The sequence below is a fragment of the Salvia miltiorrhiza genome, chromosome 7, assembly GCF_028751815.1.
Source record: "Salvia miltiorrhiza cultivar Shanhuang (shh) chromosome 7, IMPLAD_Smil_shh, whole genome shotgun sequence".
In the NCBI taxonomy this organism is placed as follows: Eukaryota; Viridiplantae; Streptophyta; class Magnoliopsida; order Lamiales; family Lamiaceae; genus Salvia; species Salvia miltiorrhiza.
Window position 1 is genome coordinate 35,133,851 of NC_080393.1, and position 72,089 is coordinate 35,205,939.

Below are 72,089 nucleotides of genomic sequence, written 5' to 3' on the forward strand. Positions count from 1 at the left end.
TGATGAAAATAGCTAAAGCAGTAGAAAAGTATTGTATTGAATGTTTTAAAATAGCGTGTCTGTACAATAGCAGGCATATTTCATATTTATAGGCGTTTACAATAGGGGTAAATTGGTACTTACACGTTTGATAGCGACCCCGGCAGTTAGGAAGAATCTTCGAGGTTGTTATTGATCAGTTATGCCTTCAGTCATTTCTAGCGCTGCACGCGTCTGCCTTCCCTGGATACGTCAGCCCTGCCCGAGTCGCTAGTTACTTCTTTGCCGCTTTATTTCAGATCTGACTTATGATCCGCTTTCCTCTTCTCTGACCATGTCAGCCCTGACACACTTAGTGTTAGAACCCTCTCGAAATGGCCCAGAAGCTTCTACTCTTCATGCTTTCCCCTAAAAATATTATTCCATCCCTTTGCTTTCTTTCTGTTTTCAGCGCTGACTCCTCCGATGCTGCCAGGTTTACCTTACGCATATTTTACTCCTCATCACATTAAATGTCCCGAAAGCCAAATGAATTTTATTTTTGAAATTTTTATTTAAATAAAATGGTTGGATGAATATTATTTGAATATCATTCAAAAAAATATATTAAATTATATGTAAATAGATGATTTTGTACATCTTGAAAAATCTATATGATACATAACTGATACTTCTTACTATTTACACTTGCTTTTGATTTTCGATGAGTTTATATAATTATACTCATTATCAATTAATAAAATTTAATTGGTATTTCAACTATTGAAAACAAAAGGTTGAAAAATAATTTTAGATTTAGGTTTTAAATTGAATAATTAGTGTTGATTTTTTTCTAAATAATTCGCACTTATTTATATTTAAATTTTATTAAATATTTATATTTATTTATTTAAAATATCATTTAATTTCGATGTTCACCGTGCATCGCACGAGCGAACGTACTAATATACCAGAAAAGACGTGTGATCTGTGGAGACCAGCCATCAAATTGGAGCAGGATCGTTATAATAATATAAAAGTTAGATTTTAATTTGATCATAGCAGTTGTAATTAGAGAAAAAAATTAGGATCTCCTTGTTCAAAATTCAGACTCTTTCATCTAACATGCACATGACGTATGCTAATGCAACGACGCAACGAAACATGAGATACTAAATTACTAAATATAGCAAGAAAAATAATGAATAGGCAAAATATAGTCGATGAGTTGTTGACTATGAAAAATATAAAATGGGTGACAGCTGGGACAAATTTATAGATGACATGCATACACTATGGGCGGCAGAAAATAAGAGGCAGGACATATGCTTTTTATTTCATCTACATATGATGATACCATATCTTTTATTTAATTTCTGATATTTGCAATTTCTTTTCTTCTGTCAACAAATACATGTGTTACCCCATTTCCCTTTTGGGAGCAACAAACTTGGTACTACTAATGCATGGGAGAACCAGTCAAAGGTTGCTTTGGTATTATTCTATTAATTTATATTAAAAATGTTTTCTCGAATTGATAGCAAAACATTTAGTAATTAATTGTTTTAATAGTTTGTTTCTTCCTCTAAAAATAAAATAAAATAAATACTACTCCCTCCGTCCCACCATTTTAGTCCTTTATTCCATTTTGAGATGTCCCGAAAAGATAGTTCACTTTTCTAATTAATACTATATAAAAAAATATCGTTTTTACTAAATTAAATTTTATTTATTGCTTCACTTAAATGTGAAAATGATGTGTGAAAATAATAAATAAGGATATAAAAGATAAAAATATAAAAATTAAATACATTTTCTTAATATGTGTGAAAAGTGGGAGGGGACTAAAATAGTGGGACGGAGGGAGTAGTTTGTTTCTAATTAGAGAGTTTTTCTTTTCCCGAGATCCAAAGTTGGTTTCTCACAATAGAATGGCGATGTACTATCGAAAAGAGAGCATTAGATGAAAGTTTTGTAGTAAAATGAAAATGGAGACAATGCAGTAGAAAATCACAACATAAATTTGAGATATATCAAACAAAAATCTTAATTATCAAAAAAAAAAGTTCTTGGTATCACTGCTTGCATTGAAGGTGATGGAAATATATACAACCGGTGAGTGTCTTTGACTCTTTGATTTGACTCAAATTCAATTTCCAAATTAATCCATTATCCACTTATTGAGTGGGCATGACATTTTGAAATATCAATAACGTCATGAACAATAATTTTGTTGTGAAGAATTTTTATTGAGTTCTTGTATACTTTATAAAGCAATATAACTATCCAACAGACATTTCTTTTATCCAACAAACTTTATAAATTCTTAAAATAGTTAAACAAACATTAATTCAATTACCCATAAGTTCGCATTATATTTATCACTTCAAAGGAAGAAGGAAAACTTGACTCCACCACATTGATGACAATAGCATCCGACATCAGTCAATTATTGAAATTAATTTATTCAAATTCAAGACTTTCACTTTACAAGCAATTAATAGTTCTTGGTCGACCGTATTTCTTCATAAATATAAAATAAAATAAACAAATGATAAAATAAATAAAATAAACAAATGATATAATAAGAAACAGCATCTGTAAAATTGATTACTTAAATCAAATTCTTAAACTAACATTGATGGGCTCTTTTCAGCCCATTCAATGTATACCACTTTTTCACCTCTATCACCCCGTTTGCTGCTTCAGTTTCACTTTTGTTAAAAATGTGGTCGAAGTCAATTTTCAATTAAGGTGCCTGCTTTTTATTGAAAACTCCTTCAAAATAGAATTCTCCTTAAAGAAAACTTGATCAAATGAAACTTCTTATCCGACGTTGAACCCTCATCCTGCATCATATGCTCAGGAAGCTTTGAAACTGCCTAACACTTGATGCTTGACTGTCCCTTCATGTCTCAAATATGGTCTATGGTAAAGTTGTAGCGAAGTTGTACTCTAGCTACCTTTTTGGATTTGTGCCATCATTTCTGATATATACTTCATCATGAATGGCCAAAGAAAGGTAGAAAAAAGGTACTAAATTTAATTTTGGCAATGCACGATTTGGAGAATTCGAAAAGGGAGAAACGAGCTTATTTTTAAGGACACGTTAATCCAGATTTTGCTAAAATGTAGAAAGTGTGAAGGTTAATTATTGGAAATGGCTACGTGCAAACTATCATAATTCTTGTTCCTATTCATTAACATATTGATATTTTAGTCCGAGAGAGTGTATACCGTCTAATTTGTAATTTTATTCTACTTATACTTTTTATAAGGATTGAGTACTCATTGGACTCATCATTTATATATCTTTTTATCTCAACCTTAAAAAAAAACTAATTAATTTAGTGTATCAGTGGTTGGAGCTTTTAAAGATATATATGCGATTAATGTTAGTAGCTTTACTGAGTTATTGACTTTCAATAATTCACACTGTTACTTTACTACTTCAGAGTGATTTCGCGAGTTATTGGGGATTCTTGAATGAGACATTAATTCCAGCATTTTGTGGGGATAGGAAAATACATTGATTAAAGTTAGTCTGATATTTCCTCTAAAAAAAACAAAAAAAGTTAGTCTGATATTTTACTTTTTTTTTTTTTTTTGAACGAAAAAAGAAGAAGTTAGTTTGATATTTTGGTTAGTCTGACATTAATCTTGCTTTAATGAGTTGTTACTTTGTTCCTAACTATGCTAATAGAATAGCAAACTGTCTTATCTTATTTTGACAATCACATTGACTTTGAGATTGTTATTGGATTTGGGTCGACAATTAATTGCGGCCAACCAAAGCTGTTTCTTCATAACAATAATTAGTAATCTATATTATAGTGTTTGTTCATAACCAAAGCTGTTTCTTCATAACAATAATTAGTCTTGAGTTATGGTGTTCTTCGGATTTCTCTTTGGCCTCCTGCTTTTTCGTTTAGCTTTTCATTTTGTTGTGCTCGGTTCCGTACTGATCTGGCGTGGGTTGGTTTTAAGCCGGCTTGGTTTTCTCTTTTCTCTTTTGGTTTCCTTGTGCCCTGAGTCTCTCGGGTGCCTCGTCTCGTTTGGCCTTTTGGCTAGATGAAATTGTGCTGTAGTTTTGTTTTGGTACTTCTGGTACCTTGTTTTTGAGTAGTACTTTCTCTCTTTTCTTATATAAAAAAAAAAGTAATCTATATTATATAGTCTGCACTTTAAAACATTGCTTTAGTATTACATTATTACTTTATTTTTTGGAGATCTATTGATTTATTTGTAGAACAAATGTGTGCATATTAACTTATAAATCATACTCAGATATATAAATTGCAATAATATATAAGACCTGATGTGACAACTTCGATCTGTAAAAAATTAAAATGAAATTTGAGTGTGAAATTATTGATCGCAATAATATATATGAACACTATAGGTAGACCATCCTCGATCAAACCGTAGAAGTTTTCATTATTCTTGAAAGATAGATTAAAATGTGATGGTACGAGAGATAAGCATTAGGGTAAGAAATAATATATTCGTGTGGCCATTTTGAAGAAGTAAACATAATTATTTTTTATGTGTTAGAACTGTTTTACACTTAATTAGGGCGGATCGAATTCGAATTTACGTGCGGGTTAGGCACACATGACACTATTAGTGCCAATAGTGTCATGCACAAATGATACTAGTGACCACTTGACACTATTAGTGCAAATAGTGTCATGCACGAATGGTACTAGTGACCATATTAGTGCCAATAGGGCTATATATTTGTGCTGATAATTGTCTTGTATTATATAACCATTTTGAACACTTTCCCGTAGGGTTTATATTATCCATTTAGGATTTGGATTCCTCATTTAGAATTTAGATTATCCATTTAGAGTTTTGATACTCCATTTAGGGTGCTGCATGAATGGTACTTATGGCTATATTAGAGCATCTGCAACGAGCTACTCGATGCCTCTTACTCGAGTAGCCCAAGCATCCAGTAGCCCAATGCAGGGCTTGCCTACTCGAGGGCTACTCGTTTGTTCGAGTATACCCGAGAATCACCCATTTTCTCTTCTTTTTTCTTTTCTTTTTTCTTTTCTTTGAAATTAGATATTTTAATGTTAGTTTTAAATATGTTTTTAGAATTTAAGTAATTTTTAATTTATGTCTTTAGGTTTTTTTTAATGTAATTTTAATTATTAGTAAATTATTTTATTTAAATTTGAGCAATTAAAATTAAATAAAAAGCATAAAAATCAAAACAAAAAAAATCAAGTAGGCTATCAAGTAATCCCAATGCGGCCTCCTTACTCAATGTGGTCCCCTCCTATCAAGTAGGCACCAATGTGGATGCTCTTAGTGTCATATACTTTCTCTTATGATCACTAGTACCATTCGTGCATGACACTATTGGCACTAATAGTGCCAAAAGTACCAATTTATTTAGATTTTTTTTCTTTTTCGATTGGTACTTTTGACACTAATAGTGTCATATGTACCTAATCCGCGCAAACTGAATTCGGTCCTTCCTAATTAAACGCAAAACAATCTTAAAAAGTAAAAATAATTAGATTTTATGTTTTTTTAATTAATAGTTAAATATTATATATATATATATATATATATATATATTTAAAATGATTATTTCAATGGCGCTCTCTTAAGATAATGTAGATGACAATCGATATGTAATTCTTTTTTTCTTTAATTATTTATGAAAACAATCGTTTAGTAAGAGATCTTTATCCCTTTCTTCTACTTTTTGGTGAAAAAAACAAAAGTGGGAAATTCTTTATAGAAGTACTTTTCTGTTATTTTGTTAGGACTAAATGGATAACTCAAATTCCACATAAGACAATAATGTACATATATAAATATATATAGTAGCAAAACTATAAAATTTATTAGTTTCAGAGATATCTTTTATATATATATATATATATATACACACACTATAGAGGGTGTGGTTTCAATGAAATTTTTATTTTTGTATGAGAAATAAAAATAACAAATAAATTAATAAATATTTTGAATAGATCAATGTAGCTCACAAATAATAGTATTCAATTAATATGATGGTTCCTTCAAAGATTCAAATTCAAAAGAAAATACCTATTTATGCAATACATTAATTTATTCGTAGAAATTATTGACTTATTTGCACGTGTTCGCATGCTTTTTCATTTTTCAATACATGAAGTGGACGTTTACTATTGATGATTAGTTTAATTTGGTAGATAAAAATAATAAGATTAACTTATTAATTTATTTTGATAGTTTGAAAATATCTCAATAACCCTGACTATTTCAATAATCAAAGTTATTTTTATATCTCATTAAAAAAATAAAATTAAAGAAATTCTAATCTTAAAAAAAATATATTCAATTATGCCTCTTATCAAATATGCAAAACAATCCTCCTATTAATATTCTAAACAAAAACTGTCTAATAGTAGAAGCTAATAATGAGGCTCGGCCCTTAGTCTGCTCTTTCTGTGCTTTCAAGGGTTTTTTTAGGTTTTTTCTTTTCTTTTATTATATAAAATCGTCATTTAATATAAGTAGAAGCTAATAATATGCGTAATGGCATAAATGTTAAAAGTGGAATAAGATGAAAATATATCACGCAAAGCCATTATGGAAGTAGTATTAGAGAGAGAAAAAAAGTGGTAGAAGAGGAAGGGTATTTCAGTAAATATTGGGCATAAGATCTGCTACTTGTCGCCAAGTCATTATCCACAAGATATGTGAAAGTGACCTCAAATTATTTATTCAACAACAATTATTTTTACCTATCATAATTAAAAGTTACAATAAAAACCACTTGGGTTAATTGAAGTTTTGAAGAGAGAGAAGGGGAGTGTGGAAGATACGTGAAAGTGACAACAATTTTTTCATTCAACAGAACAATTATTTTTACCCATCATAATCATATAAAAAGGGCATACTTACTAGATTTAATAGTTTTTTTTGTTAAATTATTTTTTCATCTCTAAAAATAACTTATAGTAATTAAAAAAGTTTAATTGTTGAAGCTATAAGGTTAAATTGAGGCTTTTGTCATAAATAATAAATTTTCAAGGTATTCACATTTATATATAAATTTAAAAATTCATAAAATATAGTATTCCCTCCGTCCACAATAACATTGCCATTTTTTCCATTTTTATCTGTTACAATATTTTATCATTTTTATTTATAGCACTTGAATCTACAAACTCCAATCACAATAATAGTGAGACTCAAATTTTATTCACTACTAACAATTATTCCCTCCGTCCCCAAACATCTTCCTAAGGGAATATGACACAAATTTTAATAAATATTAGTTGTGTATTTGATGAGTGGAAAATGAATCCCACAAAAAATAAAGATTGTAAGAGTAATATTGAAAGCAATTTCAAGAGTAGATTATGAAGATGTTTTGTGGACGACCCAAAATAAAAAGAGAGGAAGATGTTTGAGGGACGGAGGGAATACTATTCATGTGTGCGTATATTGGTCTAGCAGTGAGTCGTTAATTCCCATGGTCTGAGGTCTTGAGTTTGAGTCCACCGTCATGTGATATTTAAATTTATTTATTTATTGTAGTATAATTTATCAAAAAAAAACTATAATTAACTATTTTTTTAAAAAATTGACAATGATATTGTGGACGAAGAATTTCTTTATTTACTTATACAATTTATCAAAAAAAATAAAATACTTTCTTCGTCCACAAAATAGAGTCATGTTTACCTCACTTTTGATTGATATTTGCGGGTGTTTGGTGGCACATTTGAGCATATTCTGCGCATATTTGTATTATTGTATACTTGCTCAACGAAGTTGTGCTCGTTCTTGTCATTTTTCAGGGTGTCGAGGTGTTTTTGGCGTTTCGTGAAGTTTTGACCGCATTTTGAAGAAAAATCGCGGCTGCCGCCCACCGTCGCCTCGCGCCGCTCGCCCGCTTGCAATTGGTGAAGAGTTACGAAGGGGGTAGGCGGCGGTGCCCACTCACGGCCACCGCCGCCTTCGTGATCTGGCAGTTACGTTTTTGAGGGTTTAAAACCCATTTTCTAAGGTTTCAACCCCCATATATTCTCGATTTTCCCAGCCCCCAGCTGCGAATTTACTATATTTTCTTAGAGTTTTGATAGGAAGAAACACACTAGGAACTCTCGAATTACGTTAGATCGTTGTTTTCTTAAATCAATTGTAAGTTCTATCTTTTGATTTATTGAATTCTACAAGTTTTCTTGGTTGTTCTTGTCGTAGATACTTGAGCACATTTAGATAATGATATTTAGTGTTGATTTATGCTTTGTTAATCTTATCGCCTAGTTAACATAGTAAATTGTTGTTTAACTTATTCGCGGAGTTTTCCGTTGATTGCATGTTGAGGAATTGTATTTATATGTTTTTGAGATTAATGGTGTGCAGTTGTTCTCTTGATTTAAATATTTGTTCTTGTCTTCCCTAGGTAATTATCAATTTATGCTTACGATTTATCGCTTTTTAGATAGTTGGATTAGAGCCCTAGTCTTTATGCTTGTCTTCACTGCGTTATTTTACCCACTTCCTATCTACTTCCTAGGTAACTTTATATGCTTTATCTTAATTACGTATTAGTTAATCGGAGAGAGAGTGTCAGACCCAACCTTTTGATTAGAGTGTTTAGGTTTATTTCCTGTTTTCTGTGCGTAGCATAATCAAAGCCCTGTTTAGCCTTCCTTGAGAGATGACTTGGGTTAGCTTACTACATTAGGACGACCTCGTACGATTGCGAGTCAATCCACAAGTGTCTTGGGTTGAGTCAAGTCCCGTCTGAAGATGGACATGAGTTTTAATAAAGTTGATAAAGTTATTGTAAGTAATAAAAATATAATTTGTAGGGATATTGTTAGTACAAAAAAATACTCCCTCCGTCCCACGAAGCATGACACAGTTTCCTTTTTAGTTTGTCTCACGAAGCATGACACGTTTCTAAAAATTGCAAAAAATTTACCTTTTATTCATATTTTCACTTTTTCACCTACCATACTTAACACACAAAATACCAATTTCTTAATTCCCGTGCCGAAAAGAAGTGTGTCATGCTTCATGGGACGGAGGGAGTAGAATAAAAGTAGTATTAGTTAAAAATGAGAATAAAAGTGAAATTTATAGTTAAATATAAGAGAAAATGTACGATGTGATGATTCAAAAAGTTAAATATAACTCTTTTTGGTGAAAAAAGGTAGGTAAGTCTCTTTTTTGTGGACGGATGGAGTAATTATTATTCACTATTTTATTAAAATTTGACAACAATATTATGAATGTTTAAATTATTTATTTATTTAGGGTTAATAGCTTGAAAATACACGAACTATCATGAAATTTGCATATTACACATCACCTTTTAATTTGATTGTAAATTGCACACGTATTGACCACCACCTTGATCGGTGTTGATGTGGCTCCCGGAATTTTCAGACGTGGACTCACCGGTATTAAAATGACGTCGTTTTGAGTGAGTATAAATTAAAAAAAAAACAAAAAAGGAAAAATCCCCAAATCTGCCGCTTGGAGGACGTCGCGCCATCACCGACTCATCGTCAACAATGAGTTCATCCAATGATTCCAGCTCATCGTCAACAATGAGTTCCCACCGCTGACAACTTCACCCGTTGTCACAAACCATCCACCGACAAAGATATACACCCCCACCGCCGACAACGACGCCACAAACCATCCATGGAGGACCTCTGGTACCCGCCGCCGACAAAGATATACACCCCCATTGTAACACCCCAATTTTCATAAACTTTACTATTTAAAAATTTAGAGAATAAAAGATAGTAAAATAATAATTTCTTAATTTATAAGGAAAAATTTAAACTAATTTAAAAATCCATTTGCCAAACTAAAGTAGTATCATAAAAGCAAAATAAAACTTAATGAGTTCAACTAAAATGTTCAAATGAAAAATCCTTATCCCTAGTCATTCTCCACTTCCATGGCCACCTCGACTCTGGAACTGCAAAACTGAAAAGATAAGGGGTGAGCATATTGAAAATATACTCAGTGAGGAACATAACAAATATCCATATACATCACATATATAATTAAATCACATTATCATACTTGCAAACATACGCCAAGAGACTAGAGCCCCTTGACAAACATAATCATAGTTTGAGTCGATGGCTTAAGTCCCATGACCAAACACATACATAAATCAATGGCTTAGGTCCCATGATCGATCAATGGCTTAGGTCCATGATCACACATAACATAGATCAATGGCTTAGGTCCTATGATCGCACATAACATAGATCAATGGCTTAGGTCCCATGATCGCACATAACATAGATCAATGGCTTAGGTCCCATGATCGCACATAACTTAGATCAATGGCTTAGGTCCCATGATCACACATAACATAGTCATAAGATGCACGTAAACAAGTAATCAAGCGCGAAAATAAAAAATATATATAACTATATGAATAAGCGTAAAATCCCTCACCTTAAGGTCGAAGCTTATAAATCAAATCTGAAAAGGGAATCTTAAATGCGCCGCACCTAATCACATAAATTTAATGCTTCAAAAACTTAAACTAAAATCCTACATAATCACTATAACAAATTAATCGTGTATATAAATTTATATAACAGTATAGACATCGAAAGACTAATGGGGTTTTTATCATTAACACAAACTGGAATTATGTATTTAAATTAGATTATGTTCTATACATATAATTAAATATTAAATAAGGCAATAAGTACATATAATCATATAATGAAACTGAATCAGTACCCATATACTTAATTAATTAATTAGCTCAAAAATCGAAACTTTAACTAATACCACAAGAAAAGAAAAAAAATAGTAATCATAGGCTAAATAGTTGGTCACGTCTGTACACTTCACTTATAATAGGACTTTGATCAATTTAAAAAAATTAGGCATAGATAACTCAGTAGCTTGAAGTCAAAATACAATAATAGACACACACTAGGATTGAAAGATATCAATTTATAATCATCAAAATTAAGAAAGGTTCGGTCCCTTAATTCAAAATTTGAAGTCTGCAACAATTAGAAAAAATTCGTATACACTGAAAGTTTTTATATCATTAAATCTCGAAGGGAATCAATTGCGGTGGTCTTACTCCAATTCAATCTTGAAAACGAATTTCGATTTGTATTTAAAAATAAAAAGATTTCGTGCATGCAGAAACTTATCAAATTCGGTGGAATAAAAATAAAACTAAGAAACCCATACTATCATGTAGATTTGTATATAATTGAAAACTTACCGATTTAGAGGCGATCAAAGAAAATTTGATGAAACTAAAACTTGAGAGACGAGAACTTGTAGGAAGTATTTTCTGCGTGTGATTTTTAGGGTAGATATTATGTCTCTATTTATACTAGTCTTTAAAGAGTTCTAGTTTTATTAGGAAATCATTAATAATAATAATAATAATAATAATAACAATAATAATAATAATAATAATAATAATAATCTAGATAAAAAAATTAATGGTGCATATCTATATATATCTAAAAAAAATAAGCTAAACAAGAAAATACTAATAAACTTATATAATAAATCTAAATATTTGGGATGTTACACCCATTGCCTTCTTCTCGTCTGGACGCCGCCTTCGTCGCCTGGGGTCGGAGAAGGTGAGAGGTGGCGGTGGCTCTGCCACTGATAGAGTGATGGTCCGACATGGAAAGTATTGTTGGGAAGAAGAGATGGCGTATCTGCAAATCAAATCGCCGCTAATCTTCTACTCCCTTCGATTCTCTCGATTCAATCGTCTCCAAATTCAACGTCGTCGGCCTCAACACCACCGACGTTGTTACCCGATCAAGTAATTAGATCTAAACCCCCAATTATCCCCAAATTGAAATTCAGTACCCCCAATTACCACCGACGTCGTTCTTGGAGAGGACTAGAGAGAGAGGGCTTGTGTTGAAGTCATGGGCGCCGCAGACAGAGTTCGTTGCTAGAGGCGGTGTCGTTTTGGAGTTTTGGAGTGTGATTTTTGAACCGTGGAGTGTGATTTTTGCCTTGGTGTTTGCGGTGGTGTTTCGAAGGGGTGGAGTCATGTTGCTCAGCCTTTGAATCGGAAGGGGAGACCGGTGATGGTTCGCCGGATTCTGAAAATGGTGACGGCAGTGCGGCGAACCGCCTAGAGTAGGAAGAAAGTAGTGGAATGCTCGCTGGATTTTAGGATTTCTTTTATTTTGGAAATTCTTCAAAATATCAAAACGACGTCGTTTTGCCCACGTGGCTTGCCAGCGTGTAAAAAAAATCACGTAGTTATCCATGTCATCGCCGGTCAAACTTAAGAGTTGCCGGAATCTTCGCCGTGTGCAATTTACAACCAAATCAAAAGGTGATGTATTCTGGAGCTAATTTCAAAGGTGATGTGCAATATGCAAATCTCGTAATAGTTCGTGTATTTTTCGACTATTAACCCATTTATTTATATGATTTATAAAAAAAACAATTATTATTCATTATATTTTTTAAAAATTGACAATGATATTATGGGCGAACGAGGGAGTAAAACATCTTCCGTGAGTGTAGTTAAAATTGACGATAAAAGCCACTTGTAAGTTTGTATTATTTGGAGAGAGAGAAAGAGTATTTTAATTTGAAAGGGTAAAGAAGGGGACAAGAGCGTATCTGGGAAAATCCTCAAATTCGATTCAGTTTGCTTTAAAAAGTAAGCTATGGACATATATCTCTCGCACTTACCACACTCGCATCACATTAAAATAATAATTTTGGCCCCCCCTTTAAACTAATCAGATCAACTGCAGTACATTGCATCCAGAATTAGGTTGCTGTTTTCTTGATAATATTTTACTACTGTTTCATATTGTGTGTGTGAGAGAGAAAGAAGCAGCTGGGCTGGTCAAAGATGAAATCTTGGGTGGGTTTGAGTTTGTGTGAGGTGTGAGAATGATAGGTACTATTTTAAGGGGAGGGGGCAGAGAACGTGCTTTTTTTGTCTGGCTGTTCTTGAAACTTAAGTTCACGCTTGAAGAGAAAATCTATGCATGATTAGGTGCCTTTATTCTTTGTTTGTCATTTTTCGTTGTAGTTATTCACACCCTCTCACAAAATTCCCTTTTGGATTAGCAAACAATTACTATTAGTATATCTTTTAAGCTTTAGAGGGAGAGACAGAAGAAGAGGGCGGGGGTTCTTTTCTCTTTGGAATTTGGGGAAGGTTTAGTCTTTTAAGGCCTGCAACAAGGCCATGCTTTGCTCCTCCCATCATGGAATTATGAAACAAATATTATTAAACTCTTTCTTTGAGTAAATTCCTTGAACTTGAGCACCTTTTCTCTTTTTATCTTTTCTTATTCTGGGGTTTCTTCAAATCTGCTCTTTGTGTGAAATGTGGACAATTCTTGTGCCGCACCACAATATTTTTGTAATGATAGACTACCTTGAGCCGACGAGAAGCCTCTTCTTTAAATTCTTGTTGCAGGGAAAAAGCGAGTCTTAAAAAGTTGTAGCAATAAAGCTCATGAGTGTGTTTACTGCGGGTCTTAGATTCCCTTTGTGTTTGAGGCCGTAAAAGGTGAGAATTCTTAGTTGAAGTGAAAAATAAAAGGAGGGTTTGGGAAGATGGGTGAGAAAAGGCAAGGGTGCCACACGGTGGCTGTGAGGGTGGTGAATGAAGCAGTGGGGACTAAGAGAAAGCATTATGCTCTGCTACATTACTGTTCGAATCGTGGGGTTTTGGGAATCTGGATCTTGGTGATGTTGTTTGTGAGTAAAATGATCTATGATTATACGGATGGTGAGCAGCAGAAGAAGAGGAAGGAAGTTCTTGTAGGCATGTGTGATCAGAGGGCTAGGATGTTACAGGATCAATTTAGTGTTAGTGTTAATCATGTTCATGCCCTTGCCATCCTCGTCTCCACTTTTCACTTTTACAAGAATCCCTCTGCAATTGATCAGGTTTGTTGCATTTAGGCATTCTATACTTTCTTGATCATAGAATTTGTATAACATTGTGATGTAAGGACTTTGGTCTGTGTTGGAAATATGAAAATTTCGATTTTGTGGTGATATTTGTTATGGAATTCCCAATGTTGGTTGTTAATCTAGTGAAAACTGATCAAGGTCTTCATACTGCTTCTAGTGAGTTACTTTATTAGTTAAGCGTTGAAACATAGAATCCATTTTGATGTCGAACTGCGTTTGTTTTACTTTCTAATTTTGAATTTGTTACTCATTTATGGAAAAATTTACGATCGTGGTAAATGCAGGAAACCTTTGCAGAATACACAGCTAGAACAGCTTTTGAGAGGCCATTATTGAGCGGGGTGGCCTATGCTCAGAGGATTCTAAATTCTGAGCGGGAAGAATTCGAGAGGCAGCATGGATGGACAATTAGAACAATGGAGGAAGAAGAGCCTTCCCCGATTAGGGATGAGTATGCTCCGGTGATATTCTCTCAAGAAACTGTATCCTACATTGAATCACTTGATATGATGTCAGGGGAGGTAATTGAACACGTTTTTTGATGATACCTTTTTCTTGCTTGTGGCTTGTGAGAGTTTTCATCTTCCGACTACTAGTTCCTTTTGTCAACACAGGAGGACCGTGAAAACATACTGAGGGCTCGGGCTACTGGTAAAGCAGTCCTTACTAGCCCATTTAGGTTGTTAAACTCACATCATCTTGGGGTTGTTTTGACCTTTCCGGTTTACGATTCCAAGCTTCCCCCTCACCCGACTGTGCAAGAGCGCATTGAAGCAACAGCAGGGTAAGCAGTTGCTCTGTCTGTATAAATTGACAAATAGAACATTCTTCCGTGCTCTTCGAACTCTGTTATAGTTTCTTAGATGCTATATGACTTACCATGATTTTATTGCTCAAGTAAACTCAAAGCTGCCGTGTTGAAGTTCTTAAAAATCCTCAGCTGTGAGGTTAACATTGAAGTTCCTCAAACCTAGAATGCCTTCTTGACAAATTTAGAGGTTTGTCATGGGATTAAGTTGAATTTTCCAGCTTATCTAATTATAGAAAAGCACCTAGTGGGGGTTCGAATTTTGAATAATACTCCTTTACTTTAGAGGGATAGTGAATAACAATCCTGTGTACTGGTGCTTCGGTGCATTTAGATTCTTCTCCTTGATTTGTTAGAGGGCAAACGGCTCGACATGTTGTGCATCTCACTAGAAACTTTTTGTCTTTTTCATTCCATATGTGTTGTGACAAAATGGATTACATTTGCATCCCAATGTAAGTTTCAGATTATGATACCATCTAAAGTCGCTTTGTGTTAATTATGTTCTATAATAACCTGAAGTAGTTATTATGAGTTTAATGATAAACTATGGAATTATAATTATTGAACAATGAAAATGATAATTTGTTAAAACTTCTACAATTGTCAAATTAGTGCTTCATATATGAATTACATTTGTATCCCAATGTAAGTTTCACATGCTGGTAGCCTGGTACCATCGAAAGTCGCATCATGTTAGCTACAGTTCTTCTATAATAAACCTGAAGTAATAACTACGACTTCAGTGAAAAATTTTGAAATCACAATTATTGAACATTGGAATTATATTTTCTTGACACTTCTACAGTTGTCAAATTACTGTTTCTTGTGTACAGTGTACCTTGATTTGTGTCCCTATCTTTTATAATATGAGATGGAATTCATATAATTATATCCAAGTATCCACTAGAAAATAGTAACCCTAGATTTGTTTTATTTTGTGTTATTTTATATTTATAGATCTGTGTAAGCATTTTCATAGGGATTGTAGACCAATATCTTAATATCTAGTTCTCCTCTCTGAATATAGACAGTGGGACGAGCATGGTTCTTCTTTCTGTTTCACGTGAGGTGCCTCATATCATAGTTTTTAATCCAGCATTCATACAAACAGTTTTTGCTCCATGCGTTGCATATATTGCCTTAATTGGCCTAAGTTCTTTCTTACATTTAGCTTATTTTCTAACCTTTAGGCATTTGTAAATGTCATTTAGGTACCTAGGTGGAGCCTTCGATGTCGAGTCCCTTGTTGAGAATCTACTTGGACAACTTTCTGGGAACCAGGGAATTGCCGTTAATGTATACGATGTTACCAACTCTTCTGATCCTCTGATCATGTATGGCCATCAATCCCTAGAAAGTGATATGTCACTTAAGCATGTGAGCAGGCTTGACTTCGGAGATCCATTCCGCAGACATGAGATGATATGTGGGTATGTGCTTAAAACCCTTCTACATGTGGGTATTGTACGGAAATATGTAAACAGAAACGAAACTTGAGACGTTCTTCTTATTTGGGTTCTGTCTTTAGGTACCTTCAAGAGGCTCCAACATCATGGATTGAGCTAACAACATCATTCTTTGTCTTTGTGATTGGCATCTTAATTGGGTATATGATATATAGCGCCGCAATTCACATTGTTAAAGTTGAAGATGATTTTGATAAAATGCAGGAACTGAAAGTTCAAGCGGAAGCTGCAGATGTAGCCAAATCTCAGGTTTTTCATTCAGTACTTGCTCTTCAATCTTTATAATACGTCTATCTGCTGCTTTTCAATCTTGATTGGCTTCATTTTATTTCCTATATTCTTGCAGTTTTTGGCTACTGTTTCTCACGAAATAAGAACTCCCATGAACGGAATCCTAGGTATAATATTGTCATCTGATTCATAAAATTAATCACATTTTGACCGGTTATTGGGATAAATAACTCACTTTCTTGCCATTGCAGGAATGCTACAGTTGCTACAGGACACAGAGCTGAGTTCAACGCAAAAGGACTTTGCTCAAACAGCTCAAGCTTGTGGAGAAGCACTGATAACCTTGATAAATGAAGTGCTTGACAGAGCGAAGATTGAAGCTCGCAAGTTGGAGCTTGAGGCCGTCCCATTTGACCTTAGGTCAATTTTAGATGATGTTTTGTCCTTGTTCTCCGAGAAATCAAGGCAAAAGGGTGTCGAGGTTAGTCTTGAGATTGTTATAATCGAATTTATTGCCTTTATCTTCTTTACTTTTGTCCCTTTCAGCATCTTATTTGTTTAGAACTTCTGCCTGCAAATTATGTAATTAACTGGTGAGTGCAGTTGGCTGTTTTTGTATCAGATAAAGTACCTGAAGTTGTTGTGGGGGATCCCGGAAGATTTAGGCAGGTCATTACCAATCTTGTGGGGAACTCAGTAAAAGTAAGTGTCATGGTAAAAGCTATTTATGTTTTCTCGTTTCATTTCTTGCCTCGGTTATATTAATTTGCCAGCAGGTCTGCCTTCCACTACCTATGGATTTTGACTCCTCAACCTTGAATTCTTTTTTATATTATTTATTTCCCTAAAATCATATCTGTGGATTTGAAATCACCCCTTAGCTTGTAAACTCCACAGTTTACCATGAGAATAGAAATTGCACTTGTTAACACAAGAAAAAGTAAACATTGAACTGTTTGAGCCTCACACCAAATTTGGATGCTTGTTATGGTCTCACATTCGTTATTTTAATGTTTCAACAGTTCACTGAGCAAGGACATATATTTGTTCAAGTCCTCTTGGCTGCACAAGCAAAGTCAGTTATGGATTTGAAGCCTGGAAGCTGCATGAATGGAGAATCTGAGTGCACAGTGCAATCTTGCGTTCGACAGTACAATACACTGAGTGGCAGACAAGCTGCCGATGACCGGAGCAGCTGGGAGACCTATAAATATTTAGATGAAGAATCCGGTGATGCTTCGAGAACTGTGATGAATGGTGATGCTTCTCACGGTGTTGCCTTGATGGTATGTGTTGAAGATACCGGAATCGGTATCCCCGAACATGCACAAAAGCGGGTGTTCACGCCATTTATGCAGGCGGACAGTTCAACTTCTAGAAATTATGGAGGAACTGGTATTGGGTTGAGCATTAGTAAGTGTCTTGTTGAGCTAATGGGTGGTCAAATGGACTTCAAAAGCCGTCCTCAAATAGGAAGCACATTCTTTTTCACTGTTGAATTTCGAAGCTGTGAGAATAGTTCGGTTATAGATCTGAAGAAATCTTTCCCTGATGACCTGCCTAATGCGTTTAAAGGGATAAAAGCACTTATAGTTGATGGCAAACCGGTTAGAGCCGCTGTGACGAAGTACCACTTGAAGCGACTTGGTATTCAGGCTCAAACTGTTAGTAGCATTGCAAAAGCAGTTGCTGTTTTTGGAAAATATGGCTCCCTGATTTCTAGGTTAGCATTTCTCTTATTTCTTGTTTTTGTACTAGGGAATTAGCTAAAATTCCCCATATATCCTTTGTTTTGGCTAAATCTTCTTGCTTGTCTAAATCTCTCTTTTCCGACGAGGATAATTTGCTTATTATTAGAGGAAAAAGACGAAGGAAATGTCTATTCCAGTCTTCCTGTTCTTTTCATTGCATTGTAAATATTAATGATTGGTCTCCTTCAATATTTTATTGATTGCCTAGGAATTAAAACTTGCTTACATGATAACCTGATTTCGTATCAAAGCATTTCTGTTTATAATCATCAGATTATACAGATTAATAACCCTTTGTAGTGTCATGTTGGGTTTAAATTTATCCAAGAATTTAAGCAAACACAGCGTCGTATTTATCAATCTAAGTTCTTGTTTCCTTTGTTTTGTGGGGCAGAGATGAAAAGCCGCCAGATGTATTACTAGTTGAAAAGGATTCCTGGATTTCCGGTGAAGAAGATGACACTATGCAGTTATCTAGCTGGAGAAAAAACGGCCACTCGTATAAACTCCCAAAGATGGTCCTTCTTGCAACTAACATCACAGTTGCCGAGTGTGAGAAAGCTAAGGCGGCTGGATTTGAAGATACCGTCATCATGAAACCTCTGAGAGCGAGTATGGTGGCTGTGTGCTTGCAGCAGGTATTGGGAATCGGCAGAAAAAGCCAGCACGGAAAAGACATACTGAACAGAACTATCGCTAAATCTGGCTTGCTATCTGGCAAGAAGTTGTTGGTGGTCGATGATAACGTTGTGAACCGTAGAGTTGCTGCCGGCGCCTTGAAAAAATTCGGTGCAGAAGTGTTCTGTGCTGCGAGTGGTCAAGAGGCTCTAAAATTGCTCCAAATACCACACGAGTTCAGTGCTTGCTTCATGGATATTCAGATGCCTGAAATGGACGGGTGCGTGCGAAAAGATTCATTGCTGTTTCTCCTTTGCTACGTGCGTGCAGCATATATTTAACCTCTTGCTTCCTCGTGCTGCAGGTTTCAGGCGACTACTCTTATTCGGGAGATGGAGCGTAGAGCAAACGGAGGAGGAACGCGGAAGGGGGAGTGGCATATCCCGATATTGGCGATGACAGCTGATGTTATACATGCCACGTTAGAGAAATGTTTGCAAATCGGCATGGATGGGTACGTGTCGAAGCCTTTCCAGGAAAAGAGTCTTTACGAGGCTGTGGCGAAGTTCTTCGAACCAAAGGCAACCGTAAACACAGAGCAACTTCCTTGATTCATCTCCGACAGTGCCAGCAATTTTTCCTCATGCTGCTGCCTGTGGATTCGCTGAAGCTTGCCTCGACTCGCCTCCGTTGGCAACACGTGGTTGTATGTATATTGATTAGGGAAGGGGGCTAGAGATGTAAATGTTTCCACGAAATCTTCATGGCATGAGTCTAGGTCACGAGGCGATTTGGTCTCTGTAGAAAATCATATCATGTATGTTGTTGTGTCGTAGAATTAAGTATGTTAGCTATAGTTTGCTGCCATTCATAATCACAACCTGTTTCTTGCATATTCAATCTTCATGCTCTTTTGGTATTTCTTTACAGAAAATAATGGCTTCTTTCATCCTCATTTATTTTTGGCTTCTTTCCGTAAAATCGCCAACAATGATTCTTATTTTAGAACTTTCTGAGAGGAAAATACTATGAAAACCAATTTACTATTTCATTTACCTAGATGGTTAGCAATTACAAGAAATTGATTTAGATAGCGGGTGTTTGGGCAAAGCTTATTTTAAAGGGCTTATAAGCTTCTTAAGAGCTTATATAAGTTGTCAAAATGTTTGGGTAATTAAGTTTATAATAAAAACCTTATTAGAGAGAATTTTTAGTTAATAAGAGAAAATCCTTATTAGAGAGAGAAAATCAAAGAAGAATGAAATTAGAATGATATATAATAAAAATAAAAAATCATAGTTGAATTATTTTTGTAAAATGAGTGTTATTATAAGATAATGAGAAAATAAGTTAGGATAGAAGAACTTATTTTTTTGAGAGCTCTTAGAACTTATTTTTAGAGCTTATAAGCTGTTAGAAGCTTATTTCGCCAAACATGTTGAAGGAGCTTATAAACTCCTAATCAGCTTATAAGTTGTTTTAAACAACTTATAAGCTCTGCCAAACACCCTCTTAAACATATGATAATTGCATTAATTTAAACAATTGGGTCAAAGGACGAAAAGTTACAATCAAAGCCTTATCATTAGATCTTTAATATAGAAAGCTGAAAAGGGGTAAATCATAGTGCAATATACAGCTTAAGATAGCTACAAAGACAATTGGTACTAAATTAGACAATACGACAAGATATGACCAATCTAGCAAACATTCCACGCTGCTAACTTTGACGTGGAAATAACGATGTACAAACAAAAGCAGACAACTGAAGAACACACAGAACAAGCCTCTTCTCTCAACTCATGGAACTTTATTTGCAGGGCGACCCTTCCACGAAATTCTTTATCTTGGCCATCCCCATAAGCTGTACAAATGGTGAACCACGAGATCAAGAAAAGGGTTTATTATTACACTCACCTCTGTCTAGCGGGGTGTGGCGCCTAAAAGAGACAGAAGGAATGCTCTGTAATGGCTTGATGTTTCTGATTGCACTGCATCGTTGAGCGACTTCCCATATTTCTTTTGGTACTCGGCTTTTATATACTGCAGATCAATCTCTGCTCTCGTCACTATCACTCTGGTAAGGGTTGAGTCATCGGTTCCCATACCCTTCATTGCCTTGTGCAGCATCTGCATTTCAAGGTGAATTATGCAGTCATTACACAAAAATAAGTAGCTAATCCAGGAGAGAATGTAATTAAGACAGAATGTCGTAGTTTACCTTTGCAAAATACTTCCCAGGGTTTTCAGCACACTGTAATATAGTTAAGAGACCAAGCTCAAAGTTCCCAGATGTTTCACTTTTTACGGCCTGCAGAATGATTCAAAGATGTTTATATATCCAACATACAGTTTCTATGCGCAAGAATTACAACCTTTAAGGAAAGAGTACCTTTTTAAGTGAGCTCCCATACATGCTATGGTAAGCAGAAGAAACAGCAGCCAGTTGTGCCCGGCTTCGCTCAGCGAAAATGCGTATGAAAGTGTCTTCATCAGTTCCAAGCTTCTTCTCCCCAGCTTTAAAGAGAGACTTAGCATCATGCTCTGCTATTGCCCTGTCCACCTCCGGACCTTCATACCGAGGAGAACTAGCGTATGCCAGTAGCAACTACAGTGCAGAAGAGCACGGAAGAACATAAGCAAGGATTATAGGCTCAAACTCTTTGCATTACTCCTTGCCATGAATATATTAATAGATTATGAATATTTTATTTACATCATTGTATTATTATTTGCTACACTATTTTTTGAGTATGTGTGTGTATATATACCAACTAATAATGATAGTTAACAATAACAATTATTGTGGGTGTGTGTAGCCCTATAATTAACGTAGAAAACATAATAGTATACATGTAAAGACTAAGTACCTAAAAGCTAAAAGACTAACTTCAAATTGCAACAATTTCTTTATTAGAGCCAAGACACATGCACTTAAATGGAGAATATTCTATTTGTACTTCCAACTTGTAAGGTATGTTTGCTCCTGCCTCCTTTATCTCTATTTGTCCATCTCTCTTTCATCTCTTTGGCTAGTATAATTAGGGTTTGAAGTGTGATTGTAGTATTATATTGGTGAACTTTTTGTTCATGTATTTGATGGGCAATGAGCATTTTCCATTTGATGCATTGTTTTCCAGTGCAGTTAACAAGTCTAAAATTTTATCAAAAAACATTTAAAAAATATATAGAAAAAAGTGTATGTCACAACTTAAGCAAATTTTGTGAAAAAGAACCAAAAGAAAAGTAGGCAAGAATTTGATGGATAAAAATAAGGACGGACTTCTAAATTCATAAATTAAAAGAACCAAAAGAAAAGAACATTCAATAAATACAAAAGGAATATTGTGATATTTGATTCCAATAATTTAAAACCCTAGTCTTAGGTGATTGGAAGGTATCTTAAATATGACTCAGTGGTTTACTGACAGAAACAGGCAAACATACTCACAACAAAAACAGAAGTGTCCATGAAACACCATTTTATTCATAAACATTTTGTTGACATGTAAATATGTGCATCTGATTTGACAGAGAGAGGACCTTTTTGAGATCACCAGTTGCTTGGTATTCAATATCATGCTCAAGATAAGCATGAAACCTTTGATGGTAGATTTGCTTAAAATGTTGAATTTGAGTTGAAGTACGCGAACAAATGACTTCAGTAGCAGCTTTCAGGTCAATGACATCACCACTCAAAGCTTTCCTTACTACTGTTGCATCACGTACAGCTGGATCAGGCATCCAAAGCAAAATTGCTCTCTGCTACCATTTCAAAACATGAATATGAAAATTGGTTATAAAATATAAAGGTGTTGGAAAAACAATTCTACAAATTTATGTTAGTGATAGCTTATGTTGGAGAAAAAAGTATGGATAATTCTCCCTTGTACCTCAATATCACCCCTAAGTTCTGAAGCCAAACGTTTAGTAAGTTCTTCAGAATATATAGTTCTGTACTCTTGCTCGATAAGAGCACGTTGCATTGCATTCCTGTGAGCAAGAATATTAATAACTGCTGCAGTGTCGCATCCAAAACCTGAAATTTGCAGTTATCAGTTAGACCTGCTAGAAGAGTGGTTCTTTGTTTCTTTTTTTTTTTTTTTTTTAAATCTCTAAGATATAATGTGCAAACATCTCAGATGCTCCTCTACAAAATCAAGATAAAGACATAATCCCCAGCTTATTAGCAAAATGATAAGAAGCAACTCACAGGCTACATTGTTTGCAGGTGGTGAACTAAGCCAGTTGAGTTCATGACTTCATACTAATTTTATGCGCTTCGCGACAGATAATGTGATGGTGTGAGTTGGAGTTCTCATAATGCATATGTTAGTTTCCTAAATAGTTGATTAATTAAAGGTCTACAAAGTTTAAAACAATCACGAGGTCCATGAACCCAATGAACTATTACTAAAACAGTTCTCTCAAACGCTAAGTAACTCACTCATTTTCTCTATTGACTATCTATCCACTAATTTTTTTTAAGACGTGACCAATATATGTGTGATTCGAGTCGGAGTCAGGTTGCTGATTACGTTCATTGTTCAGGTTGCAGATCACTTGCAGAATATCAAATTTCATGAGAAGTCGAGGATTATTTGACTAATTACATCATTATACTAGCTAAACTCCTAAAGAAGATGATTCGCCCAACCGACAAAAGAGGACCATCATTTTCAAACACCAAAATCACATGATAAACAAGAACCTAACAGATCGAGGCTCAGACTAAGAAAATTACAACAATACGACGAGCTAAACCCCCAAAAATGCTTTAGAATTTGAAATCACATCTTACAAACCCGTAAACCAGGAAGAAGAAAAAAAAAAAAAAAGTTACCCTTGAAAGCACGGTAGAGTTGCATAGCATCATCGCGAGGCGAAGTCAAAACTGGAGGAACGCTCAACGTCGCCATCTTTGATTATCTCTCTAGTCAATTTAGCTGTAGATGAATGAAGCGGAAATTACAGAATTGAGTTCAACCACTCGCTGCAGTGAGTGCAGATATATTATAGTAATGGGGATGAGATGAGAGCGCGTTACTCGTCAGCGTACAATATCCGTAGCGAAATGTACAACCGCGTAAATTAGTTAAGCAGCGCGTTGACGCTGACCTAAGTGGTTCCACCCCTACCCAAATCATTAGCTAGCTAAATGCTTGTTTAATTTGATATTCATTCTTTCGTATCATCCACTATAGTGCTAGCCCACAGTGATGTCACATATGTGCCACCTCAACAATTATCTCATTTCCAACTATCTCATATTTTTTTCACTGTATCACTACCTCATATTTAACTATTCATGAATCGCAATATCATTATTGCTTATATTTACCACTATATATATATATATACTCCAAACCAACAAAAAACACGAACAAGAAGTCAAATAATTAAAGAGGGGGCCCCACTATCTACCATACTTCCCAGCTAGCAACTTTGCTCCCTCCAATTTGCTACCTCTAATTTACTAACCAAAATATACGGTTCCACTATGGAGGAAGTAGTTTTACTGTCTCCTAACTTTCCTCCATGCTCTCATGACGTCAATAAATAGATTTCATTACTCATTCAATTACTGAAAATTATGACCTTTTTATTAGTACGTATTTTTTTTTTTGAAGATATCCCTACAAATTTCTTATCTCACTATTTATAAAAAGACTAGTACTTCCATTCGTGCGGTGCACGACGAATATTAAAATTAAACGATATATTTAAATAAATAAATATAAATAGTATTAAATAAAATTAAAATATAAATCAATATAAAATACTCCATCCGTCCCCAAAATAAGTTTCTCTTTGGGGACGGCACGAGTTTTAAGGAAAAGTGGTAAAGTGTATTGATAGTGGAGAAAAATATGTTATAATTAGTATTGAGAGTGGTGAAAATGTGAAAAAATGTTATAATTAGTATTGGAAGTGGTGAAAAAGTGAAAAGTAAGAATAAATAAAGTATTATTAGTGGTGGGGTAGTTGTCCAAAAATGGAAAGAAAGAAAGATGAACTTATTTGGGGACGTCCCAAAAAGGAAAAAGAGGAACTTATTTCAGGGACGGAGGGAGTATATTTTAAAAATAAAATAAAAAAATATGTATCAATTACTCAATAAAATCCTGGATTTGAAAATGTAAATTTTCAGCTTTGGATAAAGTATAATACTCTGTCCCATCACGTGTTCCTTTTTTGTTTGTCCCACTATCTTGTCTCATTTCTATAAATAGTAATAATTAATTAAACAATAAGAATTTTTAATTACATTCTATCTCATACTTTATCACTTATTACATTCTCTTTCCTACTTTATCACCTTTATCACTTTGATACTCCATCCGTCCACGAAATAAACTCTTATTTGCCCTTAAATATTTGTCCATGAAATAAACTCCTACTTTGCTTTTTGGACAATTATACTCTCTTTTATTTCCTAAACTTACTATCCTTCACCATTCATGGGCCCACCCTGATTTATGCTTAATTTACTCTATTTTTAAGGGTTTGAAGGTGCGTGTTTTAAGATAATCCTCTGGAAATTGGTGCGTTTTATGGTGTATTTTATGCTTTGCAGGAGATTTAGGCTTTCGAGATGGAAGAATGCAGTTTTGGAGAATTTTGGATGAATTTGGCGTTTTCTAGGTGTTCTGGTCTCCAGAGCAGAGAAACCGACATCTCCAGAGCAGAAAAATCACCATTCCTCTGGCGTCAGAGAAATCAACTCACCAGAGCAAAGAAGCGCCAGAGGAATCGAAGCGCCAGAGAAATCATCATTCCGCTGGCGACCCATTTCTCTGGCGAGGTCAGAGAAATCAACCATTTCTCTGGCGCGACCCGTTTCCCGGGTGACATCCGTTCCTCTGGCGAGAGCTGAGAATTCAGTAAGAGTGGGAGTATTTTCCGGAGCGCGCGTTCAGCTGGAGAGTTGCCTTATTTCACACGAGTCTATTACCTTTAGAATTCTACTGTGCATGGCAACTTCCATGTTGATCCGAAGTAAATCTGAAAACTATAAATAGGTCCTCTTTTGACCTATTGAAATCATCCCCCGAACCCTAGCATGTAACACCCCAATTTTCATAAACTTTTCAATATAAAATCTTTGAAAAACTAATAGATAAAATAAAATTTCTTGAATTATAAAAGTTTAAACCAATTTAAATTCAACTTGTCAAAACTAAAGTAGTAACATGAAATATAATGATAAACTAAAAAGTAACATGTTCAACTTAAATTTCTATGAAAATACTAAATCTCTAGTCATTCTCGACTTCCATGGCCGCCTCAACTCCAAAACTGCAAAACTGAAAAGATAAGGGGTGAGCATATTGAAAATATACTTAGTGAGAAACCATGCAAATATTCACGTACGCATAAACATGCAAATAATTCACATTGTCATACACATATTCTAAATTCTGATTGTTTCTGATCATGTACTTGAACATGATATTCTGGGTTCTGATCATGTACTTGAACATGATATTCTGCTTTTCTGATCATGTACTTGAACATGATATTCTGCGTTCTGATCATGTACTTGAACATGATATTCTGCGTTTCTGATCATGTACTTGAACATGATATTCTGCGTTTCTAATCACGTACTTGAACATGATATTCTGAACATGTATTTCTACATGGCTGAGCAAGTATAATCAAACATGAACTAAGAGCATATAAAAGCATACATGAATATAACCACAAGCATAAAATCCCTCACCTTAAAGTCGTAGGCAATTAAATAAAATCCGGAAAGAGGGTCTTAATAGCACCGTACCTAATCACATAAAAATAATTACTAACTTTAATCTAAAATTCTATAAGTAAAATTGTACAATCATTCATATATATTTATACTTACGATTAATAAGCTACAATTAAAATTATCAAAAACTAAAGGAAAGTATCCCTTCTGTAAACCGGAACTAGCTAATCTATAAACATTCTCCTTGACCAAATTCATTCTTAGAAAGAAAAAAAATTACATTAATATTTTAATCTAAATTAATCAAATATCACCTAGTTAACTAAAAATATTTCTACAGCCGCCATCATGTAAAATGAAACTAAAATAACTAATAAGTCAAATCATTACTTACTCAAATTCTACAAAGACGAACTACTAGTTTGATTGGTATAATCAAAGAAACAGGTGGAAACAAATATTCTGATGCAGCCTCGTTTTACAAACTAAACTCTATATATATAATAATTACTTATTAATCATTACAATCTCCCACTTTAACAATAGAAAAATAAACAAAGGTAATCACTTAACATTGGAAGGCCTACTGTTTAGATCACTAAAACAATTTTAGCAAAAACCTTACTGCTAACCTTACGTGAAGAAAAGCAAAAAAAGTAAAGAGGAGAAGAAAAATCAATACCGATTGAAAGTATTCGAGAGAAGAAACCGGCTGACAGAATTTGCGTGTATATGTGTGTATGTGATTTAGGGTAATAATTGTGCCTCTATTTATACTAGTCTTTAAAGAGTTCTAGTTATATTAGGAAACAAAAAATAATAATAATAATAATAATAATAATAATAATAATAATAATAATAATAATAATAATAATAGTCTAGATAAAATTAATGGTGCATATCTATATGTATCATGTAATTATTTAAAAAAAAATAAGCTATACTAGAAAAATATTATTAATTAAACTTATAAAATAAATCTAAATTATCGGGGTGTTACAACCCACCCCACTTAAAATAATTTCGTCCTCGAAATTCTAGTCACGATTCTTGAGCCATATAATCTACTTCTATGGTGAGGTTGAAGGAATATTAAACTGAATTAACGTTCCGTTTGCCCGATGATCGTTTCTTGGATTATTATTAATTTATCATACAACGATTAATCCTAACATGCTTCTATGAATTTAACAGCTGCACGTTGGAGTTCAGAAATACCTGAAGAATTCAGAAGAATTCGCAGATTCGCATCTGAACAGACCAGTCTGCTTCAAGCCTTCGTTTGAAGCCTCAAACGTCCTCAAATCGTATTTCGCCCAGAAATACGACTTCTTCGTCTTCGAGAGAGCTTTCCGTGGCCGCCTGAGTCGTCTGAATCGGAGTTCTGTGGAGGAAGTTATGGCCGTTTTACGGAGACTGCCAGAACTTGGTTTCCTGCGAAAATCTGACTCCAGCTCTGATCTTCTCGACTGTATCCCGCTCAGCTTTCACCGTTGGATGGACAACGATCTATGAAAGTCCCAAGAGAGAAATAAGCCCCACACGTTTTTCTTCCCTGCGCCCCACAGCTCTCAAAACCCTAATATTTTATCAGTGTGTTTTCCTGAGAGCTGACAGCTGTATTTAATTAAAATTAAATACGTGTGGGCACAGAATTAGTGTAGGAGGCGTTTTTCTCTCCTTCTAGGGCTAGGAGACATTGGGCCAGTCCAGGGACCAGATACAAGGAATAAAGATGGGCCTCAAATAAATTAATTTATCTATGGTCAGCCCAGACCATAATTAATTTATAAATATCAGTTCATTCCACTAGAGAACCGATACTGACTTACCCCTTTATTGCCGGTGATGAGTCGGGGGGCTTGTATTTAGACTTATTAAATCTCCGTATTTAAAATATCCGACATCCATTAATTAATTAGAGCTCTGACAGCTTAAATTAATTAATCTCTTTATAAATCCTTAAGCAGTACCACTCAAACTTTATTATTGCGCCTGAACTTAATCAACCTGCAGGGTTTAGCGCAATAAACCTTATTGAGCTCCTTAAGGGGATGTCATTATCCTATACCGGATACGGGTACTAATACAGATAATCAAATATCATATATTAACCGCTATCACCCAAGATACAGAGTACTCGAGTTAGTATATAACTTTCACCCATAGTAAGTCAAAGTGATATACGAATTAACATATATATCTGAATACTTATTAGTATTAAGATCTTATAAGTCACCGAGATCTTGATTCTTCACTTAAGTCAGATAGAAGAATACATCTCAACTGTGGTCCTATCAATACGTAATGACGTACCAGTATAGACAAGTAGCCAAGACAAACTACTTCCATCTATACTGCAGCCTAAACCAATAACTTGTCCTAGAGTTATTTCGGCTGTGATCATATTATATCTCTTAAGGTTATTCCAATTATATGGTCTTCTGTGATCTACAACACACCATATAATCTACTTATATAGAGATAAAGAACATACATATGCAATCATGAACACAATCAGATAGGAGATTAGATAGTGAACTTAGGAAACATTGTATACAAGCATAAAACGTTCTTGCTTTCAGTATACAAATCCAACAATCTCCCACTTATACTAAAGCAAACTTTTAGTATACAATGCGTCTATTTACCAATCACCTAACACTTCTCCCACTTATACTTAAAGTTTCCTAAGTGGGTTGCATCATTCTGGCATCAATCGCATTCCCATCTTTCAATGACCATTTGCGATAAGCCTTTTGTGAAAAGATCAGTAGGTTTCTCCAATATGTGAGAATTTATTCTTTGAGCACATAACCTCGATTTACGAATAATCGTATAACTTGGTACTTACTCTCCGTGTGTTTGACCCCTTGTGGTTCTAGGATTCCTTAGAGTTTGCAACTGCACTTGAGGTACCACGAAGGTGATGCTCTCACGCAAACTAGGAATCACTCTTAGACCCTGGAGGTAGTGGTCAAACCAAAAGGTTTTACCTCCCAAGGAAAACACATAGCTCGAGGTAATTATTCTTTGTTCCGGTCAGCCTGGAAATCCGAAACCGTATAATCCAAAAAGGGAACTAAACTGTCTAACTGGTAAACTCCCCTTATTCTCTAGTCAAGGACTTGAGAATATAATTTTACCACAATTCAGTCTTAACTAGAACTATACTGATATCTTACAATCATGCTAACTGCATAGCAAATATAAGATCTCGTATATAGCAATCCATACATGAAGCTATCTACTGCGGAAATGTAGAAAAACTGCCTTCATTTCCTCAACCTCAATAGGCATCTTAAGACATAGTCTTTAGATCAAGGAACGCCATATCTAAAAGGTAGCAATCCTTTCTTGGCGGTATTCATACTAAAACGAGTATTCTCAGTATCAGTGTAAGACACTCGAGATAAGCCCAACATCTTTTTCTAGTGATCCCTTATAACCTTGATCACAAAGATGTATACTGTACCTCCTTAGTCTTCCATCTGAAACTGTTCGGATAACCATTACTTTATGTCTTGACAATAGCTCCATATTGTCGCCAATTAGGAGGATATTATCTACATAAAATGCAAGATAAACCACATCACCGATGACACGAGAGCGATTGACACGAGATGCTTCTCTCCCTCTCTCACGTAACCTCGATGGTTTAAGTGAGCTGCTATGGGTAAAATGATCCGAATGTTCTGAGCATGGCACTGGCGAAAATATCATCATAACCTATACCCTAACACTGGGCATAACCTTTCGTCGCCAGTCTAGCTTCGGAAGCTACGACCTTGCTCATTCGGGCCTGTCATTACCTTGTATACTCACTTGCAACCTAAGGCATGACTGCCTCCTGGTAGCAAGATTTTCTAGTATACACCCATATTCTTAATGGATTGCTCCATTGAGGTGTGCCAAGAATCTACATTCTCGTCTTCCACTAATTCCAAGTAGATATCTGGGTCGATTCTCTTATATTCACCACCAGGGACTAAATCCAAAGATTCTCCCAAGAACATAAATCGATCGGGTTGTCCCACAACCCTCCCACTACAATGGATCTGTGGTGGCACATGTGTGTCAACAGTGCGTGCAGTGTTTTGTGGTACAAAACTCTTGCACACTTGGTTTGGGTGATGGAATCGCCTGTCTAATGTCTTTAATTTCTTGAAGCACACTATCTGACTTGGATTAGAGATTACTCCCATAGTCCACTTCTAAGAATCGTGTGTCATTGCTAATAACCACTTTCTGATTCTTTAGGACTAATTGCAAAGATACATAACTCATCATCGGACATACTTTTCCAAGAGTGACCTATTTCTTCTCTCTACCACACCGTCTTATATAGGGATTACACGGTGTAGTAAACTGGGTTGGAATCCCAAACACTGACAATGAATCAGAAAAGATCATTCCTAACACATTATTGGCCCTTTATCCCTTTTTGCCATGAATGACCCGGTCTGCATCTTTTCCTCTATACAGGATTCGCAGGTTCCAAATGGTACAACCTGGATTGAATCCAATGTACTATTTAGGCACGAGCCTTTGGATCCTGTTAAGATAGATGTGACCTAATTCTAGGGTATCAATATATGTGTAAGATCCTCATGAGAGATTAGCCTTAACTTTTCTCTTTCTTTTGTTCGATGATGTAAATGCAATATAAAGGTATTTTGTAGACAAGTTATAGTATGAAGAGAGATGTTCAAAATACTAGAATAGACAACTTTGTCATTTCTTATGATAAAAACACCATTATCAAAAATGACATAAGATCCATCTATTCAAAATTTTGGAACATGATAAGGAACTCTCAAAAAACTAAACTATGTCTTTATGACTTAAAGACAAGTCTTCAATTGCAACAACTGCGACTCTAGTCACGTTGCCTACGAAGACAATCATCTCATCACTTCTCAGCTTCCTTGTCAGCCTAAAAGCCATGCAAGGTGCAACAATCATTATCAGTTTCTCTCGTTATCCACTACTCACAATTGAGTAGAAAACGAGCTGACATGTCTCAGTTACTATAGCAAGTGAAGTACCTTAACCCTTTGCCTTGAGTATTGAAAGAAGAAATTTCCAATACTCAATCTTATCACACCATTACTCCCACTATTTCCCTTGTCTTTCTTGCCCCTTGGACCCTTCTTCTTCCCGTCATTCGACGAAGAAGATGGCTCACCTTTGGCAATAACAGGTGCTTGCACATCTCTTTCCCACAACTTCCTTAGCCGTAACTAGAGTAACTCAAAAGAAGTATCTTTCTTGCTCATAACAGCATTGAGGCGGAAGTTCTTAATTAAAAGACTTGGGAAGAGAGTTCAGGATAATATCGACTTTTGCCTCACCGTCGATACTCCCACTGAGCAAGTCAAGTCCGTCAAAATTTGCATGATATGCTCGTGCACTGAGCTGTACTCACTCATAAAAATAACAAGATTACTCTCATTAAATTTAAATGAGCAGCTCAATCCGACTCCCCGAACACTTTCTTAAGATTCAGCATGATGCTAATAGCATCATCCATGCCCTGATGTTGGAACTACAAGGCTTGTGACATTATACTCATAATATAGCATATAGCCACATTATTCGTCTCATGCCACCTTTTATGTAATTCCTTTTTCTCATCAGTTGACTATTGTTCGGACCATAAGAACGTGGAGTAGTAAGCAACACAAAAATTGTGTTAGTTTGTGATAAAGATAGAAATCCAAAACTGCGTTTCCATTTTATATGTGTGGACCGGTTAAAAGACTTTGTGCAAGAATAAATAAACAGTAAGAGACATAGACATATCTGAAAGTAACGAACATAAAGCACATAATTCGTAACAATAATATTGTAACCTTTTGATAAAACAATATTAATGAAACCTCCAACTGCCCAAGAAAACTCACGAGTAAGCCACGATAGGGTGAACGTTTACCATGATTTCCTCAACCAGACTATTTACCTAGTCGTTTAACTTCCATCCATGTCAACTTAACCTTTTGACAAAGGAAATTAATAGTCGGACTTTAACTAGACCATATCATTTTCAAGAAGGGACTCCGATGGGGAGTTGTACATTGTACTTGAAATGATATCTAAGCAGCGACCACAATTTAACCTCGATAGTTAAATTCTCGAAATTAGCATACTCACGAGGACCATACCGCTTTCAATCTAACCTCTTGGTTATCTTATTTAAAATCCATCCTCTAAAGTACTTATGAGAATCATACGAGTAAGCCACGATAGGGTGGACGTTTACCGCATAACTCCCACTACTTAAATGGATTTAAATATTTTTAATAGAAATCTCAACTTAACAAACTTGTGAAATCAAATATGAAGTAAGCCACGATAGGGTGAACGTTTACTCATATTCTCAATCACTTTGTCTTGAGACCGCATGTGGAGGTCTACATAATTTTAAGAATAAAAATTATTTAGTAATAACCACAATCTAACTTTGAAATTAAATTCTCGAATTTGACATACTCACTAGGACCATGCCGCATTCAATTTAATTTCTTAGTTATCTTATTTAAAATCCATCCTCTAAAGTACTTATGAAAATCATACGAGTAAGCCACGATAGGGTGGACGTTTACCGCATAACTCCCACTACTTAAATGGATTTAAATATTTTGAATAGAAGTCTCAACTCAACAAACTTGTGAAATCGAACATGAAGTAAGCCATGATCGTGTGGACGTTTACTCCCATCCTCAATCACTTTGTCTTGAGACCGTTTGTGGTAATTTAAATAATTTTTAATCATCTATAAAATTATTAATACAGCTTAGTCTTTTTCTTTCAAAAGGTTTGATCATGCTCAACACATAATCCTAAACATGCTCTTCTAGAACGCAACATGTAAAACATGCTCGCAGAATTCTAAAACATGCTTAAGAAAACGGTAAACCTACTAGCATGCTCGTCTAAGCGCAATTAATAAACAAATATTAACAAGCAAAGACGTGCAAAAGCAGGTAAAGAGCATAAGGGATCAACAACCACGACATGCAAAGAACAGTAATAAAAGAATTAAAATTCTTCGTGACCCATTCGTGGAAACCCAACATCTATTCTATTACAAAATAAAATAGAAAATAAGCCCAAAACAGAATAAAAACTTGGCCCGAACACATGGGTCCGTCAAGCTAGGGTTTGGGCCCCCTAGGGTTTGAGACGCAGCTAGGGTTTGGAAACCCTAGCCGCCACCACCTCCTTCGACCAGCCGCCTCTCCACCGCGCAGCAGCCGCCCGGCGCTGCTGCAGCGCCCCGGCGCACAAGGCAGCCCGGCGCTGGCAGCAGCCTCCTCGGCGTGCAGCAGCGGCAGTCGGCAGCACTCGGCCCATCCACCGCACGAACGCAGCAGCAGCAGCAGCAGCAGCGGGCTCCAGCGTGGACTGGACAGCAGCAGCGGCAGCGGCAGTGCGTCGCCTGCCGGGCACGCCGCGCGCACAGCGCGCAGGCACTGCCCGAGGCGCGCTCTGCCCCCATCGCTCGCCTCCTCCTCGCCCTGACCTGCGCCATCAGCAGCAGACTCCGGCCCCTCGGCGCGCAAGCAGCAGCTCGGCAGCAGCGGCCGTGCGACGCCGTCTGGGCACGCAACGCACGAAGCGCACACGCGCTGCCCTAGGCGCGCACCGCCCCCGCTCGCCCCAGCCCAGCCTCGCCTCGCCTCGCCTCGGCCTCGCCCAACTGATCCGCACGAGCAGCAGCAGCAAGGGCGCACGGCGCTGGCCCAGGCGCGCGACGCACAGCGCGCAAGCGATCGTGCGCGCGCGGCCCTCGGCGCCGGCGGCCTTGCTCACTCCGTGCCCTTCATGCCTCCGTTACTCCAAACACCGTTCCTCGTTGTTGATTCGTCGTCATCCTCGTTTCGTTCCTCGGTTTTACAGATTTACAACGGAAAAACAAATACAATTGAAATCCTAATCTAACCACGGATTTTCTCGTGGTGAAAAACGATTACAACGTCAAACGACGTATTCCACGAATCAACAGACCACGAAGAACAACAGCAGTAAAAACAACGCACATTATTAATCGTACATAAATTAATAATAGAGCCAAGAAATTAATCCTGGGCTCTGATACCAATTGAAGGAATATTAAACTGAATTAACGTTCCGTTTGCCCGATGATCGTTTCTTGGATTATTATTAATTTATCATACAACGATTAATCCTAACATGCTCCTATGAATTTAACAGCTGCACGTTGGAGTTCAGAAATACCTGAAGAATTCAGAAGAATTCGCAGATTCGCATCTGAACAGACCAGTCTGCTTGAAGCCTTCGTTTGAAGCCTCAAACGTCCTCAAATCGTATTTCGCCCAGAAATACGACTTCTTCGTCTTCGAGAGAGCTTTCCGTGGCCGCCTGATTCGTCTGAATCGGAGTTCTGTGGAGGAAGTTATGGCCGTTTTACGGAGACTGCCAGAACTTGGTTTCCTGCGAAAATCTGACTCCAGCTCTGATCTTCTCGACTGTATCCCGCTCAGCTTTCACCGTTGGATGTACAACGATCTATGAAAGTCCCAAGAGAGAAATAAGCCCCACACGTTTTTCTTCCCTGCGTCCCACAGCTCTCACAACCCTAATATTTTATCAGTGTGTTTTCCTGAGAGCTGACAGCTGTATTTAATTAAAATTAAATACGTGTGGGCACAGAATTAGTGTAGGAGACGTTTTTCTCTCCTTCTAGGGCTAGGAGACATTGGGCCAGTCCAGGGACCAGATACAAGGAATAAAGATGGGCCTCAAATAAATTAATTTATCTATGGTCAGCCCAGACCATAATTAATTTATAAATATCAGTTCATTCCACTAGAGAACCGATACTGACTTACCCCTTTATTGCCGGTGATGAGTCGGGGGCTTGTATTTAGACTTATTAAATCTCCGTATTTAAAATATCCGACATCCATTAATTAATTAGAGCTCTGACAGCTTAAATTAATTAATCTCTTTATAAATCCTTAAGCAGTACCACTCAAACTTTATTATTGCGCCTGAACTTAATCAACCTGCAGGGTTTAGCGCAATAAACCTTATTGAGCTCCTTAAGGGGATGTCATTATCCTATACCGGATACGGGTACTAATACAGATAATCAAATATCATATATTAACCGCTATCACCCAAGATACAGAGTACTCGAGTTAGTATATAACTTTCACCCATAGTAAGTCAAAGTGATATACGAATTAACATATATATCTGAATACTTATTAGTATTAAGATCTTATAAGTCACCGAGATCTTGATTCTTCACTTAAGTCAGATAGAAGAATACATCTCAACTGTGGTCCTATCAATACGTAATGACGTACCAGTATAGACAAGTAGCCAAGACAAACTACTTCCATCTATACTGCAGCCTAAAACAATAACTTGTCCTAGAGTTATTTCGGCTGTGATCATATTATATCTCTTAAGGTTATTCCAATTATATGGTCTTCTGTGATCTACAACACACCATATAATCTACTTATATAGAGATAAAGAACATACATATACAATCATGAACACAATCAGATAGGAGATTAGATAGTGAACTTAGGAAACATTGTATACAAGCATAAAACGTTCTTGCTTTCAGTATACAAATCCAACAGAGGTAACTTCGGCTCTAGTAGGGGTTCGACGTGTACGTGTCATCTAAACAATTCACAATAACAACTATTTCTAACGAATATAAACATAATAGTACTAGAACATAAAGACATCATAAAAAAAATATGTCATGTAAAACATCATAACGGTCATATGCTTAAGCAATTAAAACACATACCTTGGAGTCGATACAGCACATGAGTTTCGAATGACTAGGCTTATTTAACATTTTAAGCTTACTTAAGCCCTTTTGAAAACACGAGTCTACAGGAACGTAGACCCGCTCTGATACCACTATGTAACACCCCAATTTTCATAAACTTTTCAATATAAAATCTTTGAAAAACTAATAGATAAAATAAAATTTCTTGAATTATAAAAGTTTAAACCAATTTAAATTCAACTTGTCAAAACTAAAGTAGTAACATGAAATATAATGATAAACTAAAAAGTAACATGTTCAACTTAAATTTCTATGAAAATACTAAATCTCTAGTCATTCTCGACTTCCATGACCGCCTCAACTCCAAAACTGCAAAACTGAAAAGATAAGGGGTGAGCATATTGAAAATATACTCAGTGAGAAACCATGCAAATATTCACGTACGCATAAACATGCAAATAATTCACATTGTCATACACATATTCTAAATTCTGATTGTTTCTGATCATGTACTTGAACATGATATTCTGGGTTCTGATCATGTACTTGAACATGATATTCTGCTTTTCTGATCATGTACTTGAACATGATATTCTGCGTTTCTAATCATGTACTTGAACATGATATTCTGAACATGTATTTCTACATGACTGAGCAAGTATAATCAAACATGAACTAAGAGCATATAAAAGCATACATGAATATAACCACAAGCATAAAATCCCTCACCTTAAAGTCGTAGGCAATTAAATAAAATCCGGAAAGAGGGTCTTAATAGCACCGTACCTAATCACATAAAAATAATTACTAACTTTAATCTAAAATTCTATAAGTAAAATTGTACAATCATTCATATATATTTATACTTACGATTAATAAGCTACAATTAAAATTATCAAAAACTAAAGGAAAGTATCCCTTCTGTAAACCGGAACTAGCTAATCTATAAACATTCTCCTTGACCAAATTCATTCTTAGAAAGAAAAAAAATTACATTAATATTTTAATCTAAATTAATCAAATATCACCTAGTTAACTAAAAATATTTCTACAGCCGCCATCATGTAAAATGAAACTAAAATAACTAATAAGTCAAATCATTACCTACTCAAATTCTACAAAGACGAACTACTAGTTTGATTGGTATAATCAAAGAAACAGGTGGAAACAAATATTCTGATGCAGCCTCGTTTTACAAACTAAACTCTATATATATAATAATTACTTATTAATCATTACAATCTCCCACTTTAACAATAGAAAAATAAACAAAGGTAATCACTTAACATTTGGAGGCCTACTGTTTAGATCACTAAAACAATTTTAGCAAAAACCTTACTGCTAACCTTACGTGAAGAAAAGCAAAAAAAGTAAAGAGGAGAAGAAAAATCAATACCGATTGAAAGTATTCGAGAGAAGAAACCGGCTGACAGAATTTGCGTGTATATGTGTGTATGTGATTTAGGGTAATAATTGTGCCTCTATTTATACTAGTCTTTAAAGAGTTCTAGTTATATTAGGAAACAAATAATAATAATAATAATAATAATAATAATAATAATAATAATAATAATAATAATAATAATAATAATAATAGTCTAGATAAAATTAATGGTGCATATCTATATGTATCATGTAATTATTTAAAAAAAAAAGCTATACTAGAAAAATATTATTAATTAAACTTATAAAATAAATCTAAATTATCGGGGTGTTACATAGCATTCATATTTTTAGTTTTATAGCTTTAGAATTTTATTGCTTTCCAGTTTTCAAGGCTTGGATCAAGATTGAAGATTCAAGCCGCTACAATCTTTTTTATTCGGTTTTTATATAATTCAGTTTTTACAATTGCTTTCTTTTTAATTATGTTTATGTTTTATTTCAATATGTCCGGCTAGTTTTCTTTTGCTGATTCTAGGGTTTGTAAATAGTTGATTGAATTTATGTGATTTATTTGTTAATACCTTTGTGCCTTCCAGTTTATGATTCATAATCCTGGTGCTTAATTTCTTGTGAATTATTTGGCCAATAGTTTGCATGTTTAGCTATTCGGTTTGAGACCTAGCGGAGATAACTGTTTAGCGGATTCAGGAATGTATGATATGATTTTAACCTTGAGACCTAGCGGAGATAGGTGGATCATAGGGAGCTATTCTTAGGAGCTATTGGGAGTTAGTAGATTTTCTTGAGACCTAACGGAGATAGATAATTTACTAATCTACGATCGTTGCTACTCTAGCGAGAGTAATTGATTAATTAAGTGATCTCTCATCATAACTGGATTAAATTGGTACATAGGATTAATAGATTAATTGCATAGATTTAGTTAATGAATTTACTACTCTAGGGTCAGTTGTCTTTTATTATTAGATTTTTCCTAGGTATTTTATTTATCGTTATTTGCGTTTTAGTATAAGTTAAATAAACCTTCCCTATTTTCGTTTACCTGCATACTGTTAGTGTTTGTTTAGGAAATAGATAGAGTGATTTCGTTTTACAGTCTCTGTGGATACGATACTCGGTTATTGATTAATTGCTACAATTGCACCGTGTTAGTTGCGGTAATTTGTTGCTAAGAAATTAGTGATCAACTTTTTGGCGCCGTTGCCGGGGACTGTTAAGAAGTTGCTTTAATATTTTCGATAGGACTTTATAGTACTACAGGTTTTATTTGTTTTTATTTTTCTGTTTTAACTTTTAATAGGTGTGTTTGTGTAGGTTGCGTATGAACACTAGATCTCACGGTAATCCTCTTTTTGAGTTGGACCTTGAAATCAACAAGACCTTGCGCGATCTTAAGAAACAAAACAATCAAGTTGAGATAGATACGATGGCTACTCCAGAGCAAATCCAAATTCGAGCTCTGCAAGAGCAGTTGAAGAAGCTGCTTGATGCACAGGAGACGAGAGAGGCTCAGAAACAACCAGCCATAAATGAAGCGTTCATACCATAGTATGTGTACCAGGAGCATCCAAGGGTGAACGTTAACAACTTTGAGCTGAAAACGGGTTTGATCACAATGGTCCAACAGAGCCAATATGGTGGACAAGCGATTGAAGACCCTAATGTGCACCTGGCGCATTTCCTGGAGCTGTGTAGCACGGTAAAGATGAATGGTGTCCCTGATGATATTATCCGTCTTCGTCTTTTTCCCTTCTCACTGCGGGATAAGGCGAAGTCGTGGTATCATACGCTACAGCTGGGAGATAATATCGTGTGGGAAGATTTGGCTCATGCGTTCCTACGCAAGTTTCATCTGCCTGGCCTTACGCTGAAATTGAAGATGGACATCGTGCAGTTTCAACAGTACGACGGAGAAAAGCTAGCGGAAACTTGGGAGCGATATCAGGAGAAGCTCAGAAAGTGCCCAGGCCATGGATTTGATGAGGGTACGCTCGTGAAAATGTTCTACAATGCATGCGGGGAGCGTACAAGGATGCACATGGATACAGCTGCAGGTGGATCTCTACTCCAGAAAAGTAGTTCTGAAGCATGGAGCATTATTGATAGTATGGCTTCTACGAGCTACCAATGGCCATCTGAGCGAGTACAATTAAAGAAGGTTGCAGTTGCGTCAAGTTCTGATCCTATGGCAGCAATGGTTACTCAACAGGCAGCGATGGCTACACAGCTGGCAGAGCTGACTACTAAAATTGGTGAGTTGAATGTTGGACGTCATGAGCAAACTGTGATAGACTCGTCAGGCATGGAAGATGTCAATTTTGTGAATGGCATAAATTACGGGAATTTCCAGCGAGGACAGCCAGGAATGTATGGCAGAGGTCAACAATTTCAGCAGGGTCAGCAGCAGTTCCAGCTAGGAGCACGTCTGCATCCTAACCTTTCTTACGGAAATCCGAACAATGCTTTGCAGCCTCCACCTGGATTCTCTGTATCTAGTGGAGGAGTTATACATGAGCCGAAGAAAGCATCACTGGATGATATGATGCAGCAGATGTTAACAGAGATGTCCAACATGAAGACAACTGTTAATTCAAGGATGACTAATTTGGAGTCTCAAGTGGGAAATATTGGGAATAATTTTTCATCACTGTCCAAGCAAGTGCAGATTTTGGAGACTCAAGTTGGTCAAATTGCCAACCAAGCAGCTGCGCAGCACACACCAGGAAAGTTTCCTAGCAACACTGAGATCAATCCTAAAAATCAGTGTAATGCGATTCATCTAAGAAGCGGAACTCAATATCAAAATCATACAGAGCAGAGGAATCACCATTCCTCTGCAGAGCAGCGTGATCATCCAGAGCAGAGGAATCACCATTCCTATGCAGAGCAGCGAGATCGTGTAGAGCAGCGGAATGACAAGGGAAAAGGCAAAGTAGTGGAGAACGACGATGATGACTTGGAGGAGCTTGCAGCGAAATAGACGCCTCCCCCTAAGAAGGATTCGAGCTCTTCTGCTGTTAAGGAGCCGGTTCCTACCCCTTCGTTCCCTAGACCGGAGTACAAGCCTGTAGCACCCTTCCCGAATAGCCTGGCAAAGCCGAAGATGGATCAGAAGTTAGCCAAGTTCATGGAGATGTTTTCAAAGCTTCACATCAACATTCCTTTACTTGATGCTTTGAGAGATATGCCAGGCTATACCAAGTTCCTCAAGGACGCAGTCTCCAACAAGAGAAAGTTGGGGAAATATGAGACGATTAATCTTTCCGAGGAATGCAGTGCAGTGCTACAAAGGAAGCTACCATTGAGGCAAAAGGATCCTGGCAGCTTTACTATCGCTTGTGTGATTGGAGGGCAGAACTTCTCCCGCGTTCTTTGTGACTTAGGGGCAAGCATCAATTTGATGCCTCTCTCTATTTTCAATCGGTTGGAGATTGGAGAAATCAAGCCTACATCGATTGCTCTGCAGATGGCAGATCGTTCCATCACATATCCCAAGGGAATTGTGGAGGATGTCCTAGTGCAGGTGGAGCAATTTATTTTTCCTGCGGATTTTGTGGTCTTGGACATGCCGGAGGACAAGAATACTCCATTGATTTTGGGGCGTCCATTCCTAGCTACCGGCCGTGCTCTCATTGATGTACAGGATGGAGATCTCACATTTAGAGTCAATGATGAAAAATTGACTTTATCTATCTATGACGCTATGAGAAAACCAGCCGAGCCGCAGCCGGATGAGTGCAACATGATTGAATCTGTGGTAGATTTTCCTGCAGCTGTAGACAATCCCTTGGAGGAGTGCATCACACGGTCTTTATATCCATACTCTGAGCTTGATGAGGCGTGTGATGAGATCTTAGATTATATTACAGAGCTGGAGGCCGTAGAGAGACATCCCATCGATCCTATGCCTTACATGGATATTCGCAAACCTGTTGATGGGGGAAGGAAGTCGGTGGAGAAAGAATTCCCTGCGCCAGAGGAATCAGCCAGGCCAGAGGAATCAGCCGGGCCAGCGGCCGCACCCAAAATTGAGCTTAAACCGCTTCCTGAGCATTTGAAGTACCAATTTTTGGGTGACAATGAAACTTTTCCTGTTATTGTATCTGCCTATTTATCTCCGTTGGAGTTGGAGAAGTTGATGCGAGTTTTGAGGAAATACAAGTCTGCTATAAGATGGTCTATTTCTGACATCAAAGGAATTAGTCCTTCTATTTGCATGCATCGTATTCTATTGGAGCAGGAATACAAGCCTAAGGTGCAGCCGCAGAGACGTTTGAATCCGGCTATGCAAGAAGTGGTGAGAAAGGAGGTGCTGAAGTGGTTGGATGCCGGCATTATTTATGCCATTTCTGATAGTGAGTGGGTAAGCCCGACGCAAATTATCTCTAAGAAGGGAGGCATGACTGTGGTTAAAGATGAGAGAGATGAGCTCATAGCTACAAGGCTGGTCACAAGATGGCGCGTGTGCATTGATTACCGAGCTTTGAATGCAGCCACACGTAAGGATCACTTTTCTTTGCCATTTATTGATCAGATGCTTGACCGATTGGCAGGATACGAGTACTACTGCTTTCTGGATGGGTACTCGGGCTACAATCAAATCATGATAGCCCCGGAGGATCAGCATAAGACCGCGCTTACTTGTCCCTATGGCATCTTTGCTTTTAGGAGGATTTCTTTTGGTCTTTGCAATGCTCCTGCCACTTTCCAGTGCTGCATGATGGCGATTTTCCATGGGTTGATTGAAAATATCATGGAGGTATTTATGGACGATTTCTCTGTCTTTGGATCTTCCTTTGATAATTGTCTGGACAATCTTGCTCAAGTGTTGCAGCGTTGTGAGGAAACGGCACTCGTGCTCAATTGGGAAAAGTGCCACTTCATGGTTCGTGAGGGCATTGTTTTGGGGCATAGGGTCTCTGCCCAAGGATTGGAGGTGGATCGTGCTAAGATCGTGGCCATTGAAAAGTTGCCGCCGCCTACTTCTGTGAAATCAGTGCGGAGCTTTCTTGGGCATGCAGGATTTTATAGGCGCTTCATCAAAGACTTCTCCAAGCTGTCCAAGCCACTTTGTGCTTTACTAGAGAAGGATGTGAAGTTTGTCTTCACCGATGAATGCCGCGTCTCATTTGAAAAGTTGAAAGCCGCGCTGATTTCTACACCAGTGTTGATCACGCCGGATTGGAGTGCTCCGTTTGAGTTGATGTGCGATGCTAGCGATTGGGCCGTGGGAGCTGTGTTGGGGCAAAAGAGAGATAAGTTATTCAAGGTAATTTACTACACTAGTAAAACTTTGGATTCTACTCAGAGGAATTACACAACCACGGAGAAGGAGCTGCTAGTTGTGGTGTATGCCTTTGATAAGTTCCGTTCTTATTTGATTGGAACTCATTCAATTGTCTACACTGATCATGCCGCCATCCGCTACTTGTTCACAAAGAAGGATTCTAAGCCCCGCTTGATTCGTTGGATCTTATTGCTGCAAGAGTTTGATATGGAGATCCGAGATCGAAAGGGATGTGAGAATGTGGTAGTTGACCACTTGTCTCGATTGGAGAATCCGATCGAGGGAGATGACCCAAAGATGGCCATCAATGAGTCTTTCCCCGATGAGCAGATATGGGCGCTGTTATTTAAGGATCCTTGGTATGCAAAGTATAGCAATTACTTGGTTATTGGAGCTCTTCCCGAGGGGTTGTCGCACTATCAAAAGAAGAAGTTCCTCCATGATGTCAAGTTCTATTATTGGGAGGATCCTTACCTATACCGGAGGTGCGCCGATGGCTTTATTCGGCGATGTGTTAGAGAGCATGAATGGCCAAAGATCATTGAAGAATGCCATAGCTCACCTAGTGGAGGCCACTTTGCTGCCAACCGCACTGCCATGAAGGTAAATCATAGTGGATTCTATTGGCCTTCAATTTTCGCAGATTGCCATGCTTTCGTGAAGTCTTGTGATCGATGCCAGCGCATGGGCAACATTACCAAGCGGGATGAGATGCCACATAACATCATTGTCGAGGTAGAGCTATTTGATGTTTGGGGAATTGACTTCATGGGTCCCTTCTCTACGTCTTGTGGTTTTTCCTATATTTTGCTTGCGGTGGAGTATGTGTCTCGATGGGTGGAGGCGATCCCAACTACCACCAATGATTCCAAGGTAGTCATTAAATTCTTGCAAAAGAATATCTTGACTCGGTTCGGAGCACCAAGAGCGTTGCTTAGTGATGGGGGGTCGCACTTCAACAACAAGTTACTTGCAAGCATGTTGGCGAAGTATGGAGTAAAGCACAAGGTGACGACTCCATATCATCCTCAAGCTAATGGACAGGCGGAATTGGCTAATCGAGAGATCAAGCAAATCTTGGAAAAAGTGTGGCCAACAAGAAGGATTGGGCGAAGCACTTGGATGATGCTCTTTGGGCGTATCGCACTGCGTACAAAACTCTGATTGGTATGTCTCCCTATCAACTTGTCTTCGGCAAGTCATGTCATTTACCTGTTGAGATTGAGCACAAGGCATATTGGGCGACAAGGAGAATCAATTTGGAGTTCAAGGAGGCCGGTCACACAAGGCGAGATCTATTGACGGAGTTAGATGAATGGAGGAATGAGGCCTATGAGAGTTCCCGCATCTACAAAGAGAGGGCCAAGAAATTCCATGATTTGAGCATCCGCACTAAAGAAATCAAGCCAGGAAATGAGGTACTTTTATACAATTCAAAGTTACGTTTGTTTCCTGGCAAGCTGCAATCAAGATGGACAGGGCCATATGTGGTGCATAAGAGCAATTGGAATGGGACGTATGAGTTGTTTGCAGCTGATGGCACTACCTTCACTGTCAATGGTCATCGTCTCAAACCATACTTCAAGTCAAACGTGGATCGTGGTCTTGAAGTTGTCAAATTCAATGACCCATGAGTTTGAGGTATCGTCGAGCTCTAGACGTTAAATTAAGCACTTGTTGGGAGGTAACCCAATTGTTTTTCTTTACCCATTTGTTTTTCTTTGTTTTGTTTTTCTTTCTTTCTGTTTCGTTTTGTTTCGTTTTGTTTCTCTTTGTTTCTTTGTTTAGTTTGGGGCAGGTGTTTCTCTGCCAGATTTCTGGTGGTCTTCATGTTCCAGCGCAGCCACTCTTTTCGCTGCACTTTTCTTCGCTGCATCTGTCCAGCGCAGCCACTCTTTACTCTGCCCAAGGCCGCAAACCCACATTTTCACCGCCTCTCACGAAGATTCAGTTTTTCATTGCCGATAATCAGGGACGTTTTCTACACTTTTCGTATTTCTTTTATGCCCTGAGGACATGGCATGCTTTAAGTGTGGGGGGTGTTTTGTTGCTTATATTTTTCAAAATTGGGCGAAATTTATTTTTCTATGCTTAGTTTTTGGTCTCGAATCTTGCTAGTTTGTATGAATTTGTGGAAGAGAAGAAGGTTTTCGATGTGAATTTCGGGTTTGTGAATGAATGGTGGTTATTCTTGTTTTACTTTTGATATATGTTTCTTGATTGTGCAAAGAATTAAGAGTTTTGTTGCAACACTTTTGTAAGTTAGTAAAACGTGATTTATCCGGTAGATGCTAGAAGGAGTATTGTCATTGTGATTGCCTACGATCGTATCTTATGTGTGAAAATGTTGGACGAATTGCCAACTTCAAAATTGCCAGCTCTGAAACATCTGGCCTGTTCTGAAATGTGATAGCTCTGAGTCTCTGCTCCTCTAGTCTAACTATGAGCATGGGAAACCACGTGAAAAGACTTTGGATTACATCCAAATAGTTTTATTTCATGAATTATGGCTCAACTGTCGAAATCTCAAGCACACAAAGTGTGAAAATTGGTGATATTGATTATAAAGGCGATCACATTAGGGAATTCACTTCTAGCGGAGAATTGGGTCTGATCGAATTACTTGCATTAATCTTTTGTTGCTTCTTAAACTTTAAGTTACTTGCATGACCGAGAGATGTGTGTTGATGGTAAAATTTTGAATTGACTTTGTGAATGTTTGAATGAAAATAAACATTGTTGAAATCAATCTCTTCCTAGGATTCATATAGATTTTGCTTGAGGACAAGCAAAAGGCTAAGTGTGGGGGAGTTGATTTATGCTTAATTTACTCTATTTTTAAGGGTTTGAAGGTGCGTGTTTTAAGACAATCCTCTGGAAATTGGTGCGTTTTATGGTGTATTTTATGCTTTGCAGGAGATTTAGGCTTTCGAGATGGAAGAATGCAGTTTTGGAGAATTTTGGATGAATTTGGCGTTTTCTAGGTGTTCTGGTCTCCAGAGCAGAGAAACCGACATCTCCAGAGCAGAAAAATCACCATTCCTCTGGCGTCAGAGAAATCAACTCACCAGAGCAAAGAAGCGCCAGAGGAATCGAAGCGCCAGAGAAATCATCATTCCGCTGGCAACCCATTCCGCTGGCGACCCATTTCTCTGGCGGGGTTAGAGAAATCAACCATTCCTCTGGCGCGATCCGTTTCCCGGGTGACATCCGTTCCTCTGGCGAGAGCTGAGAATTCAGTAAGAGTGGGAGTATTTTCCGGAGCGCGCGTTCAGCTGGAGAGTTGCCTTATTTCACACGAGTCTATTACCTTTAGAATTCTACTGTGCATGGCAACTTCCATGTTGATCCGAAGTAAATCTGAAAACTATAAATAGGTCCTCTTTTGACCTATTGAAATCATCCCCCGAACCCTAGCATTCATATTTTTAGTTTTATAGCTTTAGAATTTTATTGCTTTCCAGTTTTCAAGGCTTGGATCAAGATTGAAGATTCAAGCCGCTACAATCGTTTTTATTCGGTTTTTATATAATTCAGTTTTTACAATTGCTTTCTTTTTAATTATGTTTATGTTTTATTTCAATATGTCCGGCTAGTTTTCTTTAGCTGATTCTAGGGTTTGTAAATAGTTAATTGAATTTATGTGATTTATTTGTTAATACCTTTGTGCCTTCCAGTTTATGATTCATAATTCCTGGTGCTTAATTTCTTGTGAATTATTTGGCCAATAGTTTTCATGTTTAGCTATTCGGTTTGAGACCTAGCGGAGATAACTGTTTAGCGGATTCAGGAATGTATGATATGATTTTAACCTTGAGACCTAGCGGAGATAGGTGGATCATAGGGAGCTATTCTTAGGAGCTATTGTGAGTTAGTAGATTTTCTTGAGACCTAACGGAGATAGATAATTTACTAATCTACGATCGTTGCTGCTCTAGCGAGAGTAATTGATTAATTAAGTGATCTCTCATCATAACTGGATTAAACTGGTACATAGGATTAATAGATTAATTGCATAGATTTAGTTAATGAATTTACTACTCTAGGGTCAGTTGTCTTTTATTATTAGATTTTTCCTACGTGCTTTATTTATCGTTATTTGCGTTTTAGTATAAGTTAAATAAACCTTCCCTATTTTCGTTTACCTGCATACTGTTAGTGTCTGTTTAGGAAATAGATAGAGTGATTTTGTTTTACAGTCTCTGTGGATACGATACTCGGTTACTGATTAATTGCTACAAGTGCACCGTGTTAGTTGCGGTAATTTGTTGCTAAGAAATTAATGATCACACCCCATAACACCTTTATCACTTTTATATTTTATATTTACTTCTCTTTACCACTCATGGGCCCACCCATAATACTTTATCACTTTTATATTCTATATTTACTATTCTCTATTACTCATGGCCCACCTCACAACACCTTTATCATTTTTGGTCAACTACGCTTTTATTTCAATCACAACACCTTTATCAACTTTCTTAGTCTCCGTGCCAAATATCAAATGGGAGTTTATTTCGTGGACGGAGGGAGTACTTTATTACCTATACATTTAAAACACTAATAATATTCTCCTTAATAACCGTACCGAAACCAAATGGGACAAGCCCAATGGGACGGAGGGAGTAATAATTTTAGTTATTAAACAAAATTAAAAGTATTTGATAATGAAATTAGCATTACACATTATTATTATTGAGTATTACGTGACATAATAAATATATAAATATTTTCATACATAAACATATAAAAAGTTGTAATTTTTTAATGATGAAATAGAAAATAAAATATTTTAAATTTTAAAATTTTCATAACTTATCCATTTTAAAATAATTTTTGAAGATTTTTATACTATATTAAATTTAAGATGCATATTGATATTTTTTTCCTGGATCATATTTGATGATATTTAGAAAAGAATTAAAATATAGAAAGAAAAGTAAAAGAAAAAATATTAGGGAAAAAGAGAGAAAAAAAAGAGAGAGAAAATGGAGAGAAGAAATATAGATTGACAATCTGATTAAACTGCAATGTAACTTATTTTTCTTCTTTCATTTTTCAATAGTTTATCGTCTTGCCTTTATTTAGTACAATGATAAATGAAAAAATAAGGGTGAAAATATTCATAAATTTTTTTATCATCTATCTCCTATATTTAATTTTAATATATATTGAGTATTTTATCATTAGTTAAACTATATAATTATTAGAAAGAAAAAATAACACAATTTAATTCTTGAAAAGAGATCAACTTATTTTAACTTGTGGAAATATAGTGGAAAGAGAATATGACTTTGCCTAGGAAAAGCCAGAAAAAAAATTGCAGTTACAAAACTAAAATTTAAAAAAAAAAAGCGGTAAAATATTATCGTTTAACTCACGTTTTATATATAATATAGATATAGATATAGATGTGACATCATTTACACTCAAACACAATTATCACACTTCACCCATTTTCTTAAAACTAGTGTCATCTATAGAAGACTAATTTTTTTTTTTTGCCAAAATTTCTCTCTCCTACTGCTATATTCTTTAAAAAAAATTTATGTCCTTAATGTATCACACACGTTTTTCTCTCTTCCACTCATATATAACATTTCTCTCTCTTCTATTCACTTTTTCACATTTTTATGATTTTCTAAAAATCTTCAAGGAAATAAATTTGATGTGTATCTTAAATTAAAAATTTAAAGATCATGACAAAATCTTTAATTTAATGTAAAATTAATTAAATATAAATTTGGAACAAATAAGTTATTATAATTTAAAATTTTATCATTTTTCTCTCTCCTCTTTCTTTTTTTTATATTCTTTCCTTCTCTCTCTATTCACCTCACATTATTATATATCTTTTTTTCTCTCTCTTTCTTCTATACAATTTATATCTATTCTCTTTTAATAAAAATAACAAAATAAAATATCATATTTATGTGTTGAATTATTTTATCAGGCATAACATAAAAATATTTAAATTAAAATTTTAAATTAAAAAATGTGATGTACTTTATCATCAAATGTATAGACAATATTATAAAAATATTTATTATTATTATTTTATATAGAAAATGATAATCAAATAGCAAAGGACAATCTCAAATTTAAGATAGAGTAGATAACATGTTTTGTAGTGAGATTCAATTGTAAAACTCTATAATATAAAAGAATAATTTTTTTCCTCTATTTTTTCACTTTCTTTTTCTCTCTCTCTCTCTTCTTCCACCAAAATTTTCACTATTTTTTTCTTTTGATTCTTTTTATATTTTAAGTATTTTCTAAAGAAACAATATACTTGCATGGACATTTTAAAGAAGGAAACATAATATTTGACCATTAATTAAAAAAATACAAAATTTGGCCATTTTTACGTTTAACACTGTTTTGCCTTTAATTAGGGCACGGGTTAGGCGCACATGGCACTATTAGTGCCATATACTCAGTGTTGCATGAATGGTACTTCTGGCCATATTAGTGTCATCAGTGCCACATACCTGTGTGCTGATATTATTTAGATGGGTACAGTTATATGACCATTTTGAACACTTCCTCATAGGGTTTAGATTATCCATTTAGAGTTTAGATTATCATTTAATGTTAAAATTTTTCATTTAGGTTTAGATGATCCATTTAGTGTGTTGTACGAATGGTACTTATGACCATATTAGTGTCATTAGTGCCATATACTCTATTATGTAGTGTTGCACGAATGATACTTATGGTCATATTAGTGCCATATACTTAGATTTTTTTTTAAAATTTTTTTTGGGTTGGCACATATGGCACTAATAGTGTCATGTGCTTAACCCGCGCGCAAATCCGAATTCGACCCGAATCCGATCCACTATAATTAAGGGCACAACAGTCTTTACACGTAATAAATGATCATATTTTCTGTTTTTTCAATGAGTGGCCAAATATCGTGTTTCCTTCTTCAAAATGACTATTTCAAAAGCGCTCTCTTTTCTAAACGTCATCAAATTTAGATTCATGAAAAAATAATCAATATGTATCTTATATTTAATATAGTATAAAAATAATCAAAATGAATTTAAAATGAATAAGTTGTGAAAAAATTAAAATATTTACCTTTTTTTTCTCTTCATTAAAAATTTACAACTTTTTATTTATGTTTGTATATGAAAATATTTATTATGATGAATAATAGTATATAATAATATGCATAATGTAAATTTTGATTATCGAATAAATTTTAAATTTATTTAATAACTATAATTATCATTACACTTTGTATAAATTAAAAATTTATATTTTTAAATTCAGGATTCTATTGAATAATTGATGTGAATTATTGTATTTTATTTTTAAAATATATTTTGTATTTGTTTATATTTTGAATTTTTTATTATTTTTATTTATTTATTTAAATTTGTCGTTTAAATTCGATGTTCGTCGTGCGATAATGAGCGTATACTAATCTCTGTTAAATCACAATTTTTTGGGACGATGGGAGCAACATTTACTTCAGTTTTCTACCATTTAAAACACTAAAAATATATTTATTTTTTAATATTTGTTTTTACGTTTGTCCAATTGTATATCATCTATGACAATCACGTACTTTACAATGAAATATGCCTTTCTAATTTTCATCGAAGAATACTAACCTCAAATGACAAAATTGTTAATCTTTGAATATCAACCACAAATTAAATTTAGAGAAAAAATAATCAAAGAAACATTCGCATTTTTTTTAGAATTACAAAAGGTATCTATTATATAATCAAATAAGTTATAAATGTGAGAAAAATAACTACACACAGATGAGATTGAATCCAAGACCACTCATAAAAGAGAATTTTTGAAAGCCTCAACTTTACCACTTTTGCTAGACCTCATCAACAAAATATTCTCATTTTTTAAACCTATAAATCTTAAACATCAAAATCATTCAACCCACCAAAATCAATATCTATTTATAAAATCTAATAAGCTTCCTAAATCAATATCTATTTATAAAATCTAATAAGCTTCCTAAGTTGTATCGGTAACACTGAAAATTAAACCAAATGTCCTCTAAATGTTGCATTTTGCAACCAATATTATATTTTTCTACTTGAATTTCGCGAAAACTAAAATTTTAATCTTTAGTTTTTCATACTCTCTCAGTCCTATAAAAAAGTATCATATTTTTCATTTTCGTTCGTCCCATAAAAAAGTACCACTTTCATTTTGGTATATGACCTCGCTTTCTCTTTTTAACCACAACCACTCATTTTCTACATAACCCCACAATCAATTCAACCACAACCACTCTTTTCACTCAACAAATTATCTACAATTTTTTTAAAAATCTGCGTCATCCCATATGTGATACTTCTTACGGGACGGAAGGCAGGCTTGGAGGCGCTGTGGTGGCGTTTTGATCTGATGATCATGGAGTTGTCTCGTGGTGTTTGGAGTTTTTTCTTTGGTTTTAGGTATCTTTTGCTTGGGTTTGGTCGTCTGGTGTCAGTTGTGGGCCTCTTGAGAATGCGTTTTTGGGGCTGCCACATTTGCGCGAACAGCTGGGGTATGCGGCTGAGGTCTATTTTTCGAGGTGTGTTGCTTTTGGTTTGGCTGTGTTGGGTGCGTTGCTGCGGTAGGAATGGGCATATTTGTTACGTTTGGGAGTGTGGGACGAGTTGTTGGGGTGTGGTTTGGGGGATCTCCTCGGTCTGTTTTCTACCGTCTGGTGCGCTAGCGGCAGGGGTCGGGGGGGTTGGCCTCCTTTGGTGGAGTCGAGCTCGGTCTAGCTTCTCTGTGGATTTCAAGTGGTCGACGGGTTTTACTTCCGCGGATAGATGGCTTGGTCGTCGAAGATCTATCTGGCTGGTCTTAGCCTCTGGAAGTTTTTTTCGCTTTACTTTGTTTGTGTCTCATTTATGGACAATGGGAAATCCGGAAAATCTTGGGGGTGATGGTTAGGCCAGAGCTCTTGGAGTTTTTCCCTTTCCTTCTATCGGTTTGTTCTTTGGTTTGTGTTTTCTCGTTTTAGACGAGCACTCTTTTTCTCCTTTAAGGTTTTTCCCTTTGGGTTTTCTTTAAAGGGGTTTTAATGAGGCTCGGCCCTTAGTCTGCGTCTTTATGCTTACAAGGGTTTTCTTTGGGTTTTCTTTTAATAATAGCCGCATTTTAATTAATGCATAAGTACCTTGTACTTTAACTGATTTCTCATCAGTTATCGTTAATGAAATGAAAAGAACTTCTTTTGATCTCAACCTGAAGACAATTCCTTTTTGTCCAGGCTCTGATTATTTACTTCAGTTTTGTTTTCATTCAGTTCGTTTGAACTGTCATGTTTTTCCTTCGAGAATGCAAGTTTATAGGTTATCTTGTTAAGGGGGAATAGTATTCACCCTGTTTAGCAACTTGCTGTTCTTGCTCTGTCTTTTCTTGTCTTAGAACTGCTGTGTGGTTTTGGCATCATCAAAAAGGGGAAATTGTTGGGAGCTTAATGAAATATCCTAATCCTAGTTTTGATGATACCAAAATCAATAGGTTTCACGTGTAATAGACTAGAACTGTTGAACTCAAGTGTCAGAGTTCTTTTTCTAGTTTAGTTGCTATTCTGAAGACTGAAGACTGAAGTTGCCGACTGATGTAACGATAAAGGCAAAGTCAAATACTGATATTTGACTAACCAATCGAAGAATCAGTTACGACTAATTATTTAATGTGAACCACGTGGATTCAGCAGACTGATACTAAAGTCAAGTATCAGTTAAACATTCTTCCTCGGACTGAACCTGTAAAGTTTAAAGGAAGCCACACACTCCAGAAGTACAGCCGTATTAAATGCAGAGATCTCAGGATCGTCATTTCTCTGCAAAGACCATTTCTTTTGGTGATTACCTTTCAGAGATGTCCTATCTCTTGCTCCTCAAAGTAGCCGTTCTCACCAAACAAAGAAACCTCGAAGATTGAAGCCTCAGCCCAAGTTCAAAATACTCTCTAATGGAAGAATTCTTGAAGACCATTTCAGCCAACGGATCTATTCAAGACGTCTCCTATAAATAGAGCTCGAGGATCACTTCAATCTTCACCGATTCAACTACATATGCTGAAACACTGCAGAATTCGTTACTCAGCATTCAAAGCCCTTCCAAAGTTTGAATCAAAGAAGAGAATCACAAAGCCAAAAATCAGTCACTATTGATTACATACATTCTCTTAGAACTTAGGCAAATATTGTATATCCAAAGCCTGGGTATAACTAGTTACATAGAACTTGTTCTTTGTAATCTAGTTGGCAAATTTTCAAACCTCTTTTCAATCGACCGAATCGAGAGTTTGAGTTGTTAGAAGTTCAGACCAGTGCTCTATCTCCGAAGAGATCTTAGTGCCTAGTGTGCGATAAGAGTGAGAAATTCAACCAGGTGTGTTAGTACTGAAGATAGAATCTTCAGTTGTCCAGGTTTGCTGTACACCCATAAGCACATGCCCAGTGAACTTGTCGGTTTGATCAACTGACCGTGGATGTAGAAAGTGTTTTCTGAACCACGTAAAAATCTCTGTGTTATTTACAGCTTTCAGCATTTACCTTCTTACTTATGTTCATACTCTCTTAAACTGAAAACTGATTACCTGCAAAGAGAAACTTAACTGCTGACAACGTGATTAATCTCACAGGCTATTTCGAATTAAAAGTTTTTTGCTGCGTGTGTTATTAGTCTAACTGATCTATCTTCAGATAGTCAGTAAGATTCATAACATCTCTCTGTTTAACAAACTCGACTGAAGTCTTACGTGTATCAATTAAAGTCTTTGACTTAACTGATAACTCCTTACTGAAGAGTATTCAGTATCAGTCGTCAACCTTGTTTTGATAAAACTCTTTTAACTAAAAAGGTCGAGTCAGTTTGTATTTCAAGATTCTTTTTCAAAAATAGCATATAGGTGTATTTCCCCATTCCCATACACCTATTCGAGACCCCTCCGGACCTAACACTCGCCTCAGACAAAATCACCGCAGCCATTGCGCACCGAACCGTTGCCGCCGTCAAACTTTCGGTGAGTGGTTGTACCTCTCGCTCTCTCGTTACCTCTCTCCCTCATTCTCAAGAACAAATTCTCCCTCACATACAAAGAGAATAGAAGTTGAGCCCTAGCTCTCTCGGCTCTTTCTCAATCTCTCGCTGCTGTTGCATTTTTCCAGCTAGTAGGTGGGGGCCCGCCGCCTCCGTTGCTGCTGTACTCAGATTCCGAAAAAGTAGCGAGAGCTCGCCTGAACAAGGCAGTCGACCTTCCCCTCATAAGCTAAGTTCAACAATCTTATGGCTATTCTGTGTTCGATCATGTATAATACTCATCGGTTTGCTACCATTCTCATAGTCATAGCTCGTGAAATCTTAGTTATCCTATACTCTTGTTATGAAATGTTGTGGTTTTGCTACTGTGAAATGATATAGCTACGATGGTATGTGTCTATATTATTGCTGACCTTGAGTATGATATTGAATGAAAACATGACTAGAACTAAACAAGACATGAGTCGATTTTGGTACCTGTTGGTTGTTGGTGGTTGTTGATGTGGTCTTGGATGGAAGAAATTGAAATAATCAATTTTGTATTTTTATATTAATGCAGAAAGTAATATGGAAAAAATAGAGGAAGTTAGTCAAGACTCACTTGTTCAAAATTTTGTAGCAGTAATTGAAGTCTCTCATTTATTCTCGTGGAGTTTTTAGTGTGGAATATAATAGAATGCGGTGAGTTTTCTAGTTGGAGTTTGAGGTTAAGACTATCCACGGTCGTGACACTCTGCCGAGCCTGTTGTCAAGACGTCGAGCAAATGAAATTTGTATTGTCCTATGTCCTGCAATCAAGATTAGTTAATGATAAGTATAGGGTCGAACCCACAGGGAATCGGTGTATCTTGGTACTCAGTGTCACAGTTTGTAAAGGGTTGCCCTCTTTGGGCAAATGTGTCACTTGCCAGTACTCTCTAGCCAAATACATGATTTAAATCTAACTCTGGGCAATATGTAAAAGATGAAAATAAAACAAGAAAAATATAAGTAAGAAGAAAACCTGGTCTGGGCATAGTCTAAGTAAGGTATTGGGTAATTCATTCGGTCATCGATACAAGGGTTTTCATTGTGTCTTCACGTCTTTGGTTATGAGCCGTTTGATCAGTAAGCTGTGTTTCCATTGTCACGATGTCACAAGCACGAGCCCACCCAGCCCTCATCCACGCCCTTCATGTTGGGTGGAGGTGTACACCCCTCCTTCCTCAACCCTGGTAGATTCCTTCATCAAGTTGTAGTTGTGCAGGTATGCCCAGAACGCATTATGACTTAGTGTCATCAAGCATGCCCAAATGGCATACTACCACCTCCCGCATTGTCGTACTATGTGGAATAGGATATCTCCAAACTTGTGCCCACGTATTGCTTGTAACCTAGTCTTGCCCAGAGCATTACCGGACGCATAAGGCATTGGGTTTGCTCAAGTTGTATTGGAATCTGGCCCAATGCTTCGGCAACATGGTTGCACAATTATTAAGTTCATTTTAACCACATGAATTATTATTACCCCATACCAAACGTTGACTTAGCCTATACCAGGTATAAAAACTTAGCTACTCATAAATAAAACAATAAATGCAAAGCAAAAGTAAAAATAAAATATACTTGATTAATAGATGTCTGAGCAAAAGCTAAAAGCAATCTTTGCCAGCCCCAACTTCGGGCAAAGCAAACAAAAATATAAAAGTACAAAAATAAAGTGGTCTGTGGCCTTGTATCTGCCTCACGACTTTCAAAACATATAAAATAACACTAAGGAATAAAATATGGAAAGTAGCCGCGTAGGGGGTCAGCCTGGATTAGTGCACGCTTCACTCTCTCGCTGTAATTCTCTAAGTGCCAAGAGCTCTTCCTGCTGGGTCATGCATCCTTATTTATAGAGAAGACATGAGCTACGGCTAGGGCTACGGTCTAGGATCAGACATCGGCTGGGCTAGGGTTGCAAGATCAGTTCTTTCCTTCCACGACGTGCCCTAGAATCTGCAGATCGTCCAAGTTTGACAAGAAATCGCGCATGGAATGTAAGAGATCTCCTTCCTTTTCTGGACCCGTGGGCAGATGTACCGCACCTTTGCGTGCATACGCCCATAAGCAGCTTCTCTCTTGGCCTCCTTTTCGTTGCCTTTGTTCCTTTGTCCTTTGGTAACATCCAGGGCCGATCCTGACAAAAATGGGGCCCTGGGCGAAACTAAAAAAATGGACCCTCAATATATTATTGTGTGCAATATATTAAAAAATAAAAATATTTCATTACTTATAAAAATGACTTCGTCTGGCATTTTTTGTTGCAAATTCATCTACAACATCGTCCAAATCTATATTATCTAAAATCTCTTTTTCTATACATAACATTGCCAAGCCATATGACTATAATCTAATATTTTCCGAAGCTGAAGATATTGAAAATCAACATTAAAAGGAATGGAACAAACAACCTTACAAGAATCCAGAAGACAACGAGGGCACATCTACAATCTTTCCCACAAATCCAAACGAAGACAATCTATAAATTGCAGTGTGAATTTTTTTGCTCAAGAAAGACAATAATCAAAGAGTAAATTGGTGAGAAGAATTAATTCGCCTCATTCTATTTATACAACTACATATGTGACTGATTCAACGGTAAAAATTGAGAAATTGAAGAGATTAATACCTTCCCCATGAAATTGGCGTCTGAAACGACTCGAAGAAGAAGACGAAGCATTTTTTCCCTAGAAAATATGTTCGGCATTGAAACATTTGAGATTTATTGTTTGATTTTATATATTTAAGGATTTGGTATTTATTTGATAACAGATTCTGGGCCCAAAATTAACAAGCTTAATATTTTTATTTTAGTTGGGCCTATAATAACTAATGAAATATAATAAAAATTTGGGGCCCTTAGATTTTTGGGGCCCTAGGCCGTCACCCAGGCCCGCCCTGGTCACATCTCTGTCTTCTGGGCATTCTGCCCGAACACGACCCGATCCCGCACGGTACTCGATATGGGTAAAGCGTGGGCTTTACCTCTGTATGAACTCGGGTACTTGCCTCTCTTGCGAAATGGAGTATGTTCTGCCCCTGTACGGCCCTGCACACTCTTATGCCCAATATATGCTAATAGAACCCAAAGTCCAGGATCTTCCTTGCTGTTTGCTTGTGCCTAAAGTGGTCGTCACAGTCCTTTGCATGGAAATGTTGCATGATAATCTCCTTCTCGAACTCTGGCACACACCTTCGAATGACTTTGTCTGAACACATCTTCCATAGGTATGGGTCATCCCATATGAAGGTCCTGCTATCTGCTCTGATCCAGTTCATCTTGTATGGTGTTATGCCTAAAGGCAATGATCATGTCACCATGTAGTTGACTATGTCTGCATACCATCGCTCTCTAGGCAGAGCCTTATCCACCTGATATAGCTCTTCATCTGAAAACACATCATTTATGGGCACACCATCTTCCTCCTGTAGTACGCGGGATAGATGATCCGCCACTTGGTTCTGGGCACCACTCTTGTCCTTGATCTCGATGTCAAATTCCTGCAATAAGAGTATCCATCGAATCAACCTTGGCTTAGACTTCTTCTTTGCCATCAACTACTTAAGGGCAGAGTGGTCTGTGTACACCACGGTTTTGCTCCCAAACAGATATGACCTGAATTTTTCAAATACAAACACTATGGCTAATTTTTGAACTTGATTTGAAGGATACTTAAATGTTCGAATATCTCTTTGGATGCAGATCACTTTGAAGATTCAAATGAATACTTGAAGATTTGAATGTGGTTCTTGGATTCTTGAAGCTTTGGATAGAATCCTTGAACTCTTGAAGCTTTGAAGATTTGAAGACTTGAATGAAATTCTTGAGCTCTTGAAACTTTGAAGACTTGAATGGAATTCTTGAGCTCTTGAAGCTTTGAAGATTTGAAGACTTGAATGGAATTCTTGAACTCTTGAAGCTTTGAAGATTTGAAGACTTGAAGGGAATTCTTGAACTCTTGTACTCCTTAAAGTCACTTGAAGATCTTGAGTTGAATTCTTGCAAGACTTCACTTGATGGAATTCTTCTAACTCCTCAATTCTTCACTTGAGAGAATGCTCCTAGCTATTCAATTCTCCACCACTTCAACTTGTGATTTGTGAGCACCCGAACACTCATATTTATAGATGTAGGAGGTGGACTTTATGGGCCTTTATGAGCTTTGGGCCTCCATGCATGGGCCTTAGGGCTTTGAGTGCTAATAGGCCCACTAATTCATTATATTAAATATTAATTATATATCTATTTAATTTAGGAATAAAAACCTATTAAATAAAATAGAAAATATAATTGAATATTTAATTCATGAATTTACACGTGGCACGATTTAATTCGTCAATAATTTTAATTGTTTACAAATACCTTTATGCAATTCTCCAAGAGGTTGGTGAATATACTCATCATGCAACGATGGAATGTGCCCGGAGCGTTGCATAGCCCAAAGGGAATCCTCCTATAAGCGAATGTGACAAAGGGACACTTGAAGGTGGTCTTATCTTGGTCCTCCAATGCGACCCAAATTTACATATAGCTCGAATATCTATCAAGGAAACAAAAAAAATCAATTTCCGGCCAATCTCTCCAATATTTGATCAATGAAGGGCAAAAGAAAGTGGTCCTTCTTGACCAAATCCTTTATCACCGGATTGAGCTTCATCTGGGGATCTCTGACTGGTAATGCGTTGTCCTCCAATAGGATGTGGTGTTGACAAACAATAGGGCTTATGCTCATGATGTCGGCTAAGGTCCATCCGACAGCCTCTTTGTACCTCCATATGAGCTCCTGGACTTTGCCTTCCTCCTCTAGGGTAAGCTCTGAGCTTATGATCACGGGCAAAGTCTGATTATCTCCCAAGAAGATATACTTCATGTGATTTGGGAAAGATTTCAATTCGAGCTTGGGTGCACTGATCAGGGATGGCAAAAGCCTGTCCTGCTCATCCAGTCTTGTAATCTCCATAGGTAGGTGGATCTGCATCTCTCGAGGGTGTGCTTGCATGTAATCTATGTCATTGGCCAAAGTTGCCTCCATAACTTACATCTCCCAATCATACTCATACTCTCCGTTCGTGTGCATTGTGGGCATAGAATGGTTAACACATCGCCCCATGATGTCCACAAACTCCACACTCTCGATATCCGGTGGGTGCTTGGTGGCCTTGAACAAGTTAAAGGTCACAGTCTCTCCATCGAATTGGCACGTTAGTTTCCCGGTTGCACAATTAATCTGGGTTCGAGCCGTCTTCAGGAATGGTTTGCCCAAAAACATAACTGCTGGCTTTGCCCTAGAATCTCCCATGTTAAGCATGTAGAAATCTGCTGGGAAGATCAGGTGCTGGACTTTCCGTCTTCTACTATGCCCTCATGGTATACACTTGACCTATCCGCCAATTGGATTACCACCCTTGTTGGTTTGAGTGGTTCGGTCCTTAGCTCCTGGTATATGATCAAAGATATGACATTGATGGACGCCCCCAGATCTAGCATGGCTTGCTCTATTCTCATGTCCCAAATGATACAAGGGATGTAGAACATCCCCAGGTCCTCGCGCTTTGTGGGGGCATATCCCTTTTGAGCATAGCCGACACCTGCTCCCCCACTTGAAATTTTGCATCATCCGTATACATGACTTTCTTGGTGCAAATGTCTTTGAGACACTTGGCGCATTTAGGCATAGTGCGCAGTGCTGTAAGAAATGGGATATTGACCTCCACCTTCTGGAATATTTTGAGCAGGCTGCTCATCTCCTCTGCCTCACGGTTCTTGGCTAGTCGCCCTGGGAAGGAGGTTTTATGGCCACCTTGGATTTCTCTTCAGCTTTGGGCACATCCTCCTTCTTATTTTGTTTTTGGGCAGGTTCGGTGGGTTTCTCCATCTCGATCTCCTCGTCCACCTTGTCTTCATCGTCTATGGGCACAAACTCTTCTTCAGGCATATGCACTACTTCGGGCAAAGTCTTGCCACTCCTCAGGTTGATTACGTTCACATGTGCCTTATTGTTGGTTACCTCGACCTGAGCAAGTAACTCTCTATTGTTCTTTTTTGCGTTCATCTGGACAAAGTTCTGTTGCATATAGGCCATTTGAGTGTTCAGATTGTGTATGGCTCATCTGGTCTCAAGCTTGAACTTCTCATTGTCTTGTAAGATCTTGACCACATTCCTCTGGGTCTCTTGCATGCACTTGAATATGGCTTCCATCGTTGGAGCTTTGCCCTGATTCGGCTGCTGATTCTGTTGCTGATACAAAGGTTGATTGAGGGCAAGGTAGTGATTACCCCCATACTGCAGGTTTGTTAGGTCCGGAGGGTCTCGAATAGGTGTAAGGGGGGGAGGGAATACACCTATAGGCTATTTTTCGTGAGTTAAAACGAAACTTCAAATACAAACTGACTCAACCTATTTACTGAAAGGAGTTTTGTCAAAACAGGGTTGACTACTGATACTGAATACTCTTCAGTAAGGAGTTATTAGTTAAGTCAAAGACTTTAACTAATACACGTAGGGCTTCAGTCGAGTTTGATAAACAGAGATATGTTATGAATCTTACTGACTAATAGAAGATAGATCAGTTAGACTGATAACACACGCAGCGGAAAACTTTTGTTTCGTAATAGCCTGTGTAATTAAACACGTTGTCAGTCGTTAAGTTTCTCTTTGCAATTAATCAGTTTTCAGTTTATGAAGGTAAGAGCACAAGTAAGAAAGAAAGTACTGAAAGCTGTAAATAACACAGAGATTTTTACGTGGTTCGGAAAACACTTCCTACATCCACGGTCGGTTGATCAGACCAACAACTTCACTGGGCAAGTGCTTACGGGTGCACTGCAAACCGATGCTAATGCTTACGGGTGCACAACAAACCTGAACGTGTGCTTGCGGGTGCACACAAACCTGAACGTGTGCTTGTGGGTGCACACAAACCGAGACGACTGAAGATCCTATCTTCAGTACTAACGCACATGGTTGGATTTCTCACTCCTAGCGCACACTGGGCACTAAGACCTCACGAAGACAGAACACCAGTCTGAACTCCTTTACGACACAAACACTCAATTCGGTTGATTGAAGAGAGGTTTGAAAACTTGCCAACTAAACCACAAAGAACAAGTTCTTTGTAATCAGTTTTACCTAGGCTTTGGATATACAATATTTGCCTAAGATCTAAGAGAATGTATGTAATCAACAGTGGCTGATTTTTGACTTTGTGATTCTCTTCTTCGATTCAAACTTTGGAGAGGCTTGGTTGCAGCTGAGTAACAAATTTGGCAGCATTTCAGCTTATGTTGTTGAATCGGTGAAGATTGAAGTGATCCTCGAGCGCTATTTATTGGAGACGTCTTGAATAGATCCGTTGGCGGAGATGGTCTTCAAGATTTCTTCCGTTAGAGAGTAATTTGAACTTGGGCTGAGGCTTCAATTTTCGAGGTTCCTTGTTTGGTGAGAACAGCTACTTTGAAGAGCAGGAGATGCGACATCTCTGAAACGGTAATCACCAAAAAGGAATAGCCTCTGCAGAGAAAAGACGATCCTAAGATCTCTGCATTTAATGCGGTTGTACTTCTGGAGTGCGTGGCTTCCTTTGAATGTTGGAGGTTCAGTTCGAGGAAGAATGTTTAAATGATACGTGACTTTAGTATCAGTCCGCTGAATCCACGTGGCACGCATTAAGTAATCAGTCAAAACTGATCCTTCGACTGATACTTCAGTCGGCATCTTCAGTCTTCAGTATTCAGTCTTCAGAACAGCAACTAAACTAGAGAAAGAACTCTAACACTTGAGTTCGAACAGTTCTAGTCTATTACAATTGAAACCTATTGATTTTGGTATCATCAAAACTAGGATTATGATATTTCATTAAGTTGCCAACAATTTCGCCATTTTTGATGATGCCAAAACCACACAACAGTTCTAAGCAAGAAAAAGACTGAACTCAAAGTACAAGTTATTGAACAGGGTGAATACTATTCCCCCTTAACAATAAAACCTAAAACTTGCACTCTGAAGGAAGAACACAACAGTTTAAAGAAACTGAACGAAGACAAAAACTGAAAGACATTAATCAGAGCATGGACAAAAAGTTATTGTCTTTAGGTTGAGATCAAAGAGAAGTTCTTTTCATTAAAGAAAAACGGATGAGACATCAGTTCAAATTACAGGAAGAAGGTAGAACAGCAAAGAAGAGCAGGTTCTAAAGTTTATGGTTTCTGACCATACAGATTGAATACAGTCTTCCTGGTATTGTCAAAATCATCTGAATTGGAGTTTGTGGGCACATTCCAGATTTTGCAGATGATTCTGGCTTCTCTCTTGATGGATTCTCTGTTGACGCCATTTTTGATTCTTGGAGGGCAAACTCTCGTCTTCAGGAAATTAGAGGTCGGAATTCTTGCTTCTCTTTGGAAATCCCGATTCATGTTAAGATTGGCGAAGACAACCCACTTGGTGTAGCATTCTTTCAGCTTTTCCCACCATTCGTTCATGTCAGTTGGTATCCATTGATCTTGTCTATCAAATCTGTCCAGGTAGGATACCAAGAGTCCTTCGCTGACATAATGCTTCAATCTTTGTTCTTCTCGAAGCATCTGAGGAAAGGGTTGTCGAGGAAGTGGTCGTTGAGTATCTTCACCCAGGTGGAGAGCTTTCTTGGCCTTGGGCTCTGGATCTCTGGATGAGGAGCTTTCTTCTAAGGGTCTCTTTCTGCTGTATTCTCCTGAGGCAGAAGGAGCTTGAACAGAAGGGTTGGCAACGCGTGAGATGAAAGCTTGGGATTTGGCAAATGCCTGTGCCAAATCTGCAGGAAGGTCAAGTTCACGATTATCCATATACTCTTCCTCCCTTTTGGCATCATCCCTAGGGAGAGAGTTGACTTTCCTTTGAAGTTCTTTGATATCACTGAGCATTGATTGGATAAGTGTGGAGTTCGACGATTCTCGAACCACTTTGAGCTCACTTTCAAACTTCGCAAGTCGGGCAAAGATTGGACGGAGCTCTTCTGCAACCATGAGTTTGGCATCAGTTGCAGTCATGAAATCTTTCATGAACTCAATGCGCAGTTTTTCAATATGAGATTGGAGATCCAGAAGATGTTGCTTGGACTTGATCTCTGCTTCCAACACTTGTTGCTGCATCTCCTTGAGGTCCTGTTGGACTTTTGGAAATTCAACTTGAGTTGGAATCATGGCTTGTTGGAGCTCAAGTTGATCAATTATTAAGTTTATTTTAACCTCACGAATTATTATTACCCATACCAAACGTTGACTTAGCCCATACCAGGTATACAAATTTAGCTACTCATAAATAAAACATTAAAGGCAAAATAAAAGTAAAAATAAAACATACTGATTCATAGATGTCTAGGCAAAAGCTAAAAGCAATCTTTATCGGCTCCAACTCCGGGCAAAGCAAACAAAAATAAAAAAGCACAAAAGTAAAGTGGCATGCGGCCTTGTATCTGCCTCACAAGTCTCAAAACATATAAAATAAGACTAAGGAACAAAATAAGGAAAGTGGCCGCGTAGGGGGTCGGCCTGGATCAGTGCACGCTTCACTCTCTCGCCGGAATTCTCTAAGTGCCAAGAGCTTCTCCTGCTGGGCAGTGCATCTATATTTATAGAGAAGGCATGGGCTAGAGCTAGGGCTACGACCCAGGATTAGAAACCGGCTGGGCTAGTGTTGCATGGTCAATTCTTTGCTTCCACGATGTGCCCTAGAATCTGCAGATCCTTCTGGTTTGGCAAGAAATCGCGCATGGAAGGTAAGATATCATCTTCCTTTTTTGGACCCGTGGGCAGATGCAACACGCCTTTGCCTGCGTACGCCCATATGTAGCTTCTCTCTTGGCCTCCTTTCCTTTGCCTTTGTTCTTTCATCTTCTGGTCACGTCCCTATCTTCTGGCTTTCCGCCCGAACACGACCTGATCCCGCACGGTACTAGATATGGCAAAGCTTAGGCTTTGCCTCTGTATGAACTCGGGTACTTGTCTCTCTTGCGGAATGGAGCCTGTTCTACCCCTGTACGGCCCTACACAAATGTTGTCATCTTGGAGAGCCCTATGAGCTTCTTTATTGCGAAGTTGATCTCTATTAGTCATATAAGCAGACAAGCTCGCAATACGTTCAATGGAATAGCGCAAATGTTTACCATCTTCTGTTTGTACTCTTGTATGTGTATCCATAAAAAATTCCGTTGGACCATAATAATTTTGGGAGGTATCTTGTTCAATCTCTACTACCACATTATGCATGATGATACAAGCCATCATAATTTTTCCATCAAAACTTTGTCCCAAACAAGACATGGGCGTCGAAGAAGTGCAAACCGAGCTTGTAGAACTTTAAATGCTCACTCGACATCTTTTCTGACAGACTCTTGGTGTTGAGCAAACAACTTGTGTTTTCGGATCTGTGGGGAAGTAATTGACTTGACAAATACAACCCATGATGGGTATATGCCATCGGTCAGATAATATGCCCTATCATAATGACGACCATTCACTACATAATTAACCTTTGGTGCTCGACCTTCTAAGACATCATTAAAAATAAGAGTAAATATCATTGCACGAACCTGGTGTTCCAAAGAACACATGCCATATCCACAAGTCGTATGATGAAATAACTTCCAAAATGATCATTGGTTTTTCACTTCTCCCTGTATATTGTCCGGCCCATGCATTAGGATAATTTTTCCACTCCCAATGCATGCAGTCAATACTGCCAAACATGCCCAAAAAACAACATTATTTTCCAAGATAGAGTAATCTTGCCAAATCTTATTCATTGCGCTTATGAGGTACTACGTATTGCTCAAGTAGGAAATAACACATTCTACAAAATGTATTAAAACTTCTCTTGTTGCAGATGAACTCATTCGTAGATATTCATCGACAACATCGGATGATGTCCTATACACCAATACCCTCATGGCTCCAGTACACTTCTGCAATGCTGAAAGACCTAGTCTGCCAGTAGCATCACGTCTCTGTTGAAAAAACTCATAATTAACAGATGCAGCCTCCACTATTTGAAGAAATAACGTTTGTTGCATGCGAAATCGTCATCGGAAGACCTTTGGAGGATACGTTGGGCTGGTACCAAAATAGTCATTGATTAAACGCTTTGCACCAATCTCACGCTCCCTATCACAATATTTTCTCCTAGGTATTGGAATTTGATATGCTACAAATAAATTAGTATTAGTTATGATCATATTCTCGATGATGTTATCAAATTGAAGATTTCGTTGATAAACTCGTTCTTCTCATTCATCGAATTCAGTGGAATGGGAAACATCAGAATCTAAGTTTGAATCAAGTGAAGAGATTTCATTGACAGACATTCTTTTAAGTGAATTACAGAAAATGATAGATTAGAAGCTATATTTGAGCAAAGAGTCAGGATTTTCTATAATATTGAGATGTGTTTCATCCGTCATTTATAGAATACATATTGAAATGTAGGATAAGATATCTAGATTTGAATTGATACGGTTGCATGTGATCTTTCCTGAGAAAAATGACATATGCAGGTATTGGAAATAATGTTATGTCAGAATTAGACAAATGCATGTGAATTGGACAAATGCTATGTCAAAATTGGATAAATGCTATGTCAGAGTTGGACAAATGCCCAATGCTATTCAATTTTAGATGAAATACACTTCTTCATTAATTAAAAATAGAACAAGTACATAACACAATTTGCCAAAACAAAAATCGCACAAAAAGAAAGCACATAAACTAAAAGCGCACAAATAGAAAGTACATAAACTAAATTACATAGAAAGTACATGATTAAAATACATTCACTCTCCAAATAATTTTTTTAATTAGTTGACGTTTCATCTCTTTGTCATCTGGAGATAAGTGATCTTTCGCCAACAATTGACGCAATATTTGTTCTTTCATCTTCATTGCGTTTCTTTGCAACTTTTCGCGCTCTAATTCAATTCGATTCTTTATTAACTCAGCTTCAACATCTCTACAGACTCTCATTGCACGAATTTCTACAGCAATAACAAATTCATTAGCAAATCTAGATTGTGAGCCTTACATTTTCCTTACCTTTTTGCCTTTTCTCGGTCAATAGGATGAGTCGCAATTGATTATTCAGATGTTGGAATTTCTGGATTTGAGGGGATGGAAAATCCCCCATCTTCTGAAGTCTTTGATCTTTTCAAGCTGCGATGGTCATCAACATATTCACTTTCATGAGAAAAAATTGGTGTTGCATCATAAAGATTTCACTTGGGATGTTTACACATAACTTCATTTAATACAACAAGACTTGAAACTTGCTCACACCTGCCTTCATAAATGGAATGAGCTTCTTTCTCCACATCGTTATCGTTCATTCCACTTTTTTTTCATTAAGACGTTTCCAGCGACCTTTCATTGATTCAATGTTTCGCTCGTTGAGCTCATTGAGATTTTCTACTTGAGTTATGTGATACAATTTATACACATGTGCCCAAAGCGATTCCCCTTTTCGATTTTCCCTCGGATGCTATCTTCGCTAGCAAAGATCCAAGAAGACATAAGGGCTACATCTTTTTTCACACACCAAGTTATATTTTTTTACCACTTTCTGATTTTTGTTTGGGCGTTGAACACCCAATAACAAATTGCAGGAGATATTTTCTAATGTGAAAATTCTTTGAGATGTAGGAATTTGACTTAGATTTGGAGAAAATTGGCTTTGATAAAACTGAGAATTTGTTTGGTCTTCAAATTTTGGAAAAAGATGAGGAGTTGAATAAGATGTAAAATTTGCAGAATCTTGAGAGTTAGGATAATCTTGCGAATTTGGATAATTTTGGGAATTTGGATAAAAATAATTGGGATGATTTGGATCCATAACTCAAAATGGAAGTAAAAACAAGAAAAAACTAAACATAATGTGAAATTGAGGAGAAGAGAGAAATTTAGTTTGTATGTGAGAATAAACGTAAATTTGAGTTCTATTTATAGAGTTTAAATTAGTAATAATTTTGATACTATAATTTTAATATATATTTTTATTAAAAATATATAAATTTAATTTTGTTAAGCAAAAGCTGAAAATAAATAAAAGAGTGGACAAATAGCAACATATGGGTTAATGTGGAGATGGTGACCTCCAAGGCGGGCATCCAGCTGGGTCAAGCCAATTCCATGACATTTATCATTATTTAATTATAAATTCAGTTTGTCCTTTTGCAGGTGACCGTGTATCAGGGTCATCGTTGCTGTTAGCCTAATAGAGAATGGGTTGTTCGCTATAACTTGAGTATCCTAATTCCTAAAGAAATGGTACAAATGTAGAGTGACTGATTTGAGTTTCTAGTGAATTGGAGGGGCTACAGAGGAATGGGAGTACAACTACTGTTTTTCTGGTGTGCGACGAATGTACATCTAGTGTTGCCTCGCCTTCACACACACACACACGTTCCCCTTTTCCTCCCCCCCCCATTTTTCCTTTGATGTAAAAGTATGATGAGATTAATAAAACCCTTCTGCCTTGGTAAATATGTATCTGACTATCTGTAATATTAATTTCGAGTTTTGCTAATAAAATCACTTGTTTTCAATCAAATACTAATTACTCTAATTATTCTCGTATCTTGACAAACTATTTTCTGCCTCGCTAATATCGTGAGACTCGTAAAATAAATCGAAATTCAATTCGCAGATTTAATTCGCTTCACAAGCCTGAATAAATCCACGACTTAAGTAACAATAATAAATAAAAATAATATTCATATTGTAAATAATAAATAACATGAATTTGCTAAGTCTATTATAAATTTGAAATTATAAATTATTGACTGGCTCAATAATTCATGTCGCGATTATCTCACGCGACGCTAATAGGCATAATTAAATAATAACTCTCCCTCTAAGGACATATAATTCAGAATCATAAGCTGAATTCATAACATAAATAATATTAATTACTTTATTTTCATTTGCTGAAAGATGTGATAAATAATTATTGCATTACTGGTCTTTAATACGAATAAAAGTGTGCATTATTACAGAACCGCACCTACCAGGTAAAACAATAATTTGTAAGGAACTAATTAGATTTTAAATAAATTTAATGGAACAGAGAATTAGATAGTGATTACCTTTTTAGGCCATTTCCTATATATATATGTGTGTGTGTGTGTGAATGAGATCATGTAGTACTCAATCTTAGTCATTGATCCATTTTTTTTATGGTCCAGATTTGTGCAGATTTTTAATCTAAGTGATCCGCTTTTTTTAATTTCGAGATGGTATAATCGTCTTTTATTTCTTAGATTATATTACTCATGGCCGTTTACTTTGTTTTACCTCTGAATTTCACCTCGTTATCTTTGCCAAATTCTCTGATTCTCGTCTTCTCTCTAATTTCTTTGTGCTCTCAAATTTGTTCTCATTGTGTCTTTTGAGTTCATTGATTAATGGCGATTGATCAGACATGTATTATGTATTAATTCATGATGTTGTCAAATTTATATTTGATCGTCTGTTTTTATTTTTCTCTGATTCTCATCTTCTCTCAATTGTCATTACAGATCATTGTATTTTAAGTCGTTAATTTGTAGTTTTTTTTTTCTTTTTGCATTTATTTGAAATCGTTGCATTTTTGTTTTTATTTGTTGATTTATTCAATTTTTTTTTCGTGATTATGTGGAATTAATTTTCTGCAACATTTATTTGAAATAAACGTGTTAGAGATACAGAGCGAGAAACAAGGTCGGAGAGGCCGTCCGAAAACAAGAGATAAAACACGCGGCATTTTCTTTTCTTCTTCACTTTTGCTCTAAGTCTTTTCTTTTCAACTACCAATTTCTAGGGCAAAACGGTCTCGATAATCTATAAGAAAATTATTTGACTAACATTTTCAATTGTTTCCCTCCCAATTTCCACATAGATTAATCTGGCATACACTTAAAATATACTCCCTCCGTCCCACCCAAGATGCAACATTTTCCTTTTTGGGTCGTCCCAACCAAGATGCTACATTCTTTATTTGGCAAAAACTAACACTAATTAAATATTTTTTTATTACATTATCTCTCCTACTTTATCACTTTTTTATTTTCTCTTTCTTACTTTATCACTAATTAAATATTTTCTTATTACATTCTCTCTCCTACTTTATCACTTTATTACCTCTTCTCTCCTACTTTATCACTCCTTAATATATAACTCCTTAAATCTTGTGCCCAAAAGCAATGTTGCGTCTTAAGTGGGACGGAGGGAGTATAAATTAGATTATTTCTTTTAATTAGAAGGAAGCGATTGGATATATACATATCCACGTATATACACACCTCTATTTCTACGGATTTTAATCCCTAATTTAACTCCAGTTGATCACATTTTGTTTCGATTTTAGTTTTAGATTGCATCATATCTTTCATTAGTTTAGCTCCCATGCAATGCACAAAATAGTTATTTAATTATATTAGTAAAAAAATAAGTAATCTATATTTTTTGAAGTTGAATTTTTTTTATATTATACAATTATAGTAAACCTAATAATATTTTCATAATTAAGAAAATAAAAATTCATAAGTTTTATAACTTATATAAAATAGATCTCACCAATACTATAAAGGTTCAAATAAAGATGACTTTTTATAGTTATATGTGTGTCAAATCAATGACTAATATCCCAACAACATATGCTTTTATAAACGATCATTATGAGCTAGTTAAAATGTCCATCAAAATATCTATAGATTTTTAATTTCATGAACTTTTTTTATGCATGTTAGCAAGAAAGATTTTTAAGAACTTTTATTTTTTTTTATGCATATTATACAGCTCGAACTTTTTTCAAAATACTTCATGCATCCCAATTATATAGATGATTGAATTTTGCACAATGAATTGAGAAAATCATTGGAAAAGAAAATTATACAAGTAAGTTCTTGCCCATATTTATTATTTGACGATACATTAATGTAAGTTAGTCAAAGAATTAAATAGAGATATATTTGTAAATGATTTAAAAATGCATTATCTTTTATGAAAATCGAACTCTATTTTGGGACATCCAAAAAGAAAAATAAGTCTATTTAATTGAGACGGATATAGTATATCTTATCCACGCAAATGAGGACAATAGAGATGAGAAGAAGTTGGATGATTATTTTGAGCACACTAAAATTTCCTATAATATTTTCGGTGTGAATTTATGAAAATTTTTAGATAAATCTGAAACTAAAATGAATTAATTTTTTAATGGAAGACGAAATTTCTATTTAATGGAAGACTGAATTTCTGGGCGATCCACTAGTTCCCAAACTGAATTTCTGTTGAATTCATTTAGCTCTTCTTGGATCGCAATAGCCCATTGGGTAGACTTCAGTGCCTCTGCGACATCTTTGGGTTCAGTTTCTGATAAGAAACAACTAAAATTTTCATCTTCGTTGATACAGTTATGTCACGACCGGACTTAATTAAGGATAATTAAACCGGGAAACCATGACTAAGGGAGGGAGATAAGAAGCGGGAGTAGAAAAGGGGAGTGAATAAATAAAGAAGGATCGTACTTTTCATTAATAACGAAGGAAACATCTAATATATATAACGGAGGTTTAGTTGCAAAGATTCGATTGAACTAGTAAGTTCGGATATCTCCGACTTAGCCAAAACAACATAAGACTTCTTTGAGTACGCAGCGAAAGTAATAAGGTTTCTGATTACATGTATGAAGACATGTACCCAAGTGTTTTTCAAAACATATAACATCGGGACAAAAGAAGATCCTGCTCGTCACTTCATCACCATCGGCTACTGCTCAACCTGCACATTTAGAAATACATGCAGGGCTGAGTACAAAGGTACTCAGTGGGCACATATGCCTATAATGAAATATAACATGCTTCGTAAAGTTGTATATTGTCATGCCATCATAAACAATACAGCAAGGGGATTTTTCACTAAAAAGGCCAAAACTTACTAAATTCATTTGTGATTCTTAAAGTTCGTTTGATCAGACTAAGTTCTCTGGTAATCTATCATATCTGGAATTACGTGCCGGAGAGGTGGCCACCTCTCACGGACACCTGACCGGCCAACCCGCTTGATGACTCACGGTCACACGTGTACACTAGCCCTGGCAGGATAGCTATCAACTGCTCAAGATCCGAATTCGATTACATATCACATCAGATAGATATCATACTAAAATTGAAACATTTATGGCAAGACAACAGTTGAAATAATTTTCAGTTCAAAGATTTTGTAATAGAATAACTTATTCAATTGTAACATTAAACTCATTTGATATATATATGAAAGTAATGCCCACCTGATAGCAAAGCTTTGCTACATCTTAGTGACTCCTTGACGAGCTCTTATTCTTGCGCTCGACCTTTAATCCGCGAAAATAACGTAAGACTTTAAATCGAGGGAAAATTCTCAATTAAATGAGAATGCGTAATTTAACTATGCATGAATCTCGTATGCATGAACTATTATTCTGAAATAATAATCAGGGAATTTCTATTGTTAATCCAGGCTATCGGATTTAAACAAAAGCTAAGTCTCATCTCATGAAGCCGGATAATTAACTAAAATTAATCCGTTCTCTTCAGGGTGTTCTAATCCGCCAATTAAATAAATCCCGCTCCTCGTAGTCGATAGAAAATAAATAAATACTTCAGCTTATTCGCTTTATAACCTCATAATTAATCGGGCTTAATAGTGAGGAAAAGTAATGTTATAAGTTCGAATAATTAGAAGGCCCAACATAAGGCGACCTAATAATTAATTAAGTAGAAGTGGGTTTGAATAATTAAGATGAGAGGCCCAATTGAAATAATTCATTGGCTCAAGTAATTAAATAGATCTTTGGCCCAATGAATAAATAATTGATTAGTTGGGCTCAAATAAATAAATATGCAAGGCCCAGCTGCAATTAAAAAGCCTTCGGCCCAAAGAAATAAGATAACAAGGGTCCAATTCAAGGATTAAAAACAGCCCAAATAAAATAAGGTGCAGTTGGGCTTTAATTTAAATAAACTCGGCCCAAAGAAATAAAATAATAAAGGCCCAAATTAAATGGAGTAAGAATAAGGA

General features: G+C 36.5%; 2 protein-coding genes across 6 annotated transcripts; one reads left to right on the forward strand and one right to left on the reverse strand.

Annotated features, from left to right (window-relative positions):
• The first annotated feature begins 12,594 nt into the window (after positions 1-12,594).
• LOC130996178 (histidine kinase 4) lies at positions 12,595-19,678 on the forward strand. 4 transcript variants are annotated; one of them, XM_057921687.1, is made up of 12 exons: positions 12,661-13,230; positions 13,406-13,881; positions 14,193-14,429; positions 14,505-14,692; positions 15,931-16,149; positions 16,248-16,434; positions 16,532-16,583; positions 16,668-16,897; positions 17,020-17,118; positions 17,439-18,139; positions 18,562-19,065; positions 19,150-19,678. In XM_057921687.1, the coding sequence occupies exons 2-12, from the start codon at positions 13,546-13,548 to the stop codon at positions 19,394-19,396; spliced, it is 3,000 nt and encodes a 999-aa protein (XP_057777670.1). In that variant the 5' UTR covers positions 12,661-13,230; positions 13,406-13,545; the 3' UTR covers positions 19,397-19,678. The 4 variants fall into 4 exon arrangements, with proteins under 4 accessions (XP_057777672.1, XP_057777671.1, XP_057777670.1 ...); XM_057921690.1 differs by having other exon boundaries at positions 14,523-14,692; XM_057921689.1 differs by having other exon boundaries at positions 12,595-13,881; positions 14,523-14,692.
• A 672-nt stretch (positions 19,679-20,350) lies between these two features.
• Positions 20,351-23,920, reverse strand: LOC130996179 (annexin D5). Of its 2 annotated transcripts, none has more exons than XM_057921692.1 (6): positions 23,629-23,920; positions 22,679-22,824; positions 22,329-22,547; positions 21,178-21,393; positions 21,007-21,096; positions 20,351-20,915 (listed from the first exon to the last, which is right to left on the reverse strand). In XM_057921692.1, the coding sequence occupies exons 1-6, from the start codon at positions 23,702-23,704 to the stop codon at positions 20,709-20,711; spliced, it is 954 nt and encodes a 317-aa protein (XP_057777675.1). In that variant the 5' UTR covers positions 23,705-23,920; the 3' UTR covers positions 20,351-20,708. The 2 variants fall into 2 exon arrangements, with proteins under 2 accessions (XP_057777675.1, XP_057777674.1); XM_057921691.1 differs by having other exon boundaries at positions 22,329-22,550.
• Positions 23,921-72,089: the final 48,169 nt, after the last annotated feature.

Excerpts from the sequence above, each read along its gene's own strand:
- LOC130996178 (XM_057921688.1), top strand. The coding sequence starts at position 13,546 with ATGGGTGAGAAAAGGCAAGGGTGCCACACGGTGGCTGTGAGGGTGGTG. Across the intron at positions 16,435-16,531 it reads CAGATGTAGCCAAATCTCAG|TTTTTGGCTACTGTTTCTCA; the intron begins GTTTTTCATTCA and ends ATATTCTTGCAG. Across the intron at positions 16,584-16,667 it reads TCCCATGAACGGAATCCTAG|GAATGCTACAGTTGCTACAG; the intron begins GTATAATATTGT and ends TTGCCATTGCAG.
- LOC130996179 (XM_057921691.1), bottom strand. The coding sequence starts at position 23,704 with ATGGCGACGTTGAGCGTTCCTCCAGTTTTGACTTCGCCTCGCGATGAT. Across the intron at positions 22,825-23,628 it reads ACTCTACCGTGCTTTCAAGG|GTTTTGGATGCGACACTGCA; the intron begins GTAACTTTTTTT and ends TGCAAATTTCAG. Across the intron at positions 22,551-22,678 it reads AACTTAGGGGTGATATTGAG|CAGAGAGCAATTTTGCTTTG; the intron begins GTACAAGGGAGA and ends TTGAAATGGTAG.